Source organism: Syngnathus acus, unplaced genomic scaffold (assembly GCF_901709675.1).
Source record: "Syngnathus acus unplaced genomic scaffold, fSynAcu1.2, whole genome shotgun sequence".
Classification (NCBI taxonomy): Eukaryota; Metazoa; Chordata; class Actinopteri; order Syngnathiformes; family Syngnathidae; genus Syngnathus; species Syngnathus acus.
In genome coordinates, this window is record NW_023590220.1 from 4,304 (window position 1) to 76,392 (window position 72,089).

Below are 72,089 nucleotides of genomic sequence, written 5' to 3' on the forward strand. Positions count from 1 at the left end.
ACACTGCATTAATGCCTAGACTTGATGTAACAAAATTTGAGAGATGGAAAGAACTTGCTTTCTGGACTTGGATGAAGAAAAATTATGAAATAATGACATTTCGAAGCTAAATTTAAAGTGAATAGTCGATTGGTTGTGTCAAGACTATACAAGTTTTTACATTTGAGAATGAGAGCGATTGAGTTGGAGTTAAGAAACAACATCAATTAACTATTATATTAATTTACGGACGGTTATTTTGTTGGTTTTTTCTTTTTGTCTTGATTGGTTTGACACCTTGAGGAAGGAAAATTAGGATGAGGAACACGGGTTGAGACAACCAGTTACACACGCAAAACCTGTGTGCCCTGGGACACTGAGAAGCATTTTGAAAGGTGTGTCAAAGTAAATGAAGATGAAATCATATGTAGTAATACAACGCTTTACTACATATGGATTCTCTATATCATACAATTGAGTAAAATAAAACATACATATTGATTTTTATTCAAATTGCTAAGATTCTTGTGATAAACGATGAGAAAATGATTGAAAAGTAACTAAAGAAACTACAAGAAACTACAACTAAGCTAGTTGTGGAAGCAGTACAATTGCCACGGAAAATAGCTAGATGCACGTGTGCAGGGCACACACACGAGACTGATAAGGTGTCAAGAGGTAACAAGCTTGCAGACGGAACCGCATAGCTGTAGTGTAAAAGACGCTTCAAATTTTATACACACAAGAAGCAGATTAAATTACTGAAACGTTTTTAAAGATGTGCAGCGACAAAGTCCATAGACTGAAATTCGATTATGGACGAAAAGAGGGACAAGAGTGGAGAATGACATCTATAAATGACCAGAAGACTGACCTATCCTACGAAAAAACCTATACAAATGGGCAGCAATATTGAGCCATGGTGTGTGTCGCAAGGCTCAAGAGGAGGGATGATGGGGCAGGTCAGTCAGCTTTATACAACATATGGATTTGATTCATATTCAAAACATTTATAAACAAAAAAAAAAAATTTTGTAGAGCTTGTTTAACATGTGCTAAACACAATCCACAGGGTTATAATGCCTGGTCATAATAGATGCATTCTCAAAATGGATTGAATGGGATTCAAAATAAACACTGAATGCCTTAACAGTGGCAAAAACGTTATGTAAAGAAATAATATTTTGTCAACAACCGCTGTAGATGTTAAAGAATGGAATTAATATATATCTAAAATGAATGTGGATAGTTTGTTTCAGGTGACTATAAGAGTAACTGGTAAAAGAAACAATTGATTGCTAATGGCAAAACAAGCTGCAAAGAAAAATAAATAAATAAATAAAAAATAATGAATGCCATATGTATGGGTCTACGACCGATTCTTTATGTTGTACCGTTGCCATTGACAAAAGATTGTGTGAAATCTGTCACCTCTGCTGATTGTGAAATGTGCGACAGTGTTCTATATAATACCCGTTGAAAAAAAAGAAAGAAAGAAAAGAAACCATTGCTTTTAGAGAATGTAGTCAACCAAAATTGTATATGTATCGACATGCCAAGATCTGGGAAAAAGCTGGAAATTGAAAAAAACAAAAACAAAAAACAAAACGTCTTTAAATTTGAGAGGCGACGATGATCTGACTGAAATTGATGCAATTAGAGTCCCCAGAGGAGTTCATGATTAATAAGAATCAATTGACCAAATTGCAGCGCGATGGGAGTCCTCCATTTGCTGCTGGTGTACGATGAACAAGAACGTTGACAGGATAAATTACATCCATTGCAACATGCAGAAATTGGGCAAGCGGACACAAGCGGGACTTGAGGCAGTGCACGGACAGCTAGCCACGTCTTTCCTAATGTCAATCCAGAACCGCAATGCTCTTGTTATGTTGGTGTCTGAGAAAGGAAGGGTCTGCGCAATGTTCAGAGAACAATGCTGCACCTTCATCCAGAACGACACCGCCCCTGATGGGAGCCTGACGAAGGCGATTGCAAGCTTGCAATCCCTCAACACGAGAATGAAAGAGCACTACAAGTGGATGACTGCTTTTGGGAAGTATAAAGCCCTTGTGTCCTCAATTACTGCTATACTCACCTTGTGTGGATGTTGTTATATTCCATGTCTCCGTGCTCTGTTTAATCGTCTCATCACTACAGCAATATCGCCCATGGACGACAAGATGGGCCGGGTATGCCTAATGTCTGAACGCCAGCATGTTGATGATAACGATGATGATGATGATGCAATTTTTGCACTTGAGTTTACAGACTTCTTCCCAGATCTGTGTGTTTCCGAATGATAATGTCGCAACATTTATCTTTTTTGGGGTAAACTTATTTGTGCTCATACTTGTGATCCGACAACTGACAATCGAGAGAAGTGGTTGTTTTTGGTAATGTGAAAATTGAGCAAATATGTGATAAAAAGGAGGGAAATGTTAGGATAATTTAAGTGAAGCCCTGGCCTGCCAGACCTGGAGGCCTCGTCTTTACATGTTTATGACTTTCCTTTCATCTAGGTTTTTCCTTTTCAGTGACAGGGATGTCTTTTGATCCCTGTCAGCCATATGTCTCCTTCCTGTCCTTATGTTATCTGTGTGTTTTTGTTCCTGTAGGAGGCCTTCACTAACAATGAGCCGAGCTTATTTGCATAGGCGAAATGTTCTTATTTGGTTCAAAGAACTTCATTCCTTTTATCTTACTGTAGGTTTGGTTCATAGATTGTTGTTGGTCAGAACTGTTTTTCTTTGTTAAGTGTTATATACAGTTTGAAGTAGTTGCATACAAGTTATCCCATATTTACTCAATGTTCGTTTAAGGAACTGCATACCAGTTACCTTACATTTACTTAATGTGTGTTGAAGTGTTTAGGACAAGTTTATTATTATTATTGTGTGTTACTTTACCAAGTAGATAAAGTTAGCCAAGGTTTAGTTGCATTGTTCCACAGGAAAGCGGCAATTCAAGTTATCTGATCCCACTCGAGGACAAATCAGCCAACCATGAGAAGAACAGTTGGTTGATGAAGAAGGACAAAGTCTGCGGGGGTCACGGGCCGACAATGAAGTGCTAATTCACACCACACTACATTCCTTAGCTAATAAGCGTTGCTACAGACACTATCTCCCCTCCCTTTAGTGTAGCAACGCCTCTGTAACCAGGGCAACCAAAACATTAAATAGAGGAGCACGTGAAGTGAGAACTCAGAATTGATGGAGATTGTAACTGAGTTTGCTCTCTCTATCGTTCTCCTCGCGAGTAAACCTGTTCCGGTTCTTTTCTCCTCTTCCTTCCAGTATGGTTTAATGTCTGATGGTATTTAGACCTGACAAGCACCCAAGAGCGCTTTTTACTTTGCCAACCTAACCAGAGTGACGGGAGAGGCACCATCCAGAAAACGTGCTCAGCTCGTCGAGAAAATGCGATTTAAGCAATAAAACTAAAAATGCTTATAAAACATAAACCAAACGTTGCAGGTGGTCATTTCTTTATGTGCAGTGATAAACTCGGCACTCTGAAGCACCCAAGAGCGCTTTTTACTTTGCCAACCTAACCAGAGTGACGGGAGAGGCACCATCCAGAAAACGTGCTCAGCTCGTCGAGAAAATGCGATTTAAGCAATAAAACTAAAAATGCTTATAAAACATAAACCAAACGTTGCAGGTGGTCATTTCTGCATGCGCAGTGATAAACTGGGCACTCTGAAGCCCCCAAGAGCGCTTTTTACTATGCCAACCTAACCACAGTGACGGGAGAGGCACCATCCAGAAAACGTGCTCAGCTCGTCGAGAAAATGCGATTTAAGCAATAGAACAAAAAATGCTTATAAAACATAAACCAAACGTTGCAGGTGGTCATTTCTGCATGCGCAGTGATAAACCCGGCACTCTGAAGCACCCAAGAGCGCTTTTTACTAGAAATAGTGCTCAGCTCGTCGAGAAAATGCGCTCTAAGCAATACAATTAAAAATGCTCATAAAACATAAACCAAACGTTGCAGGTGGTCATTTCTTTATGTGCAGTGATAAACTCGGCAATCTGAAGCACCCAAGAGCGCTTTTTACTTTGCCAACCTAACCAGAGTGACGGGAGAGGCACCATCCAGAAAACGTGCTCAGCTCGTCGAGAAAATGCGATTTAAGCAATAAAACTAAAAATGCTTATAAAACATAAACCAAACGTTGCAGGTGGTCATTTCTGCATGCGCAGTGATAAACTGGGCACTCTGAAGCCCCCAAGAGCGCTTTTTACTATGCCAACCTAACCAGAGTGACGGGAGAGGCACCATCCAGAAAACGTGCTCAGCTCGTCGAGAAAATGCGATTTAAGCAATAAAACAAAAAATGCTTATAAAACATAAACCAAACGTTGCAGGTGGTCATTTCTGCATGCGCAGTGATAAACCCGGCACTCTGAAGCACCCAAGAGCGCTTTTTACTAGAAATAGTGCTCAGCTCGTCGAGAAAATGCGCTCTAAGCAATACAATTAAAAATGCTCATAAAACATAAACCAAACGTTGCAGGTGGTCATTTCTTTATGTGCAGTGATAAACTCGGCACTCTGAAGCACCCAAGAGCGCTTTTTACTTTGCCAACCTAACCAGAGTGACGGGAGAGGCACCATCCAGAAAACGTGCTCAGCTCGTCGAGAAAATGCGATTTAAGCAATAAAACTAAAAATGCTTATAAAACATAAACCAAACGTTGCAGGTGGTCATTTCTGCATGCGCAGTGATAAACTGGGCACTCTGAAGCCCCCAAGAGCGCTTTTTACTATGCCAACCTAACCAGAGTGACGGGAGAGGCACCATCCAGAAAACGTGCTCAGCTCGTCGAGAAAATGCGATTTAAGCAATAAAACAAAAAATGCTTATAAAACATAAACCAAACGTTGCAGGTGGTCATTTCTGCATGCGCAGTGATAAACCCGGCACTCTGAAGCACCCAAGAGCGCTTTTTACTAGAAATAGTGCTCAGCTCGTCGAGAAAATGCGCTCTAAGCAATACAATTAAAAATGCTCATAAAACATAAACCAAACGTTGCAGGTGGTCATTTCTTTATGTGCAGTGATAAACTCGGCACTCTGAAGCACCCAAGAGCGCTTTTTACTTTGCCAACCTAACCAGAGTGACGGGAGAGGCACCATCCAGAAAACGTGCTCAGCTCGTCGAGAAAATGCGATTTAAGCAATAAAACTAAAAATGCTTATAAAACATAAACCAAACGTTGCAGGTGGTCATTTCTGCATGCGCAGTGATAAACTGGGCACTCTGAAGCCCCCAAGAGCACTTTTTACTATGCCAACCTAACCAGAGTGACGGGAGAGGCACCATCCAGAAAACGTGCTCAGCTCGTCGAGAAAATGCGATTTAAGCAATAAAACAAAAAATGCTTATAAAACATAAACCAAACGTTGCAGGTGGTCATTTCTGCATGCGCAGTGATAAACCCGGCACTCTGAAGCACCCAAGAGCGCTTTTTACTAGAAATAGTGCTCAGCTCGTCGAGAAAATGCGCTCTAAGCAATACAATTAAAAATGCTCATAAAACATAAACCAAACGTTGCAGGTGGTCATTTCTTTATGTGCAGTGATAAACTCGGCACTCTGAAGCACCCAAGAGCGCTTTTACTTTGCCAACCTAACCAGAGTGACGGGAGAGGCACCATCCAGAAAACGTGCTCAGCTCGTCGAGAAAATGCGATTTAAGCAATAAAACTAAAAATGCTTATAAAACATAAACCAAACGTTGCAGGTGGTCATTTCTGCATGCGCAGTGATAAACTGGGCACTCTGAAGCCCCCAAGAGCACTTTTTACTATGCCAACCTAACCAGAGTGACGGGAGAGGCACCATCCAGAAAACGTGCTCAGCTCGTCGAGAAAATGCGATTTAAGCAATAAAACAAAAAATGCTTATAAAACATAAACCAAACGTTGCAGGTGGTCATTTCTGCATGCGCAGTGATAAACTCCGGCACTCTGAAGCACCCAAGAGCGCTTTTTACTAGAAATAGTGCTCAGCTCGTCGAGAAAATGCGCTCTAAGCAATACAATTAAAAATGCTCATAAAACATAAACCAAACGTTGCAGGTGGTCATTTCTTTATGTGCAGTGATAAACTCGGCACTCTGAAGCACCCAAGAGCGCTTTTTACTTTGCCAACCTAACCAGAGTGACGGGAGAGGCACCATCCAGAAAACGTGCTCAGCTCGTCGAGAAAATGCGATTTAAGCAATAAAACTAAAAATGCTTATAAAACATAAACCAAACGTTGCAGGTGGTCATTTCTTGCATGCGCAGTGATAAACTGGGCACTCTGAAGCCCCCAAGAGCACTTTTTACTATGCAACCTAACAGAGTGACGGGAGAGGCACCATCCAGAAACGTGCTCAGCTCGTCGAGAAAATGCGATTTAAGCAATAAACATAAAAAATGCTTATAAAACATAAACCAAACGTTGCAGGTGGTCATTTCTGCATGCGCAGTGATAAACCCGGCACTCTGAAGCACCCAAGAGCGCTTTTACTAGAAAACGTGCTCAGCTCGTCGAGAAAATGCGCTCTAAGCAATACAATTAAAAATGCTCATAAAACATAAACCAAACGTTGCAGGTGGTCATTTCTTCATGTGCAGTGATAAACTCGGCACTCTGAAGCACCCAAGAGCGCTTTTTACTTTGCCAACCTAACCAGAGTGACGGGAGAGGCACCATCCAGAAAACGTGCTCAGCTCGTCGAGAAAATGCGATTTAAGCAATAAAACTAAAAATGCTTATAAAACATAAACCAAACGTTGCAGGTGGTCATTTCTGCATGCGCAGTGATAAACTGGGCACTCTGAAGCCCCCAAGAGCGCTTTTTACTATGCCAACCTAACCAGAGTGACGGGAGAGGCACCATCCAGAAAACGTGCTCAGCTCGTCGAGAAAATGCGATTTAAGCAATAAAACAAAAAAATGCTTATAAAACATAAACCAAACCGTTGCAGGTGGTCATTTCTGCATGCGCAGTGATAAACCCGGCACTCTGAAGCACCCAAGAGCGCTTTTTACTAGAAATAGTGCTCAGCTCGTCGAGAAAATGCGCTCTAAGCAATACAATTAAAATGCTCATAAAACATAAACCAAACGTTGCAGGTGGTCATTTCTTTATGTGCAGTGATAAACTCGGCACTCTGAAGCACCCAAGAGCGCTTTTTACTTTGCCAACCTAACCAGAGTGACGGGAGAGGCACCATCCAGAAAACGTGCTCAGCTCGTCGAGAAAATGCGATTTAAGCAATAAAACTAAAAATGCTTATAAAACATAAACCAAGACGTTGCAGGTGGTCATTTCTGCAATGCGCAGTGATAAACCGGCACTCTGAAGCACCCAAGAGCGCTTTTACTAGAAAAACGTGCTCAGCTCGTCGAGAAAATGCGCTCTAAGCAATACAATTAAAAAATGCTCATAAAACATAAACCAAACGTTGCAGGTGTCATTTCCTTCATGCGCAGTGATAAACTCGGCACTCCTGAAGCACCCAAGAGCGCTTTTTACTTTGCCAACCTAACCAGAGTGACGGGAGAGGCACCATCCAGAAACGTGCTCAGCTCGTCGAGAAAATGCGATTTAAGCAATAAACTAAAAATGCTTATAAAACATACACCAAACGTTGCAGGTTGTCATTTCTTCATGCGCAGTGATAAACTCCGCACTCTGAAGGACCCAAGAGCGCTTTTTACTATGCCAACTTAACCACAGTGACGTGAGGCGACCGGGCGCGGACGCTAACTCACGCCCGGCAAGAGCGCTCGGAGGGCGGATAGGCTTTCACGGAAGCCCCGCCAGCAGGTCCGCGGGCCATTTAGGGTCCCATAAGTGACCGTGCGCGGTCTCTAACTCACGCCCGGCAGGAGTGCTCGGAGGGCGGATAGGCTTTCACGGAGGTACCGCCAGCCGGTCCGCGGGCTATTTAGGGTCCCATAACTGACCGGGCGCGGTCTCAAACCCACGCCCGGCAGGAGTGCTCGGAGGGCGGATAGGCATTCACGGAGGTCCCGCCAGCCGGTCCGCGGGCTATTTAGGGTCCCATAACTGACCGGGCGCGGTCTCAAACTCAGGCCCGGCAGGAGTGCTCGGAGGGCGGATAGGCATTCACGGAAGTCCCGCCAGCCGGTCCGCGGGCTATTTAGGGTCCCATAACTGACCGGGCGCGGTCCTCAAACTCAGGCCCGGCAGGAGTGCTCGGAGGGCGGATAGGCATTCACGGAGGTCCCGCCAGCCGGTCCGCGGGCTATTTAGGGTCCCATAACTGACCGGAGCGCGGTCTCTAACCCACGCCCGGCAGGAGTGCTCGGAGGGCGGATAGGCATTCACGGAGGTCCCGCCAGCCGGTCCGCGGGCCATTCAGGGTCCAATACATGACCGGGCGCGGTCTCTAACCCACGCCCGGCGGGAGTGCTCGGAGGGCGGATAGGCATCCACGGACGTCCCGCCAGCCGGTCCGCGGGCCATTCAGGGTCCCATACATGACCGGGCGCGGTCTCGAACTCAGGCCCGGCAGGAGTGCTCGGAGGGCGGATAGGCATTCACGGAGGTACCGCCAGCAGGTCCGCGGGCCATTTAGGGTCCCATAAGTGACCGGGCGCGGTCTCGAACTCACGCCCGGCAGGAGTGCTCGGAGGGCGGATAGGCTTTCACGGTGGTACCGCCAGCCGGTCCGCGGGCCATTTAGGGTCCCATAAGTGACCGGGCGCGGTCTCTAACCCACGCCCGGCAGGAGTGCTCGGAGGGCGGACAGGCTTTCACGGAGCTCCCGCCAGCCGGTCCGCGGGCCATTTAGGGTCCCATAAGTGACCGGGCGCGGTCTCGAACTCACGCCCGGCAGGAGTGCTCGGAGGGCGGATAGGCTTTCACGGTGGTACCGCCAGCCGGTCCGCGGGCCATTTAGGGTCCCATAAGTGACCGGGCGCGGTCTCTAACTCAGGCCCGGCAGGAGTGCTCGGACGGCGGATAGGCATTCACGGAGGTACCGCCAGCCGGTCCGCGGGCCAATTAGGGTCCCATAAGTGACCGGGCGCGGTCTCTAACCCACGCCCGGCAGGAGTGCTCGGAGGGCGGACAGGCTTTCACGGAGCTCCCGCCAGCCGGTCCGCGGGCCAAATAGGGTCCCATAAGGGACCGGGGGCGGACGCTAAACCACGCACTCAACTCGGCACTCTGAAGCACCCAAGAGCGCTTTTTACTAGAAAACGTGCTCAGCTCGTCGAGAAAATGCACTCTAAGCAATACAATTAAAAATGCTTATAAAACATAAACCAAACGTTGCAGGTGGTCATTTCTTCATGCGCAGTGATAAACTCGGCACTCTGAAGCACCCAAGAGCGCTTTTTACTTTGCCAACCTAACCAGAGTGACGGGAGAGGCACCATCCAGAAAACGTGCTCAGCTCGTCGAGAAAATTCGATTTAAGCAATAAAACTAAAAATGCTTATAAAACATAAACCAAACGTTGCAGGTGGTCATTTCTGCATGCGCAGTGATAAACTGGGCACTCTGAAGCCCCCAAGAGCACTTTTTACTATGCCAACCTAACCAGAGTGACGGGAGAGGCACCATCCAGAAAACGTGCTCAGCTCGTCGAGAAAATGCGATTTAAGCAATAAAACAAAAAATGCTTATAAAACATAAACCAAACGTTGCAGGTGGTCATTTCTGCATGCGCAGTGATAAACCCGGCACTCTGAAGCACCCAAGAGCGCTTTTTACTAGAAATAGTGCTCAGCTCGTCGAGAAAATGCGCTCTAAGCAATACAATTAAAAATGCTCATAAAACATAAACCAAACGTTGCAGGTGGTAATTTCTTTATGTGCAGTGATAAACTCGGCACTCTGAAGCACCCAAGAGCGCTTTTTACTTTGCCAACCTAACCAGAGTGACGGGAGAGGCACCATCCAGAAAACGTGCTCAGCTCGTCGAGAAAATGCGATTTAAGCAATAAAACTAAAAATGCTTATAAAACATAAACCAAACGTTGCAGGTGGTCATTTCTGCATGCGCAGTGATAAACTGGGCACTCTGAAGCCCCCAAGAGCGCTTTTTACTATGCCAACCTAACCAGAGTGACGGGAGAGGCACCATCCAGAAAACGTGCTCAGCTCGTCGAGAAAATGCGATTTAAGCAATAAAACAAAAAATGCTTATAAAACATAAACCAAACGTTGCAGGTGGTCATTTCTGCATGCGCAGTGATAAACCCGGCACTCTGAAGCACCCAAGAGCGCTTTTTACTAGAAATAGTGCTCAGCTCGTCGAGAAAATGCGCTCTAAGCAATACAATTAAAAATGCTCATAAAACATAAACCAAACGTTGCAGGTGGTCATTTCTTTATGTGCAGTGATAAACTCGGCACTCTGAAGCACCCAAGAGCGCTTTTTACTTTGCCAACCTAACCAGAGTGACGGGAGAGGCACCATCCAGAAAACGTGCTCAGCTCGTCGAGAAAATGCGATTTAAGCAATAAAACTAAAAATGCTTATAAAACATAAACCAAACGTTGCAGGTGGTCATTTCTGCATGCGCAGTGATAAACTGGGCACTCTGAAGCCCCCAAGAGCGCTTTTTACTATGCCAACCTAACCAGAGTGACGGGAGAGGCACCATCCAGAAAACGTGCTCAGCTCGTCGAGAAAATGCGATTTAAGCAATAAAACAAAAAATGCTTATAAAACATAAACCAAACGTTGCAGGTGGTCATTTCTGCATGCGCAGTGATAAACCCGGCACTCTGAAGCACCCAAGAGCGCGAGAAGGATAGCGTCTCTCAGGTTCTGGTGAACCAGAGGGTACAACAGGAGAGACCGGTCTTTTCAGAGTCTCTGTAGGGTTGCTTTCCCCCATATCAGGGACAGTGATGTGTGTTTCTGGAGCCACAGGTGTGCGTGAGAGATGATACCTGTTTCTCCGGAGATTTCCCCCAGACGCTTCTACGATGTAGGACCTTGGTGTGTTCGCTGTGGACACTACAGTACCTCTCTGTTGCATGTCCTGGACCCACACATGGTCTCCAGGTTGTAAGGCAGGCAAGGTGTGAGCTCTATGTCGTTTGTCAAAATTCAGTTTTTGTTTTTGTCTGTAGCTCCGCTCCTTCCTCCTCACCTTTTCCAAATCCGCTCCTTCTGGAACGAGCTGAGAGGGAATGACCGGAACAGTAGTACGTATTCTACGCCCCATTAGCAGTTCAGTTGGACTACAACCATTTGCTAAAGGTGCGGCACGGCAAGCCATCAAAGCTAAGTAGGGATCACTGGACTTTTTCAGTAGACTTTTGACAGTCCTTATTGCCCGCTCCACCTCCCCATTACTCTGTGGGAAATGTGGACTGGATGTGACATGTGAAAACCCCCACATCCGTGCAAACCTATTGAACTCTTCAGATGCAAATTGCGGACCATTATCGGAGCGTACAACCTCAGGTATACCATGTCGAGCAAAAATAGATTTACAGTGGGTAATTACAGCGTCTGAAGTTGTACACGAAAGCTTGGCTACCTCACAAAACCTTGAAAAGTAATCCACAACCGCAAGATACTGGTTTTTACCGAACTGAAACAAATCTACCCCTACTGTACACCATGGTCTTGAAGGAAACTCAGTTCCTAACATTGACTCCCTGTTGTTAACTCGCTCACGGGCACATGTGTCACACGTCTCAATGAGTTGCTTTAAATCTTTGCTAAGACCTGGCCACCACACAGATTGTTTAGCACGTTCTCTGCACTTGGTAATTCCTAAGTGACCTTCGTGAAGTTTGTTTAGCATTTCATCTCTGAGTGTTTTTGGAATGACCAGCCTACAGCCTAATAACAACAACCCATTCTGAACAGTCAGTTCACCTGCAAAAGGGAAATATGGCATAAAAGTCTTTTCAATCGAAAACTTGTCTGGCCAACCACTGACACAGAACCGCTTAAGCTGTCGCAAAATGTCATCTTTGTCCTGATGAGACTGAATCTCTTTAAGTCTCTTCTCAGTTGCAGGGAGGCTGGCCACTACGGTGTCGGCGTAGAGGTTGATCTCTTCCTCCCGTAGACTGTCCTCCGAAGACGTCACCGGTGCTCTTGATAGAACATCAGCTGTTGCGATGTCTTTGCCAGCCACATGGGATATGGTGAATGAAAATCTCATGAGACGCATTTTCAGGCGTTGTATACGTGGAGGTAGTTCGTCCAGATTTCTCGCGCCAAGTAGAGGGACTAGAGGTTTGTGGTCAGTTTGAACGAGAAAGTCCTTTCCAATCAAAAACTCTGCAAACCTCTCACATGCCCACGTTGTGGCTAGCGCTTCCTTCTCAATTTGCGCGTAGCGCTGCTCCGTGGTGCTCAATGCGCGTGATGCATATGCCACTGGTTTCCAGTCCATACTGCTTGTCTTCTGCAACAATACAGCACCCAGCCCATAAGAGATGAATCTGCTGAGACTAGCGTATCAGCTGAAGGATCATACAATGCCAGCCCAGGAGGTGTTGTCAAGTCTATCTTTATGCTTTCAAAAGCCTGTATCTGCTGAGGTCCCCATGACCACATGTTCGTTTTTCTTAACAGATCTCTGAGTGGACGTGTCTTTTCTGCTAAGTGTGGCAAAAACTTGCCCAGGTGATTTGCCATTCCCAGAAATCTTCTCACCTCGGAAATGTTGGTTGGTTCCTTCATGGCTTTCACTGCATTTATTTTCTCTGGGTCGGGGCTAACTCCAGTTGCCTGAATGATCTGACCCAGGAACTTGATTTTAGTCTTTGAAAATTCACACTTATCATTAAGTGTCACGCCCGCGTCCCGTAGACAGGTGAGAGCTTCCCTTAGTCTTTTGTCGTGCTCTTCCTGATCCACTCCCCAGATGAGGACGTCATCCATCTGACACACTACTCCCTCCAGGCCTTCTAGGATTTGCTGCATGCGTTTCTGAAAGTGTTCTGGTGCCGAAGATAGTCCAAAGCACAGTCGATTGTAGCAATAGCGACCGAAAGGAGTGATAAAGGTTGTGAGCAGTGATGAGTCTTTTGAAAGAGGAATCTGCCAGAAACCTGCATTGGCATCCAGTTTCGAAAATACCTGGGCACCTGAAAGCTGTCCAAGCGTGTTCTCAACTGAAGGTAGCTGGTGCCTTTCTCTCAAAACCGACTTATTCAGTTGAGTGAGGTCTGAACATATTCTCACTCGGTCACGTGCGGGCTTGGGAACCACCACCATAGGTGCACACCATTCTGTAGGCTGCTCCACCTTGGAGATGACTCCTTGTCGCTCCATACGAGAAAGTTCCTCTTTAACCATTGGCAGTAAAGGGATAGAAATGCGTCGTGGAGTTGAGACGGAGAATGGTTGTGCTTCCGGCTTAAGTACAATATGGTATTCACCTTTCATGATTCCAAGCCCTGTGAATAGCTCCGGAAATTCCTGCTTGATTGTCTCTTTATTGTCCAAAGTAGCTGTATCAAGCCTAGCCACTAGCTGTAATGCAGTGGCTGCTTGTCTGCTCAGTAAAGCTGTACTTAGTCCTTCAACCACATAAATGAACTCCATTATGCTTTTGTCTCTTCTTTTGAGAGTCGCCGAAAACTTGCCTTTAACCTTTAACTGCGACCCGCCTGGCCCCATCAGCACTTTTCTGGTTTGCTTTAGTTCATTGAATTGTCCTTTCACATACATGCCAGCTGGAACTGCCGTCACATCCGCGCCTGTGTCAATTTTAAACACAGCGCTAGACTTGTCCATCTCTACTTCTGTCATCCACGGATCTGAAGATTCACAAGCCAATGAACCCAAAAATGAAACATCCTCTGAAGAAAAATCCTCTAATCTTTCTAGATGGACCTCATACATTTTCTTGGACCTGCACATTCTAGCAAAATGTCCCTTCTTTTTGCAATTATTGCATGAGGCATCTTTAGCCGGGCATTGCTGATAAGCGTGACCTTTTGTGTCTCCACATCTTGTGCACGGTTTGGTTTTGATGGAAAATCCTGGTTTCAGCTGCATTTTATGTTGTTTGGGTCTGGCGCCCCCCTGTAGTTTGATGCGTACACTATCAAGTTGAGTATTAACGACGTCTCCCTTGAAGTTTGTATTCAGCATTTCTTGTTGTTTCTTGACCATTTCACTCTGTCTGGCCTTTGTAACTGCTTTTCTAATGTAAGCTCTGGATCCAGTTGCAACAGTTCTGACAAACGCTTGTCTCGAAGTCCAACTACAAGCCTATCTCTGACCATCTCATCGTGTAGTTGTCCATATCCACAGTGTTCAGCTAAACAATGAAGCGCGGTGATAAAGCTGTCTGCCGACTCGCCCATCTCCTGCTGCCGCTGATTAAACTTAGCTCTCTCAAAAATTATATTTCTCCGAGCTACAAAGTGAGCATCCAGTCTCTGCGTGACCCTGTGGTACTCACTCATGTGTTCTGGGGTGAGGTGGAGGGAAACCAAAATGTCCTCCGCTTCTTCTCCCATACTGTAGATTAGTGCATTCACTTGGTTCTCCTCCGCTTGAGTATCCAAACCTGATGCGATGCGAAACCTCTCAAAGCGTTTTATCCATTTGGGCCAGTCTTCTGCCTTGAACGTGAATTTTTCCGGTGGCATTACTTGATATTGCGCCATCTCCTCGAGCCTCGTTGTTTTCTTCCTCGTCTCCCTTAGCGTTAGCTCCTGCCTAGCCGTGCTAGCGGACTGAAGTTACTTTTATCACTTTCAACGTCCTGTCTTGCTTGGGACTTACACTAGTCCAGTAGTCTCTTCGCTTCGACACTTTTGGATCCCACTTCTGACACCATGTTCTATGGTTTAATAGGTACATAGAAACCCTTAAGGCAGAGACGGGACAGACGCCCGTTCATGTCAAGACGGAACATACTTTATTGTGTTCCCCTCCCCCAGCAACATATAACCCTCACAACGTTCCTACCCCGCCTATTACTACAGTCATTTCTGCATGCGCAGTGATAACCCGGCACTCTGAAGCACCCAAGAGCGCTTTTTACTAGAAATAGTGCTCAGCTCGTCGAGAAAATGCGCTCTAAGCAATGACAATTAAAATGCTCATAAAACAATAAACCAAACGTTGCAGGTGGTCATTTCTTTATGTGCAGTGATAACTCGGCACTCTGAAGCACCCAAGAGCGCTTTTTACTTTGCCAACCTAACCAGGAGAGTGACGGGAGAGGCACCATCCAGAAAACGTGCTCAGCTCGTCGAGAAAATGCGATTTAAGCAATAAAACTAAAAATGCTTATAAAACATAAACCAAACGTTGCAAGGTGTGGTCATTCTTCTGCATGCGCAGTGATAAACTGGGCACTCTGAAGCCCCAAGAGCGCTTTTTACTATGCCAACCTAACCAGAGTGACGGGAGAGGCACCATCCAGAAAACGTGCTCAGCTCGTCGAGAAAATGCGATTTAAGCAATAAAACAAAAAATGCTTATAAAACATAAACCAAACGTTGCAGGTGGTCATTTCTGCATGCGCAGTGATAAACCCGGCACTCTGAAGCACCCAAGAGCGCTTTTTACTAGAAATAGTGCTCAGCTCGTCGAGAAAATGCGCTCTAAGCAATACAATTAAAAATGCTCATAAAACATAAACCAAACGTTGCAGGTGGTCATTTCTTTATGTGCAGTGATAAACTCGGCACTCTGAAGCACCCAAGAGCGCTTTTTACTTTGCCAACCTAACCAGAGTGACGGGAGAGGCACCATCCAGAAAACGTGCTCAGCTCGTCGAGAAAATGCGATTTAAGCAATAAAACTAAAAATGCTTATAAAACATAAACCAAACGTTGCAGGTGGTCATTTCTGCATGCGCAGTGATAAACTGGGCACTCTGAAGCCCCCAAGAGCGCTTTTTACTATGCCAACCTAACCAGAGTGACGGGAGAGGCACCATCCAGAAAACGTGCTCAGCTCGTCGAGAAAATGCGATTTAAGCAATAAAACAAAAAATGCTTATAAAACATAAACCAAACGTTGCAGGTGGTCATTTCTGCATGCGCAGTGATAAACCCGGCACTCTGAAGCACCCAAGAGCGCTTTTTACTAGAAATAGTGCTCAGCTCGTCGAGAAAATGCGCTCTAAGCAATACAATTAAAAATGCTCATAAAACATAAACCAAACGTTGCAGGTGGTCATTTCTTTATGTGCAGTGATAAACTCGGCACTCTGAAGCACCCAAGAGCGCTTTTTACTTTGCCAACCTAACCAGAGTGACGGGAGAGGCACCATCCAGAAAACGTGCTCAGCTCGTCGAGAAAATGCGATTTAAGCAATAAAACTAAAAATGCTTATAAAACATAAACCAAACGTTGCAGGTGGTCATTTCTGCATGCGCAGTGATAAACTGGGCACTCTGAAGCCCCAAGAGCGCTTTTACTATGCCAACCTAACCAGAGTGACGGGAGAGGCACCATCCAGAAAACGTGCTCAGCTCGTCGAGAAAATGCGATTTAAGCAATAAAACAAAAAATGCTTATAAAACATAAACCAAACGTTGCAGGTGGTCATTTCTGCATGCGCAGTGATAAACCCGGCACTCTGAAGCACCCAAGAGCGCTTTTTACTAGAAATAGTGCTCAGCTCGTCGAGAAAATGCGCTCTAAGCAATACAATTAAAAATGCTCATAAAACATAAACCAAACGTTGCAGGTGGTCATTTCTTTATGTGCAGTGATAAACTCGGCACTCTGAAGCACCCAAGAGCGCTTTTTACTTTGCCAACCTAACCAGAGTGACGGGAGAGGCACCATCCAGAAAACGTGCTCAGCTCGTCGAGAAAATGCGATTTAAGCAATAAAACTAAAAATGCTTATAAAACTAAACCAAACGTTGCAGGTGGTCATTTCTGCATGCGCAGTGATAAACTGGGCACTCTGAAGCCCCCAAGAGCGCTTTTTACTATGCCAACCTAACCAGAGTGACGGGAGAGGCACCATCCAGAAAACGTGCTCAGCTCGTCGAGAAAATGCGATTTAAGCAATAAAACAAAAAATGCTTATAAAACATAAACCAAACGTTGCAGGTGGTCATTTCTGCATGCGCAGTGATAAACCCGGCACTCTGAAGCACCCAAGAGCGCTTTTACTAGAAATAGTGCTCAGCTCGTCGAGAAAATGCGCTCTAAGCAATACAATTAAAAATGCTCATAAAACATAAACCAAACGTTGCAGGTGGTCATTTCTTTATGTGCAGTGATAAACTCGGCACTCTGAAGCACCCAAGAGCGCTTTTTACTTTGCCAACCTAACCAGAGTGACGGGAGAGGCACCATCCAGAAAACGTGCTCAGCTCGTCGAGAAAATGCGATTTAAGCAATAAAACTAAAAATGCTTATAAAACATAAACCAAACGTTGCAGGTGGTCATTTCTGCATGCGCAGTGATAAACTGGCACTCTGAAGCCCCCAAGAGCGCTTTTTACTATGCCAACCTAACCAGAGTGACGGGAGAGGCACCATCCAGAAAACGTGCTCAGCTCGTCGAGAAAATGCGATTTAAGCAATAAAACAAAAAATGCTTATAAAACATAAACCAAACGTTGCAGGTGGTCATTTCTGCATGCGCAGTGATAAACCCGGCACTCTGAAGCACCCAAGAGCGCTTTTTACTAGAAATAGTGCTCAGCTCGTCGAGAAAATGCGCTCTAAGCAATACAATTAAAAATGCTCATAAAACATAAACCAAACGTTGCAGGTGGTCATTTCTTTATGTGCAGTGATAAACTCGGCACTCTGAAGCACCCAAGAGCGCTTTTTACTTTGCCAACCTAACCAGAGTGACGGGAGAGGCACCATCCAGAAAACGTGCTCAGCTCGTCGAGAAAATGCGATTTAAGCAATAAAACTAAAAATGCTTATAAAACATAAACCAAACGTTGCAGGTGGTCATTTCTGCATGCGCAGTGATAAACTGGGCACTCTGAAGCCCCCAAGAGCGCTTTTTACTATGCCAACCTAACCAGAGTGACGGGAGAGGCACCATCCAGAAAACGTGCTCAGCTCGTCGAGAAAATGCGATTTAAGCAATAAAACAAAAAATGCTTATAAAACATAAACCAAACGTTGCAGGTGGTCATTTCTGCATGCGCAGTGATAACCCGGCACTCTGAAGCACCCAAGAGCGCTTTTTACTAGAAATAGTGCTCAGCTCGTCGAGAAAATGCGCTCTAAGCAATACAATTAAAAATGCTCATAAAACATAAACCAAACGTTGCAGGTGGTCATTTCTTTATGTGCAGTGATAAACTCGGCACTCTGAAGCACCCAAGAGCGCTTTTTACTTTGCCAACCTAACCAGAGTGACGGGAGAGGCACCATCCAGAAAACGTGCTCAGCTCGTCGAGAAAATGCGATTTAAGCAATAAAACTAAAAATGCTTATAAAACATAAACCAAACGTTGCAGGTGGTCATTTCTGCATGCGCAGTGATAAACTGGGCACTCTGAAGCCCCCAAGAGCGCTTTTTACTATGCCAACCTAACCAGAGTGACGGGAGAGGCACCATCCAGAAAACGTGCTCAGCTCGTCGAGAAAATGCGATTTAAGCAATAAAACAAAAAATGCTTATAAAACATAAACCAAACGTTGCAGGTGGTCATTTCTGCATGCGCAGTGATAAACCCGGCACTCTGAAGCACCCAAGAGCGCTTTTTACTAGAAATAGTGCTCAGCTCGTCGAGAAAATGCGCTCTAAGCAATACAATTAAAAAATGCTCATAAAACATAAACCAAACGTTGCAGGTGGTCATTTCTTTATGTGCAGTGATAAACTCGGCACTCTGAAGCACCCAAGAGCGCTTTTTACTTTGCCAACCTAACCAGAGTGACGGGAGAGGCACCATCCAGAAAACGTGCTCAGCTCGTCGAGAAAATGCGATTTAAGCAATAAAACTAAAAATGCTTATAAAACATAAACCAAACGTTGCAGGTGGTCATTTCTGCATGCGCAGTGATAAACTGGGCACTCTGAAGCCCCCAAGAGCGCTTTTTACTATGCCAACCTAACCAGAGTGACGGGAGAGGCACCATCCAGAAAACGTGCTCAGCTCGTCGAGAAAATGCGATTTAAGCAATAAAACAAAAATGCTTATAAAACATAAACCAAACGTTGCAGGTGGTCATTTCTGCATGCGCAGTGATAAACCCGGCACTCTGAAGCACCCAAGAGCGCTTTTTACTAGAAATAGTGCTCAGCTCGTCGAGAAAATGCGCTCTAAGCAATACAATTAAAAATGCTCATAAAACATAAACCAAACGTTGCAGGTGGTCATTTCTTTATGTGCAGTGATAAACTCGGCACTCTGAAGCACCCAAGAGCGCTTTTTACTTTGCCAACCTAACCAGAGTGACGGGAGAGGCACCATCCAGAAAACGTGCTCAGCTCGTCGAGAAAATGCGATTTAAGCAATAAACTAAAAAATGCTTATAAAACATAAACCAAACGTTGCAGGTGGTCATTTCTGCATGCGCAGTGATAAACTGGGCACTCTGAAGCCCCCAAGCTCGCTTTTTACTATGCCAACCTAACCAGAGTGACGGGAGAGGCACCATCCAGAAAACGTGCTCAGCTCGTCGAGAAAATGCGATTTAAGCAATAAAACAAAAAATGCTTATAAAACATAAACCAAACGTTGCAGGTGGTCATTTCTGCATGCGCAGTGATAAACCCGGCACTCTGAAGCACCCAAGAGCGCTTTTTACTAGAAATAGTGCTCAGCTCGTCGAGAAAATGCGCTCTAAGCAATACAATTAAAAATGCTCATAAAACATAAACCAAACGTTGCAGGTGGTCATTTCTTTATGTGCAGTGATAAACTCGGCACTCTGAAGCACCCAAGAGCGCTTTTTACTTTGCCAACCTAACCAGAGTGACGGGAGAGGCACCATCCAGAAAACGTGCTCAGCTCGTCGAGAAAATGCGATTTAAGCAATAAAACTAAAAATGCTTATAAAACATAAACCAAACGTTGCAGGTGGTCATTTCTGCATGCGCAGTGATAAACTGGGCACTCTGAAGCCCCCAAGAGCGCTTTTTACTATGCCAACCTAACCAGAGTGACGGGAGAGGCACCATCCAGAAAACGTGCTCAGCTCGTCGAGAAAATGCGATTTAAGCAATAAAACAAAAAATGCTTATAAAACATAAACCAAACGTTGCAGGTGGTCATTTCTGCATGCGCAGTGATAAACCCGGCACTCTGAAGCACCCAAGAGCGCTTTTTACTAGAAATAGTGCTCAGCTCGTCGAGAAAATGCGCTCTAAGCAATACAATTAAAAATGCTCATAAAACATAAACCAAACGTTGCAGGTGGTCATTTCTTTATGTGCAGTGATAAACTCGGCACTCTGAAGCACCCAAGAGCGCTTTTTACTTTGCCAACCTAACCAGAGTGACGGGAGAGGCACCATCCAGAAAACGTGCTCAGCTCGTCGAGAAAATGCGATTTAAGCAATAAAACTAAAAATGCTTATAAAACATAAACCAAACGTTGCAGGTGGTCATTTCTGCATGCGCAGTGATAAACTGGGCACTCTGAAGCCCCCAAGAGCGCTTTTTACTATGCCAACCTAACCAGAGTGACGGGAGAGGCACCATCCAGAAAACGTGCTCAGCTCGTCGAGAAAATGCGATTTAAGCAATAAAACAAAAAATGCTTATAAAACATAAACCAAACGTTGCAGGTGGTCATTTCTGCATGCGCAGTGATAAACCCGGCACTCTGAAGCACCCAAGAGCGCTTTTTACTAGAAATAGTGCTCAGCTCGTCGAGAAAATGCGCTCTAAGCAATACAATTAAAAATGCTCATAAAACATAAACCAAACGTTGCAGGTGGTCATTTCTTTATGTGCAGTGATAAACTCGGCACTCTGAAGCACCCAAGAGCGCTTTTTACTTTGCCAACCTAACCAGAGTGACGGGAGAGGCACCATCCAGAAAACGTGCTCAGCTCGTCGAGAAAATGCGATTTAAGCAATAAAACTAAAAATGCTTATAAAACATAAACCAAACGTTGCAGGTGGTCATTTCTGCATGCGCAGTGATAAACTGGGCACTCTGAAGCCCCCAAGAGCGCTTTTTACTATGCCAACCTAACCAGAGTGACGGGAGAGGCACCATCCAGAAAACGTGCTCAGCTCGTCGAGAAAATGCGATTTAAGCAATAAAACAAAAAATGCTTATAAAACATAAACCAAACGTTGCAGGTGGTCATTTCTGCATGCGCAGTGATAAACCCGGCACTCTGAAGCACCCAAGAGCGCTTTTTACTAGAAATAGTGCTCAGCTCGTCGAGAAAATGCGCTCTAAGCAATACAATTAAAAATGCTCATAAAACATAAACCAAACGTTGCAGGTGGTCATTTCTTTATGTGCAGTGATAAACTCGGCACTCTGAAGCACCCAAGAGCGCTTTTTACTTTGCCAACCTAACCAGAGTGACGGGAGAGGGACCATCCAGAAAACGTGCTCAGCTCGTCGAGAAAATGCGATTTAAGCAATAAAACTAAAAATGCTTATAAAACATAAACCAAACGTTGCAGGTTGTCATTTCTTCATGCGCAGTGATAAACTCCGCACTCTGAAGGACCCAAGAGCGCTTTTTACTATGCCAACTTAACCACAGTGACGTGAGGCGACCGGGCGCGGACGCTAACTCACGCCCGGCAAGAGCGCTCGGAAGGCGGATAGGCTTTCACGGAAGCCCCGCCAGCAGGTCCGCGGGCCATTTAGGGTCCAATAAGTGACCGTGCGCGGTCTCTAACTCACGCCCGGCAGGAGTGCTCGGAGGGCGGATAGGCTTTCACGGAGGTACTGCCAGCAGGTCCGCGGGCTATTTAGGGTCCCATAACTGACCGGGCGCGGTCTCAAACCCACGCCCGGCAGGAGTGCTCGGAGGGCGGATAGGCATTCACGGAGGTCCCGCCAGCCGGTCCGCGGGCTATTTAGGGTCCCATAACTGACCGGGCGCGGTCTCAAACTCAGGCCCGGCAGGAGTGCTCGGAGGGCGGATAGGCATTCACGGAAGTCCCGCCAGCCGGTCCGCGGGCTATTTAGGGTCCCAAAACTGACCGGGCGCGGTCTCAAACTCAGGCCCGGCAGGAGTGCTCGGAGGGCGGATAGGCATTCACGGAGGTCCCGCCAGCCGGTCCGCGGGCTATTTAGGGTCCCATAACTGACCGGGCGCGGTCTCTAACCCACGCCCGGCAGGAGTGCTCGGAGGGCGGATAGGCATTCACGGAGGTCCCGCCAGCCGGTCCGCGGGCCATTCAGGGTCCCATACATGACCGGGCGCGGTCTCTAACCCACGCCCGGCGGAGCGCAGCTCGTCGAGAAAATGCGATTTAAGCAATAAAACAAAAAATGCTTATAAAACATAAACCAAACGTTGCAGGTGGTCATTTCTGCATGCGCAGTGATAAACCCGGCACTCTGAAGCACCCAAGAGCGCTTTTTACTAGAAATAGTGCTCAGCTCGTCGAGAAAATGCGCTCTAAGCAATACAATTAAAAATGCTCATAAAACATAAACCAAACGTTGCAGGTGGTCATTTCTTTATGTGCAGTGATAAACTCGGCACTCTGAAGCACCCAAGAGCGCTTTTTACTTTGCCAACCTAACCAGAGTGACGGGAGAGGCACCATCCAGAAAACGTGCTCAGCTCGTCGAGAAAATGCGATTTAAGCAATAAAACTAAAAATGCTTATAAAACATAAACCAAACGTTGCAGGTGGTCATTTCTGCATGCCCAGTGATAAACTGGGCACTCTGAAGCCCCCAAGAGCGCTTTTTACTATGCCAACCTAACCAGAGTGACGGGAGAGGCACCATCCAGAAAACGTGCTCAGCTCGTCGAGAAAATGCGATTTAAGCAATAAAACAAAAAATGCTTATAAAACATAAACCAAACGTTGCAGGTGGTCATTTCTGCATGCGCAGTGATAAACCCGGCACTCTGAAGCACCCAAGAGCGCTTTTTACTAGAAATAGTGCTCAGCTCGTCGAGAAAATGCGCTCTAAGCAATACAATTAAAAATGCTCATAAAACATAAACCAAACGTTGCAGGTGGTCATTTCTTTATGTGCAGTGATAAACTCGGCACTCTGAAGCACCCAAGAGCGCTTTTTACTTTGCCAACATAACCAGAGTGACGGGAGAGGCACCATCCAGAAAACGTGCTCAGCTCGTCGAGAAAATGCGATTTAAGCAATAAAACTAAAAATGCTTATAAAACATAAACCAAACGTTGCAGGTGGTCATTTCTGCATGCGCAGTGATAAACTGGGCACTCTGAAGCCCCCAAGAGCACTTTTTACTATGCCAACCTAACCAGAGTGACGGGAGAGGCACCATCCAGAAAACGTGCTCAGCTCGTCGAGAAAATGCGATTTAAGCAATAAAACAAAAAATGCTTATAAAACATAAACCAAACGTTGCAGGTGGTCATTTCTGCATGCGCAGTGATAAACCCGGCACTCTGAAGCACCCAAGAGCGCTTTTTACTAGAAATAGTGCTCAGCTCGTCGAGAAAATGCGCTCTAAGCAATACAATTAAAAATGCTCATAAAACATAAACCAAACGTTGCAGGTGGTCATTTCTTTATGTGCAGTGATAAACTCGGCACTCTGAAGCACCCAAGAGCGCTTTTTACTTTGCCAACCTAACCAGAGTGACGGGAGAGGCACCATCCAGAAAACGTGCTCAGCTCGTCGAGAAAATGCGATTTAAGCAATAAAACTAAAAATGCTTATAAAACATAAACCAAACGTTGCAGGTGGTCATTTCTGCATGCGCAGTGATAAACTGGGCACTCTGAAGCCCCCAAGAGCGCTTTTTACTATGCCAACCTAACCAGAGTGACGGGAGAGGCACCATCCAGAAAACGTGCTCAGCTCGTCGAGAAAATGCGATTTAAGCAATAAAACAAAAAATGCTTATAAAACATAAACCAAACGTTGCAGGTGGTCATTTCTGCATGCGCAGTGATAAACCCGGCACTCTGAAGCACCCAAGAGCGCTTTTTACTAGAAATAGTGCTCAGCTCGTCGAGAAAATGCGCTCTAAGCAATACAATTAAAAATGCTCATAAAACATAAACCAAACGTTGCAGGTGGTCATTTCTTTATGTGCAGTGATAAACTCGGCACTCTGAAGCACCCAAGAGCGCTTTTTACTTTGCCAACCTAACCAGAGTGACGGGAGAGGCACCATCCAGAAAACGTGCTCAGCTCGTCGAGAAAATGCGATTTAAGCAATAAAACTAAAAATGCTTATAAAACATAAACCAAACGTTGCAGGTGGTCATTTCTGCATGCGCAGTGATAAACTGGGCACTCTGAAGCCCCCAAGAGCGCTTTTTACTATGCCAACCTAACCAGAGTGACGGGAGAGGCACCATCCAGAAAACGTGCTCAGCTCGTCGAGAAAATGCGATTTAAGCAATAAAACAAAAAATGCTTATAAAACATAAACCAAACGTTGCAGGTGGTCATTTCTGCATGCGCAGTGATAAACCCGGCACTCTGAAGCACCCAAGAGCGCTTTTTACTAGAAATAGTGCTCAGCTCGTCGAGAAAATGCGCTCTAAGCAATACAATTAAAAATGCTCATAAAACATAAACCAAACGTTGCAGGTGGTCATTTCTTTATGTGCAGTGATAAACTCGGCACTCTGAAGCACCCAAGAGCGCTTTTTACTTTGCCAACCTAACCAGAGTGACGGGAGAGGCACCATCCAGAAAACGTGCTCAGCTCGTCGAGAAAATGCGATTTAAGCAATAAAACTAAAAATGCTTATAAAACATAAACCAAACGTTGCAGGTGGTCATTTCTGCATGCGCAGTGATAAACTGGGCACTCTGAAGCCCCCAAGCTCGCTTTTTACTATGCCAACCTAACCAGAGTGACGGGAGAGGCACCATCCAGAAAACGTGCTCAGCTCGTCGAGAAAATGCGATTTAAGCAATAAAACTAAAAATGCTTATAAAACATAAACCAAACGTTGCAGGTGGTCATTTCTGCATGCGCAGTGATAATCTCGGCACTCTGAAGCACCCAAGAGCGCTTTTTACTTTGCCAACCTAACCAGAGTGACGGGAGAGGGACCATCCAGAAAACGTGCTCAGCTCGTCGAGAAAATGCGATTTAAGCAATAAAACTAAAAATGCTTATAAAACATAAACCAAACGTTGCAGGTTGTCATTTCTTCATGCGCAGTGATAAACTCCGCACTCTGAAGGACCCAAGAGCGCTTTTTACTATGCCAACTTAACCACAGTGACGTGAGGCGACCGGGCGCGGACGCTAACTCACGCCCGGCAAGAGCGCTCGGAAGGCGGATAGGCTTTCACGGAAGCCCCGCCAGCAGGTCCGCGGGCCATTTAGGGTCCAATAAGTGACCGTGCGCGGTCTCTAACTCACGCCCGGCAGGAGTGCTCGGAGGGCGGATATGCTTTCACGGAGGTACTGCCAGCAGGTCCGCGGGCTATTTAGGGTCCCATAACTGACCGGGCGCGGTCTCAAACCCACGCCCGGCAGGAGTGCTCGGAGGGCGGATAGGCATTCACGGAGGTCCCGCCAGCCGGTCCGCGGGCTATTTAGGGTCCCAAAACTGACCGGGCGCGGTCTCAAACTCAGGCCCGGCAGGAGTGCTCGGAGGGCGAATAGGCATTCACGGAGGTCCCGCCAGCCGGTCCGCGGGCTATTTAGGGTCCCATAACTGACCGGGCGCGGTCTCTAACCCACGCCCGGCAGGAGTGCTCGGAGGGCGGATAGGCATTCACGGAGGTCCCGCCAGCCGGTCCGCGGGCCATTCAGGGTCCCATACATGACCGGGCGCGGTCTCTAACCCACGCCCGGCGGAGCGCAGCTCGTCGAGAAAATGCGATTTAAGCAATAAAACAAAAAATGCTTATAAAACATAAACCAAACGTTGCAGGTGGTCATTTCTGCATGCGCAGTGATAAACCCGGCACTCTGAAGCACCCAAGAGCGCTTTTTACTAGAAATAGTGCTCAGCTCGTCGAGAAAATGCGCTCTAAGCAATACAATTAAAAATGCTCATAAAACATAAACCAAACGTTGCAGGTGGTCATTTCTTTATGTGCAGTGATAAACTCGGCACTCTGAAGCACCCAAGAGCGCTTTTTACTTTGCCAACCTAACCAGAGTGACGGGAGAGGCACCATCCAGAAAACGTGCTCAGCTCGTCGAGAAAATGCGATTTAAGCAATAAAACTAAAAATGCTTATAAAACATAAACCAAACGTTGCAGGTGGTCATTTCTGCATGCACAGTGATAAACTGGGCACTCTGAAGCCCCCAAGAGCGCTTTTTACTATGCCAACCTAACCAGAGTGACGGGAGAGGCACCATCCAGAAAACGTGCTCAGCTCGTCGAGAAAATGCGATTTAAGCAATAAAACAAAAAATGCTTATAAAACATAAACCAAACGTTGCAGGTGGTCATTTCTGCATGCGCAGTGATAAACCCGGCACTCTGAAGCACCCAAGAGCGCTTTTTACTAGAAATAGTGCTCAGCTCGTCGAGAAAATGCGCTCTAAGCAATACAATTAAAAATGCTCATAAAACATAAACCAAACGTTGCAGGTGGTCATTTCTTTATGTGCAGTGATAAACTCGGCACTCTGAAGCACCCAAGAGCGCTTTTTACTTTGCCAACATAACCAGAGTGACGGGAGAGGCACCATCCAGAAAACGTGCTCAGCTCGTCGAGAAAATGCGATTTAAGCAATAAAACTAAAAATGCTTATAAAACATAAACCAAACGTTGCAGGTGGTCATTTCTGCATGCGCAGTGATAAACTGGGCACTCTGAAGCCCCCAAGAGCACTTTTTACTATGCCAACCTAACCAGAGTGACGGGAGAGGCACCATCCAGAAAACGTGCTCAGCTCGTCGAGAAAATGCGATTTAAGCAATAAAACAAAAAATGCTTATAAAACATAAACCAAACGTTGCAGGTGGTCATTTCTGCATGCGCAGTGATAAACCCGGCACTCTGAAGCACCCAAGAGCGCTTTTTACTAGAAATAGTGCTCAGCTCGTCGAGAAAATGCGCTCTAAGCAATACAATTAAAAATGCTCATAAAACATAAACCAAACGTTGCAGGTGGTCATTTCTTTATGTGCAGTGATAAACTCGGCACTCTGAAGCACCCAAGAGCGCTTTTTACTTTGCCAACCTAACCAGAGTGACGGGAGAGGCACCATCCAGAAAACGTGCTCAGCTCGTCGAGAAAATGCGATTTAAGCAATAAAACTAAAAATGCTTATAAAACATAAACCAAACGTTGCAGGTGGTCATTTCTGCATGCGCAGTGATAAACTGGGCACTCTGAAGCCCCCAAGAGCGCTTTTTACTATGCCAACCTAACCAGAGTGACGGGAGAGGCACCATCCAGAAAACGTGCTCAGCTCGTCGAGAAAATGCGATTTAAGCAATAAAACAAAAAATGCTTATAAAACATAAACCAAACGTTGCAGGTGGTCATTTCTGCATGCGCAGTGATAAACCCGGCACTCTGAAGCACCCAAGAGCGCTTTTTACTAGAAATAGTGCTCAGCTCGTCGAGAAAATGCGCTCTAAGCAATACAATTAAAAATGCTCATAAAACATAAACCAAACGTTGCAGGTGGTCATTTCTTTATGTGCAGTGATAAACTCGGCACTCTGAAGCACCCAAGAGCGCTTTTTACTTTGCCAACCTAACCAGAGTGACGGGAGAGGCACCATCCAGAAAACGTGCTCAGCTCGTCGAGAAAATGCGATTTAAGCAATAAAACTAAAAATGCTTATAAAACATAAACCAAACGTTGCAGGTGGTCATTTCTGCATGCGCAGTGATAAACTGGGCACTCTGAAGCCCCCAAGAGCGCTTTTTACTATGCCAACCTAACCAGAGTGACGGGAGAGGCACCATCCAGAAAACGTGCTCAGCTCGTCGAGAAAATGCGATTTAAGCAATAAAACAAAAAATGCTTATAAAACATAAACCAAACGTTGCAGGTGGTCATTTCTGCATGCGCAGTGATAAACCCGGCACTCTGAAGCACCCAAGAGCGCTTTTTACTAGAAATAGTGCTCAGCTCGTCGAGAAAATGCGCTCTAAGCAATACAATTAAAAATGCTCATAAAACATAAACCAAACGTTGCAGGTGGTCATTTCTTTATGTGCAGTGATAAACTCGGCACTCTGAAGCACCCAAGAGCGCTTTTTACTTTGCCAACCTAACCAGAGTGACGGGAGAGGCACCATCCAGAAAACGTGCTCAGCTCGTCGAGAAAATGCGATTTAAGCAATAAAACTAAAAATGCTTATAAAACATAAACCAAACGTTGCAGGTGGTCATTTCTGCATGCGCAGTGATAAACTGGGCACTCTGAAGCCCCCAAGCTCGCTTTTTACTATGCCAACCTAACCAGAGTGACGGGAGAGGCACCATCCAGAAAACGTGCTCAGCTCGTCGAGAAAATGCGATTTAAGCAATAAAACAAAAAATGCTTATAAAACATAAACCAAACGTTGCAGGTGGTCATTTCTGCATGCGCAGTGATACACCCGGCACTCTGAAGCACCCAAGAGCGCTTTTTACTAGAAATAGTGCTCAGCTCGTCGAGAAAATGCGCTCTAAGCAATACAATTAAAAATGCTCATAAAACATAAACCAAACGTTGCAGGTGGTCATTTCTTTATGTGCAGTGATAAACTCGGCACTCTGAAGCACCCAAGAGCGCTTTTTACTTTGCCAACCTAACCAGAGTGACGGGAGAGACACCATCCAGAAAACGTGCTCAGCTCGTCGAGAAAATGCGATTTAAGCAATAAAACTAAAAATGCTTATAAAACATAAACCAAACGTTGCAGGTGGTCATTTCTGCATGCGCAGTGATAAACTGGGCACTCTGAAGCCCCCAAGAGCGCTTTTTACTATGCCAACCTAACCAGAGTGACGGGAGAGGCACCATCCAGAAAACGTGCTCAGCTCGTCGAGAAAATGCGATTTAAGCAATAAAACAAAAAATGCTTATAAAACATAAACCAAACGTTGCAGGTGGTCATTTCTGCATGCGCAGTGATAAACCCGGCACTCTGAAGCACCCAAGAGCGCTTTTTACTAGAAATAGTGCTCAGCTCGTCGAGAAAATGCGCTCTAAGCAATACAATTAAAAATGCTCATAAAACATAAACCAAACGTTGCAGGTGGTCATTTCTTTATGTGCAGTGATAAACTCGGCACTCTGAAGCACCCAAGAGCGCTTTTTACTTTGCCAACCTAACCAGAGTGACGGGAGAGGCACCATCCAGAAAACGTGCTCAGCTCGTCGAGAAAATGCGATTTAAGCAATAAAACTAAAAATGCTTATAAAACATAAACCAAACGTTGCAGGTTGTCATTTCTTCATGCGCAGTGATAAACTCCGCACTCTGAAGGACCCAAGAGCGCTTTTTACTATGCCAACTTAACCACAGTGACGTGAGGCGACCGGGCGCGGACGCTAACTCACGCCCGGCAAGAGCGCTCGGAAGGCGGATAGGCTTTCACGGAAGCCCCGCCAGCAGGTCCGCGGGCCATTTAGGGTCCAATAAGTGACCGTGCGCGGTCTCTAACTCACGCCCGGCAGGAGTGCTCGGAGGGCGGATAGGCTTTCACGGAGGTACTGCCAGCAGGTCTGCGGGCTATTTAGGGTCCCATAACTGACCGGGCGCGGTCTCAAACCCACGCCCGGCAGGAGTGCTCGGAGGGCGGATAGGCATTCACGGAGGTCCCGCCAGCCGGTCCGCGGGCTATTTAGGGTCCCATAAGTGACCGGGCGCGGTCTCTAACCCACGCCCGGCAGGAGTGCTCGGAGGGCGGACAGGCTTTCACGGAGCTCCCGCCAGCCTGTCCGCGGGCCATTTAGGGTCCCATAAGTGACCGGGCGCGGTCTCGAACTCACGCCCGGCAGGAGTGCTCGGAGGGCGGATAGGCTTTCACGGTGGTACCGCCAGCCGGTCCGCGGGCCATTTAGGGTCCCATAAGTGACCGGGCGCGGTCTCTAACTCAGGCCCGGCAGGAGTGCTCGGACGGCGGATAGGCATTCACGGAGGTACCGCCAGCCGGTCCACGGGCCAATTAGGGTCCCATAAGTGACCGGGCGCGGTCTCTAACCCACGCCCGGCAGGAGTGCTCGGAGGGCGGACAGGCTTTCACGGAGCTCCCGCCAGCCGGTCCGCGGGCCAAATAGGGTCCCATAAGGGACCGGGGGCGGACGCTAAACCACGCACTCAACTCGGCACTCTGAAGCACCCAAGAGCGCTTTTTACTAGAAAACGTGCTCAGCTCGTCGAGGAAATGCACTCTAAGCAATACAATTAAAAATGCTTATAAAACATAAACCAAACGTTGCAGGTGGTCATTTCTTCATGCGCAGTGATAAACTCGGCACTCTGAAGCACCCAAGAGCGCTTTTTACTTTGCCAACCTAACCAGAGTGACGGGAGAGGCACCATCCAGAAAACGTGCTCAGCTCGTCGAGAAAATTCGATTTAAGCAATAAAACTAAAAATGCTTATAAAACATAAACCAAACGTTGCAGGTGGTCATTTCTGCATGCGCAGTGATAAACTGGGCACTCTGAAGCCCCCAAGAGCACTTTTTACTATGCCAACCTAACCAGAGTGACGGGAGAGGCACCATCCAGAAAACGTGCTCAGCTCGTCGAGAAAATGCGATTTAAGCAATAAAACAAAAAATGCTTATAAAACATAAACCAAACGTTGCAGGTGGTCATTTCTGCATGCGCAGTGATAAACCCGGCACTCTGAAGCACCCAAGAGCGCTTTTTACTAGAAATAGTGCTCAGCTCGTCGAGAAAATGCGCTCTAAGCAATACAATTAAAAATGCTCATAAAACATAAACCAAACGTTGCAGGTGGTCATTTCTTTATGTGCAGTGATAAACTCGGCACTCTGAAGCACCCAAGAGCGCTTTTTACTTTGCCAACCTAACCAGAGTGACGGGAGAGGCACCATCCAGAAAACGTGCTCAGCTCGTCGAGAAAATGCGATTTAAGCAATAAAACTAAAAATGCTTATAAAACATAAACCAAACGTTGCAGGTGGTCATTTCTGCATGCGCAGTGATAAACTGGGCACTCTGAAGCCCCCAAGAGCGCTTTTTACTATGCCAACCTAACCAGAGTGACGGGAGAGGCACCATCCAGAAAAAGTGCTCAGCTCGTCGAGAAAATGCGATTTAAGCAATAAAACAAAAAATGCTTATAAAACATAAACCAAACGTTGCAGGTGGTCATTTCTGCATGCGCAGTGATAAACCCGGCACTCTGAAGCACCCAAGAGCGCTTTTTACTAGAAATAGTGCTCAGCTCGTCGAGAAAATGCGCTCTAAGCAATACAATTAAAAATGCTCATAAAACATAAACCAAACGTTGCAGGTGGTCATTTCTTTATGTGCAGTGATAAACTCGGCACTCTGAAGCACCCAAGAGCGCTTTTTACTTTGCCAACCTAACCAGAGTGACGGGAGAGGCACCATCCAGAAAACGTGCTCAGCTCGTCGAGAAAATGCGATTTAAGCAATAAAACTAAAAATGCTTATAAAACATAAACCAAACGTTGCAGGTGGTCATTTCTGCATGCGCAGTGATAAACTGGGCACTCTGAAGCCCCCAAGAGCGCTTTTTACTATGCCAACCTAACCAGAGTGACGGGAGAGGCACCATCCAGAAAACGTGCTCAGCTCGTCGAGAAAATGCGATTTAAGCAATAAAACAAAAAATGCTTATAAAACATAAACCAAACGTTGCAGGTGGTCATTTCTGCATGCGCAGTGATAAACCCGGCACTCTGAAGCACCCAAGAGCGCTTTTTACTAGAAATAGTGCTCAGCTCGTCGAGAAAATGCGCTCTAAGCAATACAATTAAAAATGCTCATAAAACATAAACCAAACGTTGCAGGTGGTCATTTCTTTATGTGCAGTGATAAACTCGGCACTCTGAAGCACCCAAGAGCGCTTTTTACTTTGCCAACCTAACCAGAGTGACGGGAGAGGCACCATCCAGAAAACGTGCTCAGCTCGTCGAGAAAATGCGATTTAAGCAATAAAACTAAAAATGCTTATAAAACATAAACCAAACGTTGCAGGTGGTCATTTCTGCATGCGCAGTGATAAACTGGGCACTCTGAAGCCCCCAAGAGCGCTTTTTACTATGCCAACCTAACCAGAGTGACGGGAGAGGCACCATCCAGAAAACGTGCTCAGCTCGTCGAGAAAATGCGATTTAAGCAATAAAACAAAAAATGCTTATAAAACATAAACCAAACGTTGCAGGTGGTCATTTCTGCATGCGCAGTGATAAACCCGGCACTCTGAAGCACCCAAGAGCGCTTTTTACGAGAAATAGTGCTCAGCTCGTCGAGAAAATGCGCTCTAAGCAATACAATTAAAAATGCTCATAAAACATAAACCAAACGTTGCAGGTGGTCATTTCTTTATGTGCAGTGATAAACTCGGCACTCTGAAGCACCCAAGAGCGCTTTTTACTTTGCCAACCTAACCAGAGTGACGGGAGAGGCACCATCCAGAAAACGTGCTCAGCTCGTCGAGAAAATGCGATTTAAGCAATAAAACTAAAAATGCTTATAAAACATAAACCAAACGTTGCAGGTGGTCATTTCTGCATGCGCAGTGATAAACTGGGCACTCTGAAGCCCCCAAGAGCGCTTTTTACTATGCCAACCTAACCAGAGTGACGGGAGAGGCACCATCCAGAAAACGTGCTCAGCTCGTCGAGAAAATGCGATTTAAGCAATAAAACAAAAAATGCTTATAAAACATAAACCAAACGTTGCAGGTGGTCATTTCTGCATGCGCAGTGATAAACCCGGCACTCTGAAGCACCCAAGAGCGCTTTTTACTAGAAATAGTGCTCAGCTCGTCGAGAAAATGCGCTCTAAGCAATACAATTAAAAATGCTCATAAAACATAAACCAAACGTTGTAGGTGGTCATTTCTTTATGTGCAGTGATAAACTCGGCACTCTGAAGCACCCAAGAGCGCTTTTTACTTTGCCAACCTAACCAGAGTGACGGGAGAGGCACCATCCAGAAAACGTGCTCAGCTCGTCGAGAAAATGCGATTTAAGCAATAAAACTAAAAATGCTTATAAAACATAAACCAAACGTTGCAGGTGGTCATTTCTGCATGCGCAGTGATAAACTGGGCACTCTGAAGCCCCCAAGAGCAATTTTTACTATGCCAACCTAACCAGAGTGACGGGAGAGGCACCATCCAGAAAACGTGCTCAGCTCGTCGAGAAAATGCGATTTAAGCAGTAAAACAAAAAATGCTTATAAAACATAAACCAAACGTTGCAGGTGGTCATTTCTGCATGCGCAGTGATAAACCCGGCACTCTGAAGCACCCAAGAGCGCTTTTTACTAGAAATAGTGCTCAGCTCGTCGAGAAAATGCGCTCTAAGCAATACAATTAAAAATGCTCATAAAACATAAACCAAACGTTGCAGGTGGTCATTTCTTTATGTGCAGTGATAAACTCGGCACTCTGAAGCACCCAAGAGCGCTTTTTACTTTGCCAACCTAACCAGAGTGACGGGAGAGGCACCATCCAGAAAACGTGCTCAGCTCGTCGAGAAAATGCGATTTAAGCAATAAAACTAAAAATGCTTATAAAACATAAACCAAACGTTGCAGGTGGTCATTTCTGCATGCGCAGTGATAAACTGGGCACTCTGAAGCCCCCAAGAGCGCTTTTTACTATGCCAACCTAACCAGAGTGACGGGAGAGGCACCATCCAGAAAACGTGCTCAGCTCGTCGAGAAAATGCGATTTAAGCAGTAAAACAAAAAATGCTTATAAAACATAAACCAAACGTTGCAGGTGGTCATTTCTGCATGCGCAGTGATAAACCCGGCACTCTGAAGCACCCAAGAGCGCTTTTTACTAGAAATAGTGCTCAGCTCGTCGAGAAAATGCGCTCTAAGCAATACAATTAAAAATGCTCATAAAACATAAACCAAACGTTGCAGGTGGTCATTTCTTTATGTGCAGTGATAAACTCGGCACTCTGAAGCACCCAAGAGCGCTTTTTACTTTGCCAACCTAACCAGAGTGACGGGAGAGGCACCATCCAGAAAACGTGCTCAGCTCGTCGAGAAAATGCGATTTAAGCAATAAAACTAAAAATGCTTATAAAACATAAACCAAACGTTGCAGGTGGTCATTTCTGCATGCGCAGTGATAAACTGGGCACTCTGAAGCCCCCAAGAGCGCTTTTTACTATGCCAACCTAACCAGAGTGACGGGAGAGGCACCATCCAGAAAACGTGCTCAGCTCGTCGAGAAAATGCGATTTAAGCAATAAAACAAAAAATGCTTATAAAACATAAACCAAACGTTGCAGGTGGTCATTTCTGCATGCACAGTGATAAACCCGGCACTCTGAAGCACCCAAGAGCGCTTTTTACTAGAAATAGTGCTCAGCTCGTCGAGAAAATGCGCTCTAAGCAATACAATTAAAAATGCTCATAAAACATAAACCAAACGTTGCAGGTGGTCATTTCTTTATGTGCAGTGATAAACTCGGCACTCTGAAGCACCCAAGAGCGCTTTTTACTTTGCCAACCTAACCAGAGTGACGGGAGAGGCACCATCCAGAAAACGTGCTCAGCTCGTCGAGAAAATGCGATTTAAGCAATAAAACAAAAAATGCTTATAAAACATAAAACAAACGTTGCAGGTGGTCATTTCTGCATGCGCAGTGATAAACCCGGCACTCTGAAGCACCCAAGAGCGCTTTTTACTAGAAATAGTGCTCAGCTCGTCGAGAAAATGCGCTCTAAGCAATACAATTAAAAATGCTCATAAAACATAAACCAAACGTTGCAGGTGGTCATTTCTTTATGTGCAGTGATAAACTCGGCACTCTGAAGCACCTGTTGGATTTTGGTCCACAATTTAGGGAGCGCTATCTGCGCCTCACGGCAAAAGCCATTGCCAATCACCTGTTATCCAATTCACTCACTGCGTGCTCGTTTAATTTCTTCAGATTTAGGAAAATGCAAGGACACTGAAGCAGAAATTAGACTTACACAGGTTGGTTGAGTTCAATCATAATTCTTGTTAAGAAAGCTCTGTTTTCAGGAAAGTACAATACAGCGCTGGGCCTTTCAAGAGCAGAAAGTCTCCATTCAGAAAAGGCAACATTCAAGGTTCTTTGGTCAGCTTATATTCAGTTGGTGTGGGGCGCGTTTGATGGGTGATGAGTAGTTGGGGTGGGGCGAGTTCGCAGGAGAGTTTGATTCCATGGGAGTGGGTGCTGGTTATGGAAGATTCGGTGTGTGTGTGGGGGCTGTGGTCTTCCATCCCGTCTTTCGGCCTTGGTGATCATCTTTGGCCGAGTCCTTGGCTGTCTCCTTCTGGCACCAGCTGGTTTTTTATCTCCGAGTGACCTTCCTGTAAACATTCTCCTCCATTCTTGCACATATGCTGTCGTACCTCATTCTTTCACTTTTGTCATTTTGTACGAATTAATGTGAGCTTTTTGGCTGTAACATCATTAATCTATTACTGTTCCCTGACTATGCAAAGTTAGTTCATGTCTTTGCTCACATCATTATATTCTTAGTTTAATCATGCTTTCCACCATATCTTTTCTGTTAGGCAAAACATTTCCCTCTGTGCAGAGCGTTCAGTAGTAATCTAAAAGCTGGCGTCTCGCATTAGGCGACATATGACGTTTAATCAAAACACAAGATATAATCAAGTACTGAACGGTCAAGACGACTCTGGCCGTGTCCATGATTTAGAGAACAAACATCAGGCATGCATTACACAGTTCCTTAAGGGTCATTAAGCTATTTAAGCAACATATCAAAAGACATTTATGTTGCAGTGCACAGAAATACATATTGAATCATGAAGTTGTAGCAACCTCTGTTATTATCTTATATCAAAGAATGTGTAGTTATGTCTGCTTTATTTGTTGATTCCATGAATATACTTGTCTGCTTATATACTTTATCCAAAGAGATGTGAGCGTATCTGTTATTGTGGCTAGGCGGGTTTTGTGTCTTTTGACCCTATTCCTTCACACCCTCTGTTGACCTCAGTTAAACTGAGGTCACCAAAAACCCGTATGTGTTCGTAATCCCTCTGTCGGCCCACCACGTCCCTCTGTGGAGCCGCTTCAAGTCCCTCTGTGGGGCCGCCAATGAGTGAGAAAAATAAATATAGATAAAATTCATACCCAGACATTTGTAAAAGATGGAGAGGGGAAAGGCAACTGGCCTAGACGACATTCTAGTGACAGCATGGAACTATCAAGAAGAGATGGCAGGGGAGATTCTTAAAAGCGAGAAGATTCCCGAAAGAAGTGGAAGATGAGAAAGGAAATGTGAGAGAAAAATACATAAACAAATAACGAAATACATACATACATCTATACCTGCATATAGACAGACAGACATCGAACGATCGCCCATTCGGTCACTCAGTCATTTGGTCTCGGTCATTCTGTCACTCGGTCATTCAGTCAATCAATCAATCAATCAATCAATCAATCAATCAATCAATCAATCAATCCCGCACTCACTCACAAGTGTCAATTAATTTGTAATAGTATTGCAAGCAGTTTAAACTCTATTGGAATATGTGAATGTCCATATCTGTTCTATCAAATTCTAATCCTTCTTTACCTTTGTATAAGGCACAGGTGTCAAACTCAAGGCCCGGGGGCCAGATGCCGCCAGGCACATCATTTTATGTGGCCCGCGAAGACAAATTGTGCTTCATATTCATGTGTCATTACTCGAATTGCAAATTGTCTTCACTTTTAATAATATTTTATTTTTAACTATTAGACCAGTTTTTACTTGTCTGATTTGAAAACGAATTACTTGTCAGTTTATTTTGTAGCTTTTACTGTATATAATATGAGGTGCCCATACATTTATTTGGGGTGACAGTCATAACAGCCCTCCAAAAGAAGCTATGACTACAATGCGGCCCGAAAATTATTATTATTATTTTTATTTTTTATTTTTTATTTTTTATTTTTTTTTTGACACCCCTGGTATAAGGGATAGCCTTTTCAAAGCATAGTCATCGTAATTTATTCAATCTGTTGTTTGACTAACATTTAATCATTGATCAATCACGTATCTTAATTCATGCTTTTCCTCCTTTGAAGCGACTATGTACTTCAAACTCAAACGCCACCATTTTATAGGGAAAAACTTTTGTTGAATCTATTTGTTTTCGCCATAATACTCCTGCAGTCATCTTAAATTTGTTCAATTTATCAATCCCTTCCATTGTTTATCCTGCAAATGAATCACGTGAATAATGTGTTATTCAAACTTTAACGTTCATAAGTTATCCCCCTGTTCCAAATCCGTTTGGAGTCTGTATGTTATTGTTCCAATTTTTTACATTTAATACTCTCCCACCTATTTGATCCTGTTTTGAAAGGTCTACAATTTATTATAAGCTATTTTAAAACTCTCCACACTTGTTACCAGGCTTTGGCTCCATTTCACGATGTTGTCTCCCATTCACTTCATTTCTGCCGAGCTGTTTCTTCTCCTCCGTCTAGCATGTTGAAGACTTAAAAACCATCAAATCTGAAAACACTTAAAATCTCACAATTCCCCCCTTTGTTTTTTTTTTTTGTTTTTTTGTTTTTTATTTTTATTTGTTTTTTTTTTATTTTATTTTTTTCCCTTTTTACACATTCTAAAAAATGTGTCACAATGGTTAAAAAGCAAAAATAACAATGTCCATGGTAACATACCCATCGCCAGCTGGACTTCGGTGTACCTCCAGATGCCATCCTGGCCTGGAATCACCAATTCTCAGTCCCTGAAACTCGACTGGCAGCATCTCACATGGCTGTACGAACAAAAGCCATCACCCTCCTGTAGCTGTGCATGCAGCTCTCCGGACAATAAACATCCATAATACCAAAAAATAAAATTCATAATGCTAAACAAAAAAGAATCCACACGCGGGCGCATGTCAAACGTATGAAATTGAAAACTGGAGCCTGCCGAGCCTGTCCTGAAAACGATCACATTTACAAACTCATTATGAAAAGTAAGGGGTTAGTTGTTAATGCATGTTCACAGACATGACACAAAATTCTCCAAGACTGCAGTTGACAACCTGCAAAGTAAACACGAGTTTAACAAATAAAGCACAATCTGCTCCCTGGGTTGCTGTTAGAGGCTGCAATACAATTAGGTAAAACATCAAAACAAAGCAAGTCATCACAAATTCCGTCACGTACATTTCGTCACACTGTCAGGTAAGTCCAGAGTTGTTGTCATACACTGTCTTGACTCAGAGTCTTGATTGTCAATGCTGGTATAGTCACGTCTGGTCATAATCTTGAATTGGGCCTTCTCCATTGAAGTCTTTTGTTGTCAATGGTGCCCCAGAGTAATCCTAAACCCATATTTAGTCCAAAATTAGCCCCGATCAATCTTGCTTTTTCAAATCTGTAGTATCTTTATATTTTTCAGGTGAGAGGAATGTTATCCTCTGCTGTGATCACATCACCCCAACTTTGACTCATGTTAACCATTCACAATACACCAACACCACAAGCACAGACTTGACATTCATACACCATTACAGACAAACTGTCCTCCCCCACAACACACACATAAAAACGTACAATATTAAATTGTAAAAGGAACCATCCCTACGCAAAATTTTCTCCTCAATTAAAATTTCCCTTTTTTATTTTAAATCCAAAATTAATATCCAATTGTCTGGTCTCCTGTCCTCTCATCGTTTGCCAACATGCAGCATGCTGGAACATGATTTAACTCCCCATTTAGTTTGCTCACATCTCACACTTAGACTATTTGACACTTCGTGTTGAGCTGTAACTTCAATATTTCCACCTTCCCATATTTCTTCCACTAACCAGTTCCATTTTGCTTTCAGTTTAAATTCATCCCTCCAAATAACTACCTCTGGCAAAGAACCAAAAAATTATAGAGCACTCCCTTTTACTGTTACCTAGTTCCTTCATTCATCTCCTCACAAGCATTACTGACCCTCCTAAAAAATAATGATACTAAAAATAATGTTTAAAAAACAATATACACAGCTTCTTCCTGCCACTTACACTATCACCTTGAAGATTATCGTTCTCATTTTTGTTGATGCCAATTCTTAGAATAAAAAGAAATGCTTACTCTTGATAATGGAGTCACGCTAAATCACAAATTTTGAAACCTTCTTCCATGTTCCCCCTTTGTACCTATCAAAACCAATTAGAAATATTTTTACTGTCATGATCATCATTGTGGCCTTCACACTTATTGTTCCTGTACTTTAAATTGTCAATTTTTGTACATTTGAAGCCCTTTGAGACTTGCTTGTGGGCTATATACGTAAATAAACTTGACTTGCCTTGACTTTATTATTATTCAACTTCTTCTGCATTCTTCTGCCTCTTTTTTTATTTATTTATTTATTCTTTTTTTTATTTTTTAGCTTAACTACTTCTACAAATTCATCTGATTCACTTCATTCCACTTTTAACACTTTTAAATATTCATACCAAATATTCTAAAAATGTACGGTTTTCGAGATGTTTACAAATTCTAAGCCAATATTTCACCATTCAATCTTCATGGCACATTCAACATTTCTCATTTTCTTCCTCCTAATTCCTCCAATTCACCTTCTTTCACTTTCCAACTCACCTTCTTTCACTTTCTAGATTAAAATTTCACATTTTCACTTTTAACATTGCGGTAAAACTTTGCAAAATTTCCTTTTTCCCTTATAATTTCTAATTAATTTTCTCACTGACTCAACCCATTTCAATTTTTGAACCGTTCATCTTATGCCTACCGATTCCCAAACTTCCCACTTTTGAAAAATTTCAAATTCTCAACTTTAAAATTCACGCCCAATTTTACAGAATTCTTTCTATATTTTCATCCATTTTCTGACCACTTCAACACGTTCCAAATTAAAACACAATCTTGTAGCATTCCCTGAATTTTTATTCAGCCTCTACGCCTTCACACGCAATTTCTACAGAAATGACAAATTCTAATTATTATTGTTAATCCTCCGTGACCCTCGTAAGGACGAGCCGCACCAGTAATGGATGGATGGATGGATTGTTAATCCTAACCCCAAGTACCTATCATAAATTGCCATTTAAATCAATTGTCGCAAGGGTCGTGTCACTGTATTTGTTATTTAAAAACCCTACTGTATTCTTTTTTAATTAAGTAGTGCCCTGTATTACTATTTTGCTGACTATCCAAAATTCTTATGGCCCCTCACCCCTTCAAACTCAAATATGCATCCTATAAATCAGTCGCAATTGATGTGTAATTAAATTCTGTCGTTTTCGATAAAGGTCAATTAAGTTTAGCAATTCAGCCTTCTTTTGCCCGAATCCAAATTTTCACCGGTCCAATTATAAAATTTCATTATTTCAATTAGATTCATCATGTCTTCGAAATGCTGTTACATATAGAAATTTATGATTCAAATGATTTAATTTCTATCGATCAATGCACACTTTGCAAAGATTCTGATCACGCTGTCGTATGATTTGTTATTATTAGTGCATCTTCACTGTCCATATCGATGTATTTTGTTTTTTATCCCCGTTTCAATGTCAATAAGCAGCCTTATTATTCCCTCTTTTATCAAAACTCCTCAGTTATGTCCGCCCCAGCACCCAAACACACTTCCATCCCTTTTGTCCCATACTCCACCAACTTTGTAATGCTTCAGCAGTCTTTAGCAATGTGTCCAGTTTGACTTCATGTGCCTTGTGCAAGTCTTTAGCAGCCTCTCCTCTTAGATTCTCATGATGATGACTCAGGGCTGGATTGTCCGCCATTCTCAAATGCGTCCATCTTGTCTTTGTTCTTTCAGTCCATTTTCTTTTTGATCTGCAACTGTGTGTGTTCCACCAACTGTATGGTTCTTGTCCTGTGAAGAGCTGTGCTTGCCCCCTTCAAGCATGATAATAGTTCCCGTTGTTCTCCCAAAGGTCAAAGGTGTCTCATGACCAGGGACAGTCCTCTGTTGATTTTGAGACAGCCAGTGGAGTACGAGGACTCAGTTCAGGACTTGTGCCACACGCTAGGGCAGAACACACTGGGACACAAATTTCACAAAACTATCTTCGTGTTATCAGTCTTCCTGTGTAGTATTTGTTCCTTACACCCCAAATCTTCCTCTTAACATTTTGTCTCCTACCAGTTGCGCACACTCATCATCTTACTATCAAGCCGCCCTTATCAAATGCTTTTTTTTTTTTTTTTTTTCTGAGTAATCCATCCACCCGACCCATTAACACAGCTAAAATCCTCGTTCCAGTGTTTATCATCAAATAAAGTTCCGAAATCCTTTGCATTAAACTGTAATGTAATTTAACAATCTACCAACATGGTCGTATATGCGGTGAATGTTATTGTTCAATCTATAGGTCATACAGCGCCTGTGTTCCAAATATGACACTCCTCCTTGATTTACCATCTCATATGTTATTGTTGTCAGCAGCGCTAAATGATAGTGCTTGAAAGTGAACATCTTATCGCCCAATTTAAAACACATGCCACATTTGAGCTAGTATTTATTCATTTATTTATTTGCCATCCTCATGTGAGCTGGCATATGTCAGATTTAAAATGTAATTTTGCTTTTAATTTTAAGTCTTTCAAAATTGCTATATCCTTACTGCACCGAGAAAAACAGTTAAATATATCTTTAAAAACAAACAAAAACAATCTCTGCTCCTGCACAGACTCTTAAAAGTGGCACCCAAATGCCAGCTTACAACTCAAACCTCCTCCTTCACTCTCACATTTTTGATAAAACAGTCTATTTATCTAGACACTGTCATCACGTACTAAATAATGGCCTCCAAATATAATGTTGTTGCTGTGGTCCCTCAAAACATGTGACTAGAATTTGGACAATTATTAACCCTCATCAATTGATCAATTATCTCCTCACTAAATTCCTAGCCTGTTAACCTATCTGCATAAAGAAGACATTTACAATGCAAGCGATAAGAGAATAACAAGGAACACCTGAACCCTAACCCAAGAACACAAAGAAAACATAACAATAAACAAAATAAACCCAAGTACTCCAAATATTTCCTCATTAAAATTTTTGCCTTTTTTGTGCAAAGCACCATTGATTTCTCATCATTGACCTAATTTTATCCTTAATTTAATCCCAATCACAAATGCCCCCTACTCAATAATTTACTTGGTGTTCTTTTAATAAAAAGTGCCCCCTTGCAATGTCGTTTTTATTTGTTGTTTTTAACTCTAAGTGATTCAAATCTTTGATTTATTCTTACATGTAACCACCTTGCATAGTCTAATGTCCTAATCGATCAATAATTCCTCCTAAATTTAACATCTGCAATCACCATTTATGTAATTTGATCCAATTCAATAATGCCTGTTCTCTCTTACTCTCACATTTTTTATGAGGGTTGGGCACTCTCCTTTTTGGACCAGTTTCTGCCCACAACCCTCAGATTATTCTATAATTTCTAATTTTTACATTTAACAATGCAAATCTGATAAACCATTGTCTAGCACACCATCTTCGTGCAACATTTTAGCCCAATTCCATCATTTATAACAAACTGATACACAAAGACAAACATAGATAACACACGGGCCCACAACATAGACATGACAATCTTCCCAGTTGATGACAAGGGGGGGGCAACCGAAGTGTGGAGAGCCTCGCCACCACCACGTCGCACAATGCAACCCCCCACCTCTGTCCAGAATATGCATTTGTGCCCACCTGACCGTTTGGCCCAAACTTTAGAGCCGCACCCTTTTGAAAACAAAAATGGTTACAGTTTAACCCCACCACACAATGGGATACAACCTTCATGCTAATTATATATATTCTTTATCAAATTATTTTTAAGCCATTTTTTCTGACTCCAACTCACATGACAAAAAATAAAAATCAACAATTTTATACAAATCAACTTATTGTTCTTCATGAACCACAAATCATCACTTCCACCCCATGAACAGCAGCACCACAACTAATCACTCACTTCTCTAGCTGCGTCACTGTCCCATCTGACAGCCAAGCCTGCTTTCCACACAATATTATCATAGACACACTTCAACAATTATGTAGCGACCTGGTTAACCCAGTTACCCTTCGCCCTAGACAACAATATAAGTCTCTAAGGTCGCACTATTGAGGTCGCCAGGCATCCGTCCTGCTATATCAGCGATGCCGTCACCTTTTTTTTTTTTTTTTTTTTCACGAGTCCCCGACTCGTATTGGTGGCCTGGCCGATCCAATCGACCCTGACCTTAGGCAACAGTACAGTCCCTAAGCGTCTACTATTGAGGCCACTCCGGTGCCTATATGCTAGCCATTGGCATCCCACAAGTTCCACGGTGTGAGTTTCCTTCGCTGATCAGACGAAGTCCTCACCACCTTTCTCCTTTTCTTTTCCACAACACGTCACTTTTTCACCAGTTCCCATACAAGCATAAATGTAGTATATACATACAACCACAATTCCTGAACACAGAGCTAAAATTATTAATTTTTAATTTTAATTTTAATTTTACTCCACTTTCACTCCACAATATTGCTGAACTGGGAGAGTTTATTGAAAAAAAAGTTCCCCCTTACCTTTTGTGTTGATCGGACTGCAATATTGTTGAGCAAGAGCGGAGATGGAAGAATCCTTCCTGGAGCATGCACTTTCCCTTCTGAAGAAATCACGTCGGATGGTCACCATTTGTTGGATTTTGGTCCACAATTTAGGGAGCGCTATCTGCGCCTCACGGCAAAAGCCATTGCCAATCACCTGTTATCCAATTCACTCACTGCGTGCTCGTTTAATTTCTTCAGATTTAGGAAAATGCAAGGACACTGAAGCAGAAATTAGACTTACACAGGTTGGTTGAGTTCAATCATAATTCTTGTTAAGAAAGCTCTGTTTTCAGGAAAGTACAATACAGCGCTGGGCCTTTCAAGAGCAGAAAGTCTCCATTCAGAAAAGGCAACGTTCAAGGTTCTTTGGTCAGCTTATATTCAGTTGGTGTGGGGCGCGTTTGATGGGTGATGAGTAGTTGGGGTGGGGCGAGTTCGCAGGAGAGTTTGATTCCATGGGAGTGGGTGCTGGTTATGGAAGATTCGGTGTGTGTGTGGGGGCTGTGGTCTTCCATCCCGTCTTTCGGCCTTGGTGATCATCTTTGGCCGAGTCCTTGGCTGTCTCCTTCTGGCACCAGCTGGTTTTTTATCTCCGAGTGACCTTCCTGTAAACATTCTCCTCCATTCTTGCACATATGCTGTCGTACCTCATTCTTTCACTTTTGTCATTTTGTACGAATTAATGTGAGCTTTTTGGCTGTAACATCATTAATCTATTACTGTTCCCTGACTATGCAAAGTTAGTTCATGTCTTTGCTCACATCATTATATTCTTAGTTTAATCATGCTTTCCACCATATCTTTTCTGTTAGGCAAAACATTTCCCTCTGTGCAGAGCGTTCAGTAGTAATCTAAAAGCTGGCGTCTCGCATTAGGCGACATATGACGTTTAATCAAAACACAAGATATAATCAAGTACTGAACGGTCAAGACGACTCTGGCCGTGTCCATGATTTAGAGAACAAACATCAGGCATGCATTACACAGTTCCTTAAGGGTCATTAAGCTATTTAAGCAACATATCAAAAGACATTTATGTTGCAGTGCACAGAAATACATATTGAATCATGAAGTTGTAGCAACCTCTGTTATTATCTTATATCAAAGAATGTGTAGTTATGTCTGCTTTATTTGTTGATTCCATGAATATACTTGTCTGCTTATATACTTTATCCAAAGAGATGTGAGCGTATCTGTTATTGTGGCTAGGCGGGTTTTGTGTCTTTTGACCCTATTCCTTCACACCCAAGAGCGCTTTTTACTTTGCCAACCTAACCAGAGTGACGGGAGAGGCACCATCCAGAAAACGTGCTCAGCTCGTCGAGAAAACGCGATTTAAGCAATAAAACTAAAAATGCTTATAAAACATAAACCAAACGTTGCAGGTGGTCATTTCTGCATGCGCAGTGATAAACTGGGCACTCTGAAGCCCCCAAGAGCGCTTTTTACTATGCCAACCTAACCAGAGTGACGGGAGAGGCACCATCCAGAAAACGTGCTCAGCTCGTCGAGAAAATCCGATTTAAGCAATAAAACAAAAAATGCTTATAAAACATAAACCAAACGTTGCAGGTGGTCATTTCTGCATGCGCAGTGATAAACCCGGCACTCTGAAGCACCCAAGAGCGCTTTTTACTAGAAATAGTGCTCAGCTCGTCGAGAAAATGCGATTTAAGCAATAAAACTAAAAATGCTTATAAAACATAAACCAAACGTTGCAGGTGGTAATTTCTTCATGTGCAGTGATAAACTGGGCACTCTGAAGCCCCCAAGAGCGCTTTTTACTATGCCAACCTAACCAGAGTGACGGGAGAGGCACCATCCAGAAAACGTGCTCAGCTCGTCGAGAAAATGCGATTTAAGCAATAAAACAAAAAATGCTTATAAAACATAAACCAAACGTTGCAGGTGGTCATTTCTGCATGCGCAGTGATAAACCCGGCACTCTGAAGCACCCAAGAGCGCTTTTTACTAGAAATAGTGCTCAGCTCGTCGAGAAAATGCGCTCTAAGCAATACAATTAAAAATGCTCATAAAACATAAACCAAACGTTGCAGGTGGTCATTTCTTTATGTGCAGTGATAAACTCGGCACTCTGAAGCACCCAAGAGCGCTTTTTACTTTGCCAACCTAACCAGAGTGACGGGAGAGGCACCATCCAGAAAACGTGCTCAGCTCGTCGAGAAAAAGCGATTTAAGCAATAAAACTAAAAATGCTTATAAAACATAAACCAAACGTTGCAGGTGGTCATTTCTGCATGCGCAGTGATAAACTGGGCACTCTGAAGCCCCCAAGAGCACTTTTTACTATGCCAACCTAACCAGAGTGACGGGAGAGGCACCATCCAGAAAACGTGCTCAGCTCGTCGAGAAAATGCGATTTAAGCAATAAAACAAAAAATGCTTATAAAACATAAACCAAACGTTGCAGGTGGTCATTTCTGCATGCGCAGTGATAAACCCGGCACTCTGAAGCACCCAAGAGCGCTTTTTACTAGAAATAGTGCTCAGCTCGTCGAGAAAATGCGCTCTAAGCAATACAATTAAAAATGCTCATAAAACATAAACCAAACGTTGCAGGTGGTCATTTCTTTATGTGCAGTGATAAACTCGGCACTCTGAAGCACCCAAGAGCGCTTTTTACTTTGCCAACCTAACCAGAGTGACGGGAGAGGCACCATCCAGAAAACGTGCTCAGCTCGTCGAGAAAATGCGATTTAAGCAATAAAACTAAAAATGCTTATAAAACATAAACCAAACGTTGCAGGTGGTCATTTCTGCATGCGCAGTGATAAACTGGGCACTCTGAAGCCCCCAAGAGCGCTTTTTACTATGCCAACCTAACCAGAGTGACGGGAGAGGCACCATCCAGAAAACGTGCTCAGCTCGTCGAGAAAATGCGATTTAAGCAATAAAACAAAAAATGCTTATAAAACATAAACCAAACGTTGCAGGTGGTCATTTCTGCATGCGCAGTGATAAACCCGGCACTCTGAAGCACCCAAGAGCGCTTTTTACTAGAAATAGTGCTCAGCTCGTCGAGAAAATGCGCTCTAAGCAATACAATTAAAAATGCTCATAAAACATAAACCAAACGTTGCAGGTGGTCATTTCTTTATGTGCAGTGATAAACTCGGCACTCTGAAGCACCCAAGAGCGCTTTTTACTTTGCCAACCTAACCAGAGTGACGGGAGAGGCACCATCCAGAAAACGTGCTCAGCTCGTCGAGAAAATGCGATTTAAGCAATAAAACTAAAAATGCTTATAAAACATAAACCAAACGTTGCAGGTGGTCATTTCTGCATGCGCAGTGATAAACTGGGCACTCTGAAGCCCCCAAGAGCGCTTTTTACTATGCCAACCTAACCAGAGTGACGGGAGAGGCACCATCCAGAAAACGTGCTCAGCTCGTCGAGAAAATGCGATTTAAGCAATAAAACAAAAAATGCTTATAAAACATAAACCAAACGTTGCAGGTGGTCATTTCTGCATGCGCAGTGATAAACCCGGCACTCTGAAGCACCCAAGAGCGCTTTTTACTAGAAATAGTGCTCAGCTCGTCGAGAAAATGCGCTCTAAGCAATACAATTAAAAATGCTCATAAAACATAAACCAAACGTTGCAGGTGGTCATTTCTTTATGTGCAGTGATAAACTCGGCACTCTGAAGCACCCAAGAGCGCTTTTTACTTTGCCAACCTAACCAGAGTGACGGGAGAGGCACCATCCAGAAAACGTGCTCAGCTCGTCGAGAAAATGCGATTTAAGCAATAAAACTAAAAATGCTTATAAAACATAAACCAAACGTTGCAGGTGGTCATTTCTGCATGCGCAGTGATAAACTGGGCACTCTGAAGCCCCCAAGAGCGCTTTTTACTATGCCAACCTAACCAGAGTGACGGGAGAGGCACCATCCAGAAAACGTGCTCAGCTCGTCGAGAAAATGCGATTTAAGCAATAAAACAAAAAATGCTTATAAAACATAAACCAAACGTTGCAGGTGGTCATTTCTGCATGCGCAGTGATAAACCCGGCACTCTGAAGCACCCAAGAGCGCTTTTTACTAGAAATAGTGCTCAGCTCGTCGAGAAAATGCGCTCTAAGCAATACAATTAAAAATGCTCATAAAACATAAACCAAACGTTGCAGGTGGTCAGTTTCTTTATGTGCAGTGATAAACTCGGCACTCTGAAGCACCCAAGAGCGCTTTTTACTTTGCCAACCTAACCAGAGTGACGGGAGAGGCACCATCCAGAAAACGTGCTCAGCTCGTCGAGAAAATGCGATTTAAGCAATAAAACTAAAAATGCTTATAAAACATAAACCAAACGTTGCAGGTGGTCTTTTCTGCATGCGCAGTGATAAACTGGGCACTCTGAAGCCCCCAAGAGCGCTTTTTACTATGCCAACCTAACCAGAGTGACGGGAGAGGCACCATCCAGAAAACGTGCTCAGCTCGTCGAGAAAATGCGATTTAAGCAATAAAACAAAAAATGCTTATAAAACATAAACCAAACGTTGCAGGTGGTCATTTCTGCATGCGCAGTGATAAACCCGGCACTCTGAAGCACCCAAGAGCGCTTTTTACTAGAAATAGTGCTCAGCTCGTCGAGAAAATGCGCTCTAAGCAATACAATTAAAAATGCTCATAAAACATAAACCAAACGTTGCAGGTGGTCATTTCTTTATGTGCAGTGATAAACTCGGCACTCTGAAGCACCCAAGAGCGCTTTTTACTTTGCCAACCTAACCAGAGTGACGGGAGAGGCACCATCCAGAAAACGTGCTCAGCTCGTCGAGAAAATGCGATTTAAGCAATAAAACTAAAAATGCTTATAAAACATAAACCAAACGTTGCAGGTGGTCATTTCTGCATGCGCAGTGATAAACTGGGCACTCTGAAGCCCCCAAGAGCGCTTTTTACTATGCCAACCTAACCAGAGTGACGGGAGAGGCACCATCCAGAAAACGTGCTCAGCTCGTCGAGAAAATGCGATTTAAGCAATAAAACAAAAAATGCTTATAAAACATACACCAAACGTTGCAGGTGGTCATTTCTGCATGCGCAGTGATAAACCCAGCACTCTGAAGCACCCAAGAGCGCTTTTTACTAGAAATAGTGCTCAGCTCGTCGAGAAAATGCGCTCTAAGCAATACAATTAAAAATGCTCATAAAACATAAACCAAACGTTGCAGGTGGTCATTTCTTTATGTGCAGTGATAAACTCGGCACTCTGAAGCACCCAAGAGCGCTTTTTACTTTGCCAACCTAACCAGAGTGACGGGAGAGGCACCATCCAGAAAACGTGCTCAGCTCGTCGAGAAAATGCGATTTAAGCAATAAAACTAAAAATGCTTATAAAACATAAACCAAACGTTGCAGGTGGTCATTTCTGCATGCGCAGTGATAAACTGGGCACTCTGAAGCCCCCAAGAGCGCTTTTTACTATGCCAACCTAACCAGAGTGACGGGAGAGGCACCATCCAGAAAACGTGCTCAGCTCGTCGAGAAAATGCGATTTAAGCAATAAAACAAAAAATGCTTATAAAACATAAACCAAACGTTGCAGGTGGTCATTTCTGCATGCGCAGTGATAAACCCGGCACTCTGAAGCACCCAAGAGCGCTTTTTACTAGAAATAGTGCTCAGCTCGTCGAGAAAATGCGCTCTAAGCAATACAATTAAAAATGCTCATAAAACATAAACCAAACGTTGCAGGTGGTCATTTCTTTATGTGCAGTGATAAACTCGGCACTCTGAAGCACCCAAGAGCGCTTTTTACTTTGCCAACCTAACCAGAGTGACGGGAGAGGCACCATCCAGAAAACGTGCTCAGCTCGTCGAGAAAATGCGATTTAAGCAATAAAACTAAAAATGCTTATAAAACATAAACCAAACGTTGCAGGTGGTCATTTCTGCATGCGCAGTGATAAACTGGGCACTCTGAAGCCCCCAAGAGCGCTTTTTACTATGCCAACCTAACCAGAGTGACGGGAGAGGCACCATCCAGAAAACGTGCTCAGCTCGTCGAGAAAATGCGATTTAAGCAATAAAACAAAAAATGCTTATAAAACATAAACCAAACGTTGCAGGTGGTCATTTCTGCATGCGCAGTGATAAACCCGGCACTCTGAAGCACCCAAGAGCGCTTTTTACTAGAAATAGTGCTCAGCTCGTCGAGAAAATGCGCTCTAAGCAATACAATTAAAAATGCTCATAAAACATAAACCAAACGTTGCAGGTGGTCATTTCTTTATGTGCAGTGATAAACTCGGCACTCTGAAGCACCCAAGAGCGCTTTTTACTTTGCCAACCTAACCAGAGTGACGGGAGAGGCACCATCCAGAAAACGTGCTCAGCTCGTCGAGAAAATGCGATTTAAGCAATAAAACTAAAAATGCTTATAAAACATAAACCAAACGTTGCAGGTGGTCATTTCTGCATGCGCAGTGATAAACTGGGCACTCTGAAGCCCCCAAGAGCGCTTTTTACTATGCCAACCTAACCAGAGTGACGGGAGAGGCACCATCCAGAAAACGTGCTCAGCTCGTCGAGAAAATGCGATTTAAGCAATAAAACAAAAAATGCTTATAAAACATAAACCAAACGTTGCAGGTGGTCATTTCTGCATGCGCAGTGATAAACCCGGCACTCTGAAGCACCCAAGAGCGCTTTTTACTAGAAATAGTGCTCAGCTCGTCGAGAAAATGCGCTCTAAGCAATACAATTAAAAATGCTCATAAAACATAAACCAAACGTTGCAGGTGGTCATTTCTTTATGTGCAGTGATAAACTCGGCACTCTGAAGCACCCAAGAGCGCTTTTTACTTTGCCAACCTAACCAGAGTGACGGGAGAGGCACCATCCAGAAAACGTGCTCAGCTCGTCGAGAAAATGCGATTTAAGCAATAAAACTAAAAATGCTTATAAAACATAAACCAAACGTTGCAGGTGGTCATTTCTGCATGCGCAGTGATAAACTGGGCACTCTGAAGCCCCCAAGAGCGCTTTTTACTATGCCAACCTAACCAGAGTGACGGGAGAGGCACCATCCAGAAAACGTGCTCAGCTCGTCGAGAAAATGCGATTTAAGCAATAAAACTAAAAATGCTTATAAAACATAAACCAAACGTTGCAGGTGGTCATTTCTGCATGCGCAGTGATAAACTGGGCACTCTGAAGCCCCCAAGAGCGCTTTTTACTATGCCAACCTAACCAGAGTGACGGGAGAGGCACCATCCAGAAAACGTGCTCAGCTCGTCGAGAAAATGCGATTTAAGCAATAAAACAAAAAATGCTTATAAAACATAAACCAAACGTTGCAGGTGGTCATTTCTGCATGCGCAGTGATAAACCCGGCACTCTGAAGCACCCAAGAGCGCTTTTTACTAGAAATAGTGCTCAGCTCGTCGAGAAAATGCGCTCTAAGCAATACAATTAAAAATGCTCATAAAACATAAACCAAACGTTGCAGGTGGTCATTTCTTTATGTGCAGTGATAAACTCGGCACTCTGAAGCACCCAAGAGCGCTTTTTACTTTGCCAACCTAACCAGAGTGACGGGAGAGGCACCATCCAGAAAACGTGCTCAGCTCGTCGAGAAAATGCGATTTAAGCAATAAAACTAAAAATGCTTATAAAACATAAACCAAACGTTGCAGGTGGTCATTTCTGCATGCGCAGTGATAAACTGGGCACTCTGAAGCCCCCAAGAGCGCTTTTTACTATGCCAACCTAACCAGAGTGACGGGAGAGGCACCATCCAGAAAACGTGCTCAGCTCGTCGAGAAAATGCGATTTAAGCAATAAAACAAAAAATGCTTATAAAACATAAACCAAACGTTGCAGGTGGTCATTTCTGCATGCGCAGTGATAAACCCGGCACTCTGAAGCACCCAAGAGCGCTTTTTACTAGAAATAGTGCTCAGCTCGTCGAGAAAATGCGCTCTAAGCAATACAATTAAAAATGCTCATAAAACATAAACCAAACGTTGCAGGTGGTCATTTCTTTATGTGCAGTGATAAACTCGGCACTCTGAAGCACCCAAGAGCGCTTTTTACTTTGCCAACCTAACCAGAGTGACGGGAGAGGCACCATCCAGAAAACGTGCTCAGCTCGTCGAGAAAATGCGATTTAAGCAATAAAACTAAAAATGCTTATAAAACATAAACCAAACGTTGCAGGTGGTCATTTCTGCATGCGCAGTGATAAACTGGGCACTCTGAAGCCCCCAAGAGCGCTTTTTACTATGCCAACCTAACCAGAGTGACGGGAGAGGCACCATCCAGAAAACGTGCTCAGCTCGTCGAGAAAATGCGATTTAAGCAATAAAACAAAAAATGCTTATAAAACATAAACCAAACGTTGCAGGTGGTCATTTCTGCATGCGCAGTGATAAACCCGGCACTCTGAAGCACCCAAGAGCGCTTTTTACTAGAAATAGTGCTCAGCTCGTCGAGAAAATGCGCTCTAAGCACTACAATTAAAAATGCTCATAAAACATAAACCAAACGTTGCAGGTGGTCATTTCTTTATGTGCAGTGATAAACTCGGCACTCTGAAGCACCCAAGAGCGCTTTTTACTTTGCCAACCTAACCAGAGTGACGGGAGAGGCACCATCCAGAAAACGTGCTCAGCTCGTCGAGAAAATGCGATTTAAGCAATAAAACTAAAAATGCTTATAAAACATAAACCAAACGTTGCAGGTGGTCATTTCTGCATGCGCAGTGATAAACTGGGCACTCTGAAGCCCCCAAGAGCGCTTTTTACTATGCCAACCTAACCAGAGTGACGGGAGAGGCACCATCCAGAAAACGTGCTCAGCTCGTCGAGAAAATGCGATTTAAGCAATAAAACAAAAAATGCTTATAAAACATAAACCAAACGTTGCAGGTGGTCATTTCTGCATGCGCAGTGATAAACCTGGGCACTCTGAAGCCCCCAAGAGCGCTTTTTACTATTGTTAGGTTTTTTCGCTGACCGAACAAATTTCAAGAGAAGAGCAACAGCAAACAAACCACAAGTGAGACAGAATATTAAGTCTTTTCTCGCGAGGAGTGCAGTACAGATAGCTTCACAACAATCTCACTACACTAAATATCTGTATGCACTCCCGCTCTTTTTATTGGGATTTGCCCTACCCACAAATCGTGAGACAAAAGCCCCTAAAAGAGGAGGGGGAACGCATGTGGGCTTTGCCTCGTAAGGAAGAAATCACTAGGTGTTTACATACTGATAAGAACATGTGGGAAGAGGAATTTGAGTGGCCTGGATAGAGAAGAAAACCTTTGACCTCTAGTCAAAACATAGCAAGGGATGCTTTACGACATTGTGTAGAATGGGACAAGCTAGGTTATTTATTACTGGATACATACATTCCGACATAATCTTACGATCAAGATAGTTTGGAAAACCCTGACAATGATGGTCACTTGTAGGTTCATCTGAGGTGCAAGACAGCAATGAGGCATGTTGTTTAACAAAGTGGTCTTTGTTAAAAAGGAACTGTCTCGGTAGATGTCTTCTTTTTGCTGAGTTGTCAGCTGGTCCTGTCTGACCCAGCTGTAACCTCTCTCCTGACCCAGCCGTAACTTTTCTCTTCTGTGGTACATCATAAAAACAGCAAGGCCAAACAGCAAGCATATATTGCAGTAATATTGCGGTAAAGCATTGATTAGAGAACGCATGATAACATATATATATATACATTTTTCTAACAATTCCCTCCTCTTTATCATAAGTTCTCAGAGACCATCTTATCACCTAAAAGTGGCCACTTCAAAAAGATTTTCAGCCGTAGGATCACAAGTATGAGCACAAATAAGTTTACACCAAGAAAGGATAAACGTTGCGATATTATCATTCGGAAACACCCAGATCTGGGAAGAAGTCTGTAAACCCAAGTGCAAAAATTCCATCATCATCATCGTTATCATCAACATGCTGGCGTTCAGACATTAGGCATACCCCGGCCATCTTGTCTTCCATGGGCGATATTGCTGTAGTGATGAGACGATTAAACAGAGCACGGAGACATGGAATACAACAACAACCACACAAGGTGAGTATAGCAGTAATTGAGGACACAAGGGCTTTATACTTCCCAAAAGCAGTCATCCACTTGTTGTGCTCTTTCATCCTCGTTTTGAGGGATTGCAAGCTTGCAATCGCCTTCGTCAGGCTCCCATCAGGGGCGGTGTCGTTCTGGATGAAGGTGCAGCATTGTTCTCTGAACATTGCGCAGACCCTTCCTTTCTCAGACGACAACATAACAAGAGCATTGCGGTTCTGGATTGACATTAGGGAAGGCGTGGCTAGCTGTCCGTGCACTGCCTCAAGTCCCGCTTGTGTCCGTTTGCCCAATTTCTGCATGTTGCAATGGTTGTAATTTATCATGTCGACGTTTTTGTTCATCGTACACCACCAGCAAATGGAAGACTCCCATCCTGCTACAATTTGGTCAATTAATTCTTATTAATCAGTAACTCCTCTGGGGACTCTGATTGCATCAATTTCAGTCAGATCATCGTCGACTCTCAAATTTAAAGACATTTTGTTTGTTTGTTTTTCCAGCTTTTTCCCAGATCTTGGCATGTTGATACATATACAATTTAGCTTGACTACATTCTCTGAAAGCAATGGCTTCTTTTTTCTTTTTTCAATGGATATTACTATATAGAATGCTCTGTCACACATTTCACAATCAGTAGATGTGACAGATGTCACACAATCTTTGGTCAATGGCAACGATACAACATAAAGAATCGGTCGCAAATCCATACATATGACATATTCACTTTTTGTTTCTGTCTTTGCAGCTTGTTTTGCCATTAGCAATCAATTGTTTCGTTTTTCAGCAACTCTTATAGTTACCTGAAACAAATTATCCACATTCGTTTTAGATATAATCATCCCATTCTTTAACATCTACAGCGGTTGTTGACAAAGTACACATATAAACATCATATTTTCATTGCAGTCCAGATCCGACACAGCAGATCATCCTGCAAAAGTCAAATTGATCTTTTAAATTGCTACAATGCAGCATTGTTTTTTGGGAGTGATCAATATAAGTTGTTCACTCATCTCTCCCCTACTCATTATGACTTAGTTCCCACAAATACCATATTGCTGAAGTTAACAAAATGGCAACAAAGATAGCCACCTTACATGCAATAACGTCATTGTTCCATTTTCTTGTTCCCGGCATTTCTGAGGCTTCCTTTGGGTCACTTTTTCCGATTGAACGTTACCTCAAAAGAAATTACCCTTTGTAATTTGCTAGGACCACCTCAACTGACCTTTCTGCTATTTTAATGGCAGTTGATGTAATTATCAATATTCAATGTGGCCCTTCCCCCTTGGAAGAACACCAGTGTTTCGTTTTCAATGCTCTTAATGAGAACGTGCTTTGTTCTTTTGCCTTTAAAATATTAATTATAAATATAAAATGTAAATGCCAAATTTGAATCATCCTTAGTATCCCACTTGGTTTTGAAACATGGTAATCTATATTGTCGCCCAAACAATTTTTCATACGGGGTTAAACCCACAGTACTTGTAATATTTATGTACAGTTTGACCAGGTGTAAACATTTTGTCCATGATCTTCCACTTTTTTCCATGCACATTTTCACACTTTATACCAGTCCTGTCATGAGAATTAATTTCCGAAATCCCATATCTCGGTATTATTTCTTTACATAACGTTTTTTTTCCACTGTTAAGGCATTCAGTGTTTTTGTTGAAGCCAATTCAAACCATTTTGAGAATGCATCTATTATGACCAGGCATTATAACCCTGTGGATTGTGTTTAGCACATGTTAAACAAACTCCACAAAAATTTTGTTTTATAAATGTTTTGAATATGAATCAAATCCATATGTTGTATAAAGCTGAATGAACTGCCCCACTATCCCTCCTCTTGAGCCATGTGACACACACCATGGCTCAATATTGCTGCCCATTTATATAGGCTTTTTGTAGGATAGGTCAGTCTTCTGGTCATAATAGATACCATTCTCCACTCTTGCCCCTCTTTTCGTCCATAATCGAATTTCAGTCTATGGACTTTGTCGCTGCACATCTTTAAAAACGTTTCAGTAATTTAATCTGCTTCTTGTGTGTACAAAATTTGAAGCGTCTTTTGCACTACAGCTATGCGGTTCCGTCCGCAAGCTTGTTACCTCTTGGCACCTTATCAGTCTCATGTGTGCCCTGCACACGTGCATATAGCTATTTTTCGTGGCAATTGGACTGCTTCCACAACTAGCTTAGTTGTAGTTCCTTGTAGTTTCCTTTCAATCATTCTCTCATTGTTTATCACAAGAATCTTAGCAATTTGAATGAAAATCAAAATGTATGTTTTATTTTACTCAATTGTATGATTTAGAGCAGTGGTTCCCAAACTTTTGCAGGCTGGCGCCCCCTTTGGCTCCCCAGTGAATTCCTAGCGCCCCCCCCAAGGCACATATGGAAACAAGTGTCTTGACCTGAATTAATTGATCGTCGATAAAAAAAAATTCTGTGCGGCTTGGCGGCCCGGTACCAAGTGACCCACGGACCGGTACCGGTCCGCGGCCCGGTGGTTGGGGACCACTGCCCTAACCAGCTCAACACAACACGGCGCGTTCTGGCGAGTCCCCAATTTCATGTTGACTTGAACTCAAGATGATGTTGACCGCCAGAGTGCGGTTTTTATTATAGATACAATTCTGAACATTACAAGCTTGAAATTATAAACCTGAGCTTTTGCTTTTGTAGTCTATGCTGTCGGATCTGACTGGGCCAGAGCGGCGTGTTGTGTACAAATCGACTGCCGCCCCTTTCTTCCTCGCCGCCCCCCCAGATCTTTCCACCGCCCCCAGGGGGGCGGTACCGCCCACTTTGGGAACCACTGATTTAGAGCATCCATATGTAGTAAAGTGTTGTATTACTACATATGATTTCATCTTCATTTAATTTGACACACCTTTCAAAATGCTTCTCAGTGTCCCAGTGCTCACATGCTTTGCGTGTGTAACTGGTTGTCTCAACCCGTGTTCCACATCCTAATCTTTTCTCCCTCAAGGTGTCAAACCAATTAAGATAAAAAGATAAAAACCAACAAAATAACCGCCAGTAAATTAATATAATAGTCAATTGTTGTTGTTTCTTAACTTTAACTAACTCAATCACTCTCTTATTCTCAAATGTAAAAACTTGTGTAGTCTTGACACAACCAATCGACTATTTCTTCTAAATTTAGCTTTGAAATGTTGTTATTTAATAATTTTGCTTCATCCAATTCCAGAAAGCAAGTTCTTTCCATCTCTCAAATTTTGTTTCATCAGGGCTAGGCATTAATGCAGTGTGGACCAGTTTCTGCCCACAAAAAATTGCTTGCCTTTCTTTTCTTCTTATTTTCACAAAATTGCTTTTGTTTTGCGGTGCAAATCAGATAGACTACAGTCTAGCAAATTCTTTTGTGCACCTACATTAGCCAATTTTAACACATAACACTGACAGCACACAGACAACACAAAAACAACAGAGACACAGCTCACAAACAATACCAACAAACAACGCTGCGCCAACGTCATCCTCTGTTTTGACGTTTTGGTTATACTCCTTTTCTCATCAGTGCCTATTATCCTTCATGCAAATATTGTCACATCTTTCTTAAGCATCACCCTGCTTCAAATATTCAAACATTCTCTGAGAAACTCGCACTTTCCCTGCGTCGCCCGCAGCCATAGCACCCCTCGTGCGAGGGGGGGCGCAGCATCAATGTTGATTGGTCACAGGCTGGCCATTTCCTGCAACAACCATGATGCCGGCCCACCGCCCACACGAGCATAGCAAAGGCCCACGCGCACAGCCCCGCCCCGCGACAACGCGCGAGCGCAGGCACGCTTATCAGTCTCACCCTCTCAAAGGGCAGGCCAGCTTTGCTGTTGCGCCCTTTGTCATGTTCACATTCGACATCTTTCAATGTCTTCTACACAACATTTGTTGTCATTTGTCCACACCCTCAGCTACGGCCCTCAAGCGAGGCCGCGCTGATGTCGTTTCATCATCTTCCTGCCTATGCAACAACAAGCTCTCTTTGGATTTTTCTTCACTTCCCTTATTCTTCAATTTTTCTTTCATAGAACACACATCTCACTCACACACACACTCATATACACACCCACTCATGAGGATCCTCTGCGCGCACACGCACACACACCAACACAAAAGGATGACGCACAACATACGTATAAGACCACATAGATCCCACTAAGAACACCTTTTTGCTCGTCTTACTTGTCAGATTTATTCTTTATTTTACTTCTAGAAGCTATTTGTAATTCTTTTCCATTTATTTAGCCAATTTTAACTTCAGTGTTTCTTTATCTTACTTTATCCCTTTAACACAAATATCTCCTGTATATTTAAGCTCATTTCTCTTTAATTTTGGCAGCCAGGTTCCCACTTCATTACATGGAAACCTGATTTGATTTGGTTTTGGCCTAATCATAACTGTCTTTGTTAATTTGTGCAGTCACGTGCCATGTGACCGTTTTCTCCGCAATTCCAGCATTCTATTGGAGGTTGCACAACTCCTCTCCCACGGCCTCTAAAGCCTCCTCTGTTAGACATTGCTCGCCCTCTCTGGCCTTTCTGTCCTCTGCCTGCATTTTGGTAAAAAGTGTCACTATCCTGGTCTACCAGAAAAGTGTCTTTTGAAGCTTTCATTTGTTTTCGTTTTTGTTTGTCTATTACTACTTTTTCCGCATGGAGGGCGTGATTTATGTATTTCTCCAAAGTTCCGGTGTTCATGCCCATATAATGTTTGATCACCCAGCCTTGTATTGCTGGTCTGGACCCTGCGTGGATGGCATTTTTTAATTGCTGTTGATAAGCACCTTGAGGCGCATTATCTTCCACCAGTCCACTGTGTGTTTTAAACACTTTTGTCATGCGCACTCGATACTCAACAAAGGTTTCATTATCATTTTGCTTTGTTCTCCCTATTTCTGTATAATTTGCTCTGATTTCCTTTGACCAATCCATTTCTAGCGGGCTTTTCTGCCTAGTGGCCCTGTCCATCAACCCATAAGGAGGAGGTGATTCCTCAATTTTGCGTGTGTCATGTATTTGCGGATACAACTTCGCTATGATCTTTAGTTTTGAATTTGTAGCATGTGTTTTCTCTTCCCGCTCTTGTACTTCTTCTAGTTCTCCCTCAAATTTATATTTTTTAACCCATTTATCGAAATCTTTTTTAAGTCGGTCGGGATCCTGCCTTTCAATTATTTTCCAATCTTTGCATTGTAGTTCATGTCGGGGTAGGGACTTTCGCTTACTATCTAAATTTCCCATGGTTTATTTTTCTAAATTTTGGAGTTGGTAGTTTGAATGGCACCTACAGTGTCCTAAAACCAACTTTATTCACAGGACAGTGGTTAAAAGTTCGATGTGTGGTAAGTCTCCTTTCACCTCCCCGAAGGGAGCGGAGAGTTTTTGCCTCTGCACCCACACAAAGCCACTGTTTACAATCCTGTGTGTTTATATAGAGGAGCGCTCAAATGAGATCACTCTCAGTCAAACCGTACACAAGCATACCACGCGCGATTTTTAATAACAGAGGAGTCCGCACTCCCGCTGCGGAATTTAACTAACAAAGTTAGGGGGCTCCACACCGCCCCTGCGGAATTTAACTGTTTCTGATTGCACTTGATAGGGTCTAGAATTCTCAAGGTCTTTAAGTGACTTCTTGTCACTGCTCGTTGTAAGTGACCTCGTCACTGCTCATTCATTAGGTGACCTCTTGTCACCGCTCATCCATTTCTTTTTAGTAGAATTAATATTCCTACTCACGGTCTGCTGATTCTCCTCCTCGGATAGCCTCGTCAACCCTCCCGGTGTCCAGCCGGACTGATCGAGACAGTCCCGTCAAAGGGCTTTTGTTTACCTCGGCCGAGGATTTTCGCCTGCGTCGAAGAGTCCGCTGGAACCGCCAGGTGTGTCGAGACCCCGGAACGAGCCCCCAATTACTGTTAGGTTTTTTCGCTGACCGAACAAATTTCAAGAGAAGAGCAACAGCAAACAAACCACAAGTGAGACAGAATATTAAGTCTTTTCTCGCGAGGAGTGCAGTACAGATAGCTTCACAACAATCTCACTACACTAAATATCTGTATGCACTCCCGCTCTTTTTATTGGGATTTGCCCTACCCACAAATCGTGAGACAAAAGCCCCTAAAAGAGGAGGGGGAACGCATGTGGGCTTTGCCTCGTAAGGAAGAAATCACTAGGTGTTTACATACTGATAAGAACATGTGGGAAGAGGAATTTGAGTGGCCTGGATAGAGAAGAAAACCTTTGACCTCTAGTCAAAACATAGCAAGGGATGCTTTACGACATTGTGTAGAATGGGACAAGCTAGGTTATTTATTACTGGATACATACATTCCGACATAATCTTACGATCAAGATAGTTTGGAAAACCCTGACAATGATGGTCACTTGTAGGTTCATCTGAGGTGCAAGACAGCAATGAGGCATGTTGTTTAACAAAGTGGTCTTTGTTAAAAAGGAACTGTCTCGGTAGATGTCTTCTTTTTGCTGAGTTGTCAGCTGGTCCTGTCTGACCCAGCTGTAACCTCTCTCCTGACCCAGCCGTAACTTTTCTCTTCTGTGGTACATCATAAAAACAGCAAGGCCAAACAGCAAGCATATATTGCAGTAATATTGCGGTAAAGCATTGATTAGAGAACGCATGATAACATATATATATATATACATTTTTCTAACAACTATGCCAACCTAACCAGAGTGACGGGAGAGGCACCATCCAGAAAACGTGCTCAGCTCGTCGAGAAAATGCGATTTAAGCAATAAAACAAAAAATGCTTATAAAACATAAACCAAACGTTGCAGGTGGTCATTTCTGCATGCGCAGTGATAAACCCGGCACTCTGAAGCACCCAAGAGCGCTTTTTACTAGAAATAGTGCTCAGCTCGTCGAGAAAATGCGCTCTAAGCAATACAATTAAAAATGCTCATAAAACATAAACCAAACGTTGCAGGTGGTCATTTCTTTATGTGCAGTGATAAACTCGGCACTCTGAAGCACCCAAGAGCGCTTTTTACTTTGCCAACCTAACCAGAGTGACGGGAGAGGCACCATCCAGAAAACGTGCTCAGCTCGTCGAGAAAATGCGATTTAAGCAATAAAACTAAAAATGCTTATAAAACATAAACCAAACGTTGCAGGTGGTCATTTCTGCATGCGCAGTGATAAACTGGGCACTCTGAAGCCCCCAAGAGCGCTTTTTACTATGCCAACCTAACCAGAGTGACGGGAGAGGCACCATCCAGAAAACGTGCTCAGCTCGTCGAGAAAATGCGATTTAAGCAATAAAACAAAAAATGCTTATAAAACATAAACCAAACGTTGCAGGTGGTCATTTCTGCATGCGCAGTGATAAACCCGGCACTCTGAAGCACCCAAGAGCGCTTTTTACTAGAAATAGTGCTCAGCTCGTCGAGAAAATGCGCTCTAAGCAATACAATTAAAAATGCTCATAAAACATAAACCAAACGTTGCAGGTGGTCATTTCTTTATGTGCAGTGATAAACTCGGCACTCTGAAGCACCCAAGAGCGCTTTTTACTTTGCCAACCTAACCAGAGTGACGGGAGAGGCACCATCCAGAAAACGTGCTCAGCTCGTCGAGAAAATGCGCTCTAAGCAATACAATTAAAAATGCTCATAAAACATAAACCAAACGTTGCAGGTGGTCATTTCTTTATGTGCAGTGATAAACTCGGCACTCTGAAGCACCCAAGAGCGCTTTTTACTTTGCCAACCTAACCAGAGTGACGGGAGAGGCACCATCCAGAAAACGTGCTCAGCTCGTCGAGAAAATGCGATTTAAGCAATAAAACTAAAAATGCTTATAAAACATAAACCAAACGTTGCAGGTGGTCATTTCTGCATGCGCAGTGATAAACTCGGCACTCTGAAGCACCCAAGAGCGCTTTTTACTTTGCCAACCTAACCAGAGTGACGGGAGAGGCACCATCCAGAAAACGTGCTCAGCTCGTCGAGAAAATGCGATTTAAGCAATAAAACTAAAAATGCTTATAAAACATAAACCAAACGTTGCAGGTGGTCATTTCTGCATGCGCAGTGATAAACTGGGCACTCTGAAGCCCCCAAGAGCGCTTTTTACTATGCCAACCTAACCAGAGTGACGGGAGAGGCACCATCCAGAAAACGTGCTCAGCTCGTCGAGAAAATGCGATTTAAGCAATAAAACAAAAAATGCTTATAAAACATAAACCAAACGTTGCAGGTGGTCATTTCTGCATGCGCAGTGATAAACCCGGCACTCTGAAGCACCCAAGAGCGCTTTTTACTAGAAATAGTGCTCAGCTCGTCGAGAAAATGCGCTCTAAGCAATACAATTAAAAATGCTCATAAAACATAAACCAAACGTTGCAGGTGGTCATTTCTTTATGTGCAGTGATAAACTCGGCACTCTGAAGCACCCAAGAGCGCTTTTTACTTTGCCAACCTAACCAGAGTGACGGGAGAGGCACCATCCAGAAAACGTGCTCAGCTCGTCGAGAAAATGCGATTTAAGCAATAAAACTAAAAATGCTTATAAAACATAAACCAAACGTTGCAGGTGGTCATTTCTGCATGCGCAGTGATAAACTGGGCACTCTGAAGCCCCCAAGAGCGCTTTTTACTATGCCAACCTAACCAGAGTGACGGGAGAGGCACCATCCAGAAAACGTGCTCAGCTCGTCGAGAAAATGCGATTTAAGCAATAAAACAAAAAATGCTTATAAAACATAAACCAAACGTTGCAGGTGGTCATTTCTGCATGCGCAGTGATAAACCCGGCACTCTGAAGCACCCAAGAGCGCTTTTTACTAGAAATAGTGCTCAGCTCGTCGAGAAAATGCGCTCTAAGCAATACAATTAAAAATGCTCATAAAACATAAACCAAACGTTGCAGGTGGTCATTTCTTTATGTGCAGTGATAAACTCGGCACTCTGAAGCACCCAAGAGCGCTTTTTACTTTGCCAACCTAACCAGAGTGACGGGAGAGGCACCATCCAGAAAACGTGCTCAGCTCGTCGAGAAAATGCGATTTAAGCAATAAAACTAAAAATGCTTATAAAACATAAACCAAACGTTGCAGGTGGTCATTTCTGCATGCGCAGTGATAAACTGGGCACTCTGAAGCCCCCAAGAGCGCTTTTTACTATGCCAACCTAACCAGAGTGACGGGAGAGGCACCATCCAGAAAACGTGCTCAGCTCGTCGAGAAAATGCGATTTAAGCAATAAAACAAAAAATGCTTATAAAACATAAACCAAACGTTGCAGGTGGTCATTTCTGCATGCGCAGTGATAAACCCGGCACTCTGAAGCACCCAAGAGCGCTTTTTACTAGAAATAGTGCTCAGCTCGTCGAGAAAATGCGCTCTAAGCAATACAATTAAAAATGCTCATAAAACATAAACCAAACGTTGCAGGTGGTCATTTCTTTATGTGCAGTGATAAACTCGGCACTCTGAAGCACCCAAGAGCGCTTTTTACTTTGCCAACCTAACCAGAGTGACGGGAGAGGCACCATCCAGAAAACGTGCTCAGCTCGTCGAGAAAATGCGATTTAAGCAATAAAACTAAAAATGCTTATAAAACATAAACCAAACGTTGCAGGTTGTCATTTCTTCATGCGCAGTGATAAACTCCGCACTCTGAAGGACCCAAGAGCGCTTTTTACTATGCCAACTTAACCACAGTGACGTGAGGCGACCGGGCGCGGACGCTAACTCACGCCCGGCAAGAGCGCTCGGAAGGCGGATAGGCTTTCACGGAAGCCCCGCCAGCAGGTCCGCGGGCCATTTAGGGTCCCATAAGTGACCGTGCGCGGTCTCTAACTCACGCCCGGCAGGAGTGCTCGGAGGGCGGATAGGCTTTCACGGAGGTACCGCCAGCCGGTCCGCGGGCTATTTAGGGTCCCATAACTGACCGGGCGCGGTCTCAAACCCACGCCCGGCAGGAGTGCTCGGAGGGCGGATAGGCATTCACGGAGGTCCCGCCAGCCGGTCCGCGGGCTATTTAGGGTCCCATAACTGACCGGGCGCGGTCTCAAACTCAGGCCCGGCAGGAGTGCTCGGAGGGCGGATAGGCATTCACGGAAGTCCCGCCAGCCGGTCCGCGGGCTATTTAGGGTCCCATAACTGACCGGGCGCGGTCTCAAACTCAGGCCCGGCAGGAGTGCTCGGAGGGCGGATAGGCATTCACGGAGGTCCCGCCAGCCGGTCCGCGGGCTATTTAGGGTCCCATAACTGACCGGGCGCGGTCTCTAACCCACGCCCGGCAGGAGTGCTCGGAGGGCGGATAGGCATCCACGGACGTCCCGCCAGCCGGTCCGCGGGCCATTCAGGGTCCCATACATGACCGGGCGCGGTCTCGAACTCAGGCCCGGCAGGAGTGCTCGGAGGGCGGATAGGCATTCACGGAGGTACCGCCAGCAGGTCCGCGGGCCATTTAGGGTCCCATAAGTGACCGGGCGCGGTCTCGAACTCACGCCCGGCAGGAGTGCTCGGAGGGCGGATAGGCTTTCACGGTGGTACCGCCAGCCGGTCCGCGGGCCATTTAGGGTCCCATAAGTGACCGGGCGCGGTCTCTAACCCACGCCCGGCAGGAGTGCTCGGAGGGCGGACAGGCTTTCACGGAGCTCCCGCCAGCCGGTCCGCGGGCCATTTAGGGTCCCATAAGTGACCGGGCGCGGTCTCGAACTCACGCCCGGCAGGAGTGCTCGGAGGGCGGATAGGCTTTCACGGTGGTACCGCCAGCCGGTCCGCGGGCCATTTAGGGTCCCATAAGTGACCGGGCGCGGTCTCTAACTCAGGCCCGGCAGGAGTGCTCGGACGGCGGATAGGCATTCACGGAGGTACCGCCAGCCGGTCCACGGGCCAATTAGGGTCCCATAAGTGACCGGGCGCGGTCTCTAACCCACGCCCGGCAGGAGTGCTCGGAGGGCGGACAGGCTTTCACGGAGCTCCCGCCAGCCGGTCCGCGGGCCAAATAGGGTCCCATAAGGGACCGGGGGCGGACGCTAAACCACGCACTCAACTCGGCACTCTGAAGCACCCAAGAGCGCTTTTTACTAGAAAACGTGCTCAGCTCGTCGAGGAAAATGCACTCTAAGCAATACAATTAAAAATGCTTATAAAACATAAACCAAACGTTGCAGGTGGTCATTTCTTCATGCGCAGTGATAAACTCGGCACTCTGAAGCACCCAAGAGCGCTTTTTACTTTGCCAACCTAACCAGAGTGACGGGAGAGGCACCATCCAGAAAACGTGCTCAGCTCGTCGAGAAAATTCGATTTAAGCAATAAAACTAAAAATGCTTATAAAACATAAACCAAACGTTGCAGGTGGTCATTTCTGCATGCGCAGTGATAAACTGGGCACTCTGAAGCCCCCAAGAGCACTTTTTACTATGCCAACCTAACCAGAGTGACGGGAGAGGCACCATCCAGAAAACGTGCTCAGCTCGTCGAGAAAATGCGATTTAAGCAATAAAACAAAAAATGCTTATAAAACATAAACCAAACGTTGCAGGTGGTCATTTCTGCATGCGCAGTGATAAACCCGGCACTCTGAAGCACCCAAGAGCGCTTTTTACTAGAAATAGTGCTCAGCTCGTCGAGAAAATGCGCTCTAAGCAATACAATTAAAAATGCTCATAAAACATAAACCAAACGTTGCAGGTGGTCATTTCTTTATGTGCAGTGATAAACTCGGCACTCTGAAGCACCCAAGAGCGCTTTTTACTTTGCCAACCTAACCAGAGTGACGGGAGAGGCACCATCCAGAAAACGTGCTCAGCTCGTCGAGAAAATGCGATTTAAGCAATAAAACTAAAAATGCTTATAAAACATAAACCAAACGTTGCAGGTGGTCATTTCTGCATGCGCAGTGATAAACTGGGCACTCTGAAGCCCCCAAGAGCGCTTTTTACTATGCCAACCTAACCAGAGTGACGGGAGAGGCACCATCCAGAAAACGTGCTCAGCTCGTCGAGAAAATGCGATTTAAGCAATAAAACAAAAAATGCTTATAAAACATAAACCAAACGTTGCAGGTGGTCATTTCTGCATGCGCAGTGATAAACCCGGGCACTCTGAAGCACCCAAGAGCGCTTTTTACTAGAAATAGTGCTCAGCTCGTCGAGAAAATGCGCTCTAAGCAATACAATTAAAAATGCTCATAAAACATAAACCAAACGTTGCAGGTGGTCATTTCTTTATGTGCAGTGATAAACTCGGCACTCTGAAGCACCCAAGAGCGCTTTTTACTTTGCCAACCTAACCAGAGTGACGGGAGAGGCACCATCCAGAAAACGTGCTCAGCTCGTCGAGAAAAAGCGATTTAAGCAATAAAACTAAAAATGCTTATAAAACATAAACCAAACGTTGCAGGTTGTCATTTCTTCATGCGCAGTGATAAACTCCGCACTCTGAAGGACCCAAGAGCGCTTTTTACTATGCCAACTTAACCACAGTGACGTGAGGCGACCGGGCGCGGACGCTAACTCACGCCCGGCAAGAGCGCTCGGAAGGCGGATAGGCATTCACGGAGGTCCCGCCAGCCGGTCCGCGGGCTATTTAGGGTCCCATAACTGACCGGGCGCGGTCTCAAACTCAGGCCCGGCAGGAGTGCTCGGAGGGCGGATAGGCATTCACGGAAGTCCCGCCAGCCGGTCCGCGGGCTATTTAGGGTCCCATAACTGACCGGGCGCGGTCTCAAACTCAGGCCCGGCAGGAGTGCTCGGAGGGCGGATAGGCATTCACGGAGTTCCCGCCAGCCGGTCCGCGGGCTATTTAGGGTCCCATAACTGACCGGGCGCGGTCTCTAACCCACGTCCGGCAGGAGTGCTCGGAGGGCGGATAGGCATTCACGGAGGTCCCGCCAGCCGGTCCGCGGGCCATTCAGGGTCCCATACATGACCGGGCGCGGTCTCTAACCCACGCCCGGCGGGAGTGCTCGGAGGGCGGATAGGCATCCACGGACGTCCCGCCAGCCGGTCCGCGGGCCATTCAGGGTCCCATACATGACCGGGCGCGGTCTCGAACTCAGGCCCGGCAGGAGTGCTCGGAGGGCGGATAGGCATTCACGGAGGTACCGCCAGCAGGTCCGCGGGCCATTTAGGGTCCCATAAGTGACCGGGCGCGGTCTCGAACTCACGCCCGGCAGGAGTGCTCGGAGGGCGGATAGGCTTTCACGGTGGTACCGCCAGCCGGTCCGCGGGCCATTTAGGGTCCCATAAGTGACCGGGCGCGGTCTCTAACCCACGCCCGGCAGGAGTGCTCGGAGGGCGGACAGGCTTTCACGGAGCTCCCGCCAGCCGGTCCGCGGGCCATTTAGGGTCCCATAAGTGACCGGGCGCGGTCTCGAACTCACGCCCGGCAGGAGTGCTCGGAGGGCGGATAGGCTTTCACGGTGGTACCGCCAGCCGGTCCGCGGGCCATTTAGGGTCCCATAAGTGACCGGGCGCGGTCTCTAACTCAGGCCCGGCAGGAGTGCTCGGACGGCGGATAGGCATTCACGGAGGTACCGCCAGCCGGTCCGCGGGCCAATTAGGGTCCCATAAGTGACCGGGCGCGGTCTCTAACCCACGCCCGGCAGGAGTGCTCGGAGGGCGGACAGGCTTTCACGGAGCTCCCGCCAGCCGGTCCGCGGGCCAAATAGGGTCCCATAAGGGACCGGGGGCGGACGCTAAACCACGCACTCAACTCGGCACTCTGAAGCACCCAAGAGCGCTTTTTACTAGAAAACGTGCTCAGCTCGTCGAGAAAATGCACTCTAAGCAATACAATTAAAAATGCTTATAAAACATAAACCAAACGTTGCAGGTGGTCATTTCTTCATGCGCAGTGATAAACTCGGCACTCTGAAGCACCCAAGAGCGCTTTTTACTTTGCCAACCTAACCAGAGTGACGGGAGAGGCACCATCCAGAAAACGTGCTCAGCTCGTCGAGAAAATGCGATTTAAGCAATAAAACTAAAAATGCTTATAAAACATAAACCAAACGTTGCAGGTGGTCATTTCTGCATGCGCAGTGATAAACTGGGCACTCTGAAGCCCCAAGAGCGCTTTTTACTATGCCAACCTAACCAGAGTGACGGGAGAGGCACCATCCAGAAAACGTGCTCAGCTCGTCGAGAAAATGCGATTTAAGCAATAAAACAAAAAATGCTTATAAAACATAAACCAAACGTTGCAGGTGGTCATTTCTGCATGCGCAGTGATAAACCCGGCACTCTGAAGCACCCAAGAGCGCTTTTTACTAGAAATAGTGCTCAGCTCGTCGAGAAAATGCGCTCTAAGCAATACAATTAAAAATGCTCATAAAACATAAACCAAACGTTGCAGGTGGTCATTTCTTTATGTGCAGTGATAAACTCGGCACTCTGAAGCACCCAAGAGCGCTTTTTACTTTGCCAACCTAACCAGAGTGACGGGAGAGGCACCATCCAGAAAACGTGCTCAGCTCGTCGAGAAAATGCGATTTAAGCAATAAAACTAAAAATGCTTATAAAACATAAACCAAACGTTGCAGGTGGTCATTTCTGCATGCGCAGTGATAAACTGGGCACTCTGAAGCCCCCAAGAGCGCTTTTTACTATGCCAACCTAACCAGAGTGACGGGAGAGGCACCATCCAGAAAACGTGCTCAGCTCGTCGAGAAAATGCGATTTAAGCAATAAAACAAAAAATGCTTATAAAACATAAACCAAACGTTGCAGGTGGTCATTTCTGCATGCGCAGTGATAAACCCGGCACTCTGAAGCACCCAAGAGCGCTTTTTACTAGAAATAGTGCTCAGCTCGTCGAGAAAATGCGCTCTAAGCAATACAATTAAAAATGCTCATAAAACATAAACCAAACGTTGCAGGTGGTCATTTCTTTATGTGCAGTGATAAACTCGGCACTCTGAAGCACCCAAGAGCGCTTTTTACTTTGCCAACCTAACCAGAGTGACGGGAGAGGCACCATCCAGAAAACGTGCTCAGCTCGTCGAGAAAATGCGATTTAAGCAATAAAACTAAAAATGCTTATAAAACATAAACCAAACGTTGCAGGTTGTCATTTCTTCATGCGCAGTGATAAACTCCGCACTCTGAAGGACCCAAGAGCGCTTTTTACTATGCCAACTTAACCACAGTGACGTGAGGCGACCGGGCGCGGACGCTAACTCACGCCCGGCAAGAGCGCTCGGAAGGCGGATAGGCTTTCACGGAAGCCCCGCCAGCAGGTCCGCGGGCCATTTAGGGTCCCATAAGTGACCGTGCGCGGTCTCTAACTCACGCCCGGCAGGAGTGCTCGGAGGGCGGATAGGCTTTCACGGAGGTACCGCCAGCCGGTCCGCGGGCTATTTAGGGTCCCATAACTGACCGGGCGCGGTCTCAAACCCACGCCCGGCAGGAGTGCTCGGAGGGCGGATAGGCATTCACGGAGGTCCCGCCAGCCGGTCCGCGGGCTATTTAGGGTCCCATAACTGACCGGGCGCGGTCTCAAACTCAGGCCCGGCAGGAGTGCTCGGAGGGCGGATAGGCATTCACGGAAGTCCCGCCAGCCGGTCCGCGGGCTATTTAGGGTCCCATAACTGACCGGGCGCGGTCTCAAACTCAGGCCCGGCAGGAGTGCTCGGAGGGCGGATAGGCATTCACGGAGGTCCCGCCAGCCGGTCCGCGGGCTATTTAGGGTCCCATAACTGACCGGGCGCGGTCTCTAACCCACGCCCGGCAGGAGTGCTCGGAGGGCGGATAGGCATTCACGGAGGTCCCGCCAGCCGGTCCGCGGGCCATTCAGGGTCCCATACATGACCGGGCGCGGTCTCTAACCCACGCCCGGCGGGAGTGCTCGGAGGGCGGATAGGCATCCACGGACGTCCCGCCAGCCGGTCCGCGGGCCATTCAGGGTCCCATACATGACCGGGCGCGGTCTCGAACTCAGGCCCGGCAGGAGTGCTCGGAGGGCGGATAGGCATTCACGGAGGTACCGCCAGCAGGTCCGCGGGCCATTTAGGGTCCCATAAGTGACCGGGCGCGGTCTCGAACTCACGCCCGGCAGGAGTGCTCGGAGGGCGGATAGGCTTTCACGGTGGTACCGCCAGCCGGTCCGCGGGCCATTTAGGGTCCCATAAGTGACCGGGCGCGGTCTCTAACCCACGCCCGGCAGGAGTGCTCGGAGGGCGGACAGGCTTTCACGGAGCTCCCGCCAGCCGGTCCGCGGGCCATTTAGGGTCCCATAAGTGACCGGGCGCGGTCTCGAACTCACGCCCGGCAGGAGTGCTCGGAGGGCGGATAGGCTTTCACGGTGGTACCGCCAGCCGGTCCGCGGGCCATTTAGGGTCCCATAAGTGACCGGGCGCGGTCTCTAACTCAGGCCCGGCAGGAGTGCTCGGACGGCGGATAGGCATTCACGGAGGTACCGCCAGCCGGTCCGCGGGCCAATTAGGGTCCCATAAGTGACCGGGCGCGGTCTCTAACCCACGCCCGGCAGGAGTGCTCGGAGGGCGGACAGGCTTTCACGGAGCTCCCGCCAGCCGGTCCGCGGGCCAAATAGGGTCCCATAAGGGACCGGGGGCGGACGCTAAACCACGCACTCAACTCGGCACTCTGAAGCACCCAAGAGCGCTTTTTACTAGAAAACGTGCTCAGCTCGTCGAGAAAATGCACTCTAAGCAATACAATTAAAAATGCTTATAAAACATAAACCAAACGTTGCAGGTGGTCATTTCTTCATGCGCAGTGATAAACTCGGCACTCTGAAGCACCCAAGAGCGCTTTTTACTTTGCCAACCTAACCAGAGTGACGGGAGAGGCACCATCCAGAAAACGTGCTCAGCTCGTCGAGAAAATGCGATTTAAGCAATAAAACTAAAAATGCTTATAAAACATAAACCAAACGTTGCAGGTGGTCATTTCTGCATGCGCAGTGATAAACTGGGCACTCTGAAGCCCCCAAGAGCACTTTTTACTATGCCAACCTAACCAGAGTGACGGGAGAGGCACCATCCAGAAAACGTGCTCAGCTCGTCGAGAAAATGCGATTTAAGCAATAAAACAAAAAATGCTTATAAAACATAAACCAAACGTTGCAGGTGGTCATTTCTGCATGCGCAGTGATAAACCCGGCACTCTGAAGCACCCAAGAGCGCTTTTTACTAGAAATAGTGCTCAGCTCGTCGAGAAAATGCGCTCTAAGCAATACAATTAAAAATGCTCATAAAACATAAACCAAACGTTGCAGGTGGTCATTTCTTTATGTGCAGTGATAAACTCGGCACTCTGAAGCACCCAAGAGCGCTTTTTACTTTGCCAACCTAACCAGAGTGACGGGAGAGGCACCATCCAGAAAACGTGCTCAGCTCGTCGAGAAAATGCGATTTAAGCAATAAAACTAAAAATGCTTATAAAACATAAACCAAACGTTGCAGGTGGTCATTTCTGCATGCGCAGTGATAAACTGGGCACTCTGAAGCCCCCAAGAGCGCTTTTTACTATGCCAACCTAACCAGAGTGACGGGAGAGGCACCATCCAGAAAACGTGCTCAGCTCGTCGAGAAAATGCGATTTAAGCAATAAAACAAAAAATGCTTATAAAACATAAACCAAACGTTGCAGGTGGTCATTTCTGCATGCGCAGTGATAAACCCGGCACTCTGAAGCACCCAAGAGCGCTTTTTACTAGAAATAGTGCTCAGCTCGTCGAGAAAATGCGCTCTAAGCAATACAATTAAAAATGCTCATAAAACATAAACCAAACGTTGCAGGTGGTCATTTCTTTATGTGCAGTGATAAACTCGGCACTCTGAAGCACCCAAGAGCGCTTTTTACTTTGCCAACCTAACCAGAGTGACGGGAGAGGCACCATCCAGAAAACGTGCTCAGCTCGTCGAGAAAATGCGATTTAAGCAATAAAACTAAAAATGCTTATAAAACATAAACCAAACGTTGCAGGTGGTCATTTCTGCATGCGCAGTGATAAACTGGGCACTCTGAAGCCCCCAAGAGCGCTTTTTACTATGCCAACCTAACCAGAGTGACGGGAGAGGCACCATCCAGAAAACGTGCTCAGCTCGTCGAGAAAATGCGATTTAAGCAATAAAACAAAAAATGCTTATAAAACATAAACCAAACGTTGCAGGTGGTCATTTCTGCATGCGCAGTGATAAACCCGGCACTCTGAAGCACCCAAGAGCGCTTTTTACTAGAAATAGTGCTCAGCTCGTCGAGAAAATGCGCTCTAAGCAATACA